This window comes from Macrobrachium rosenbergii, chromosome 6, assembly GCF_040412425.1.
Source record: "Macrobrachium rosenbergii isolate ZJJX-2024 chromosome 6, ASM4041242v1, whole genome shotgun sequence".
Taxonomy (NCBI): domain Eukaryota; kingdom Metazoa; phylum Arthropoda; class Malacostraca; order Decapoda; family Palaemonidae; genus Macrobrachium; species Macrobrachium rosenbergii.
The window spans coordinates 14857195-14924694 of record NC_089746.1 but is presented as its reverse complement, the minus strand read 5'-3'; the positions used below and the strand labels follow the sequence as shown (position 1 = coordinate 14924694).

The 67500-nt window shown below is 35.8% G+C and overlaps 2 protein-coding genes across 4 annotated transcripts in view; both read left to right on the top strand.

Annotated features, from left to right (window-relative positions):
- LOC136839220 (uncharacterized) overlaps positions 1-10276 on the top strand; it is a 14852-nt gene extending 4576 nt beyond the window's left edge. For both annotated transcript variants that reach the window (XM_067104960.1, XM_067104959.1), the window contains exons 3-5: positions 321-520; positions 7715-7838; positions 8603-10276. In XM_067104960.1, coding sequence (XP_066961061.1) covers positions 321-520; positions 7715-7838; positions 8603-8880 — 602 coding nt within the window. In that variant the 3' untranslated portion in view covers positions 8881-10276. The remainder of the gene's footprint in view (positions 1-320; positions 521-7714; positions 7839-8602) is intronic.
- Positions 10277-26412: 16136 nt separating this feature from the next.
- LOC136839222 (uncharacterized) lies at positions 26413-39270 on the top strand. 2 transcript variants are annotated; one of them, XM_067104962.1, is made up of 6 exons: positions 26413-27171; positions 28649-29092; positions 29899-30116; positions 33909-34035; positions 34725-35142; positions 38899-39270. In XM_067104962.1, exons 1-5 carry the CDS (start codon positions 27153-27155, stop codon positions 35135-35137), a joined length of 1221 nt encoding a protein of 406 aa, XP_066961063.1. In that variant the 5' UTR covers positions 26413-27152; the 3' UTR covers positions 35138-35142; positions 38899-39270. The 2 variants fall into 2 exon arrangements, with proteins under 2 accessions (XP_066961063.1, XP_066961062.1); XM_067104961.1 differs by lacking the exon at positions 38899-39270 and having other exon boundaries at positions 26415-27171; positions 34725-36070.
- Positions 39271-67500: the final 28230 nt, after the last annotated feature.

Genomic DNA, 67500 nt, shown 5'->3' with positions numbered 1-67500 from the left:
ATGTAGCTCTGAGGTAAAATCCATTTGATTGTTCGAATTTATCAAGCTATAAATATATTTAACATGACCCACATTGGTCATGAGTATGGGACTGTCCTGGGCTAGGTCATGAAGTTTAATGTGGCCTCATTATCTGACGTTTACTGAATAGAATGAGTTATTTTCTATATTTATGAATAGGATAAACATGGGTGATTATTCCTCAATACAAATATTTCTCTCTGCTGTTAATACAAAGCGATAAGATTATTTTTTATTTATTTATTTATTTATTTATTTATTTATTTATTTATTTATTTATTTATTTATTTATTGTACAGACTGCCTGCAGACATCAGGAACACTTAAAAAGAATATGGCTTACAAACGAAACGTGTTTTTCCTCAAACCTGCCGATTCATTTCAAGAGGTGCACATATCTGCAGGTGGTTGTGATCTGAAGGTTAACAAGAGCAGTCTCCAGGTGTACAACGGCCCTTGGTTTAACATCACCTTGGAACATGATAGCGGTTGGGTGAAGGTAGGTCTAGTACTTGATCAGGGACCTAAGGGTGGGGGGGATTAGGGAGAAGAGGGTAGTAGTTGGAGGGTAGTGTTTCACATAATCTGAAGCTCCCAACTATAATGGAATAAAAACTGACTATCTGACTGACCAAGAACTCAGATATTTGTTAATTTACCACATTATATGACTTGGACCATGGACAGATGGTCTCTTGTTTGTCAATTTTTCGTAAGTTTTATTTTAACAGAGATCTTTCACATTCGCAATTGATCCCTGATCCCCTTTACCTGCCGAAAGCTACCAGATTCACTGGACAGCAGCGCCAATATGCAGTAAATGTGCCTCGCTGTTGAACTTCTAAGTTCCAGAGGGCCTTTATTCCTTACGCCGTTGGACTGTGGAACAGCCTCCTCCCTGAGGATGTCGTGCAATTGGAACTTCACAAGTTCAAGCGAAGATGCAATGCATTACTACCCAAATACAATTCTACTTGTATTTTGATAATTTTCTTGCATTTTTATTTATTTATTTATCTGTATTCCTAATACCTGGTCTCCTCTTCTGTATTTCCCATTACCTACTGTTACTTCTTTCGAATGAACATCATATTCTTTGGAGGCTTGAATTTCGAGTCAGTTGCCCCTTTGGCGGGCTTGTTCCATATGAATAGGGTTCATCTTTGAATAATAATAATAATAATAATAATAATAATAATAATAATAATAATAATAATGAACACCATATTCTTTGGAAGCTTTAATTTCAAGTCAATGGACCCTGTGGTGGGCTTGTTCCATATGAATAGGGTTCTTCATCTTCTTACTAATATAATAATAATTATAATGAACACCATATTCTTTGTAATGTTGTTAGCACCTTTTGTTAATGTTTTTACCACCTTGAAATTTTATGATGTTGTTCTCTTTATTTATTGTTGTAGTTCGTTTCTAGCTTTGTTTGTTATTAGTTGTAGTAATGTTTGAGTCCCAGGAGGCTTAGGAAGACACAGCGTTGTTTTCTTACTTCATATCACACTATTAAAAATAACTCTGTACATATACAAGTTAATATATTACAAGTTAAGTAGTATAATCATGAATCAAAGTAAGGGCCTTGCTTACTTCTCACCCCACAACTGGTGAGGCTCTCGACTTCACTTCTCTGCTTCTCCCTCTTCTATCTGCTTCTTTTCTATCTGCTCTGTTCTTTTCTGTTCTGCTTGTCTTCCTTCCTTCCTTGCCTTTTGAAGGTTTTTCAAAGGAAATGCCCATCCCACAATGGGCGGACCATTGCTTCTTGTCCCGCCTTCTTAGACGTCCTAAGTGGATGGAACTTATCTAACAACGTCCCTTTGGGTGTAATTAGATGAATTAATACCCCCTTCGTAGGTGGGACTAACGACGTCACCGGAAGTCTTTAATTTCTAGTGAAAGTTGAAAGGTAAGCTCACAGGTGAGACAGGTAAACATTCTTGTTACCATTACCTTAGATTAAACTCACGCCTGTGTTTTGCTTTTCTAATCATGACACAGGAAGCGTTGTTACTCGCTCTCTCTCTCATTTACTTATTATTTAATTCTCTCTCTCTCTCTCTCTCTCTCTCTCTCTCTCTCTCTCTCTCTCTCTCTCTCTCTCTCTCTCTCTCTTTTCTTTTTCTCTTTCTTATATTTACGCTATTCACAATTAATATTCTCCTAGCTATCATTACATCACTCGGTCACCTACTAAACATTGTCTTCAATGTTTAATTAAACATAATAAAATGGATACAATAGTTATAATTAAATTGGCAATAAAATGTAATAATGTACATGATAAAAATTGTTTCTCCAATTTGGAGAAAAAGATATAAGTCCATTAAAACATTCTAAAAAAATAATCATTAAAATACCGGACATATCCAATCATAAGTATATTAATTCATAAGTATATTAAATGAACATATGAACAATAAACATATGAAATTATTATCATGTTAACATCAATTGTCAATTATTGTTATTATTGCGTTCTGTCAATATCCCTTGTATTTTTCTGATAATAAGATTTCACACCACCAGGATAAACAAAATAACAGTTATCACTTTTACCACTAGATTTACTAACGGTAAAATGGTAAAATTGGTGTGACAGTTTCTTTATAGTAGAAATATTCATCAGCATAGTTCAAATTTTCAAGCTTCTTTAATTCTAACTGAGACAACTTAAATTCATCTATTTTATAAGAGTAATTCTTATGTGGCACATGTTTGTTGAATTTATGTTGTGAAAAGATGGGGTTCATAATATAATTGGTTTGCTATCACTAACTGACATGATGTTGTAAAAGGTTTAACATTTTCAAACTTTATTTCTGTGCCAATGTTGTGACATTTAATTTTAGCTACAACAGTATTTAGTGAAAATACAAAGGTTTCTTGATCAATCATAAGTGCTTCAAAAGGTTTATCATAGTTTGTGGTACATACATCTTTTTCTTGGTTTTGGTTTAACACAATTTCTTGAATACAGGGATAAGCATTAGTATTCTTATACAGGTTATCAAAATTACATATATATTCTTGTTCTTTTAACAGAATACACTCATTGAATTGTTTATCAGTGAAGAATGACAATATTAGAGCGTGTTCTTCTAATACAAAATGCCTGACTGTTCCCTTTTGAATGATTGTTTGTTCATTAACAATCGTAGGAAATGGGTACACAGTGATTAATGTGTTTGTGATCCTAGTATTGAAAGGTACAACTAAAATAATTTTATCATAAAGCACTCTGGCACTTATTAAATTGTAGTACATGAATACATCTTCCACAAGTGGCTGAAAGTGTTTTTCCATGATGCAAAACTTAATAATGTCTTCTAATTCTTTAGGAGTGATTAGTGTTGGGCTGAAAATATCTTTATAAGCAAGCAAAATGGCATTTAATGTTTTTATGTTCCTGTAATATTACTTCACTTTCTAGAGCAAATGTAATTAAAAACTGTATGTTTTCCAACTTATTCAGATCTTTTGTTACTTTCTGATTGACTTGATTTATAAAATTTTTCAGTTTTTCTGTTTGTTCTGCATTTTGATTGTATGATGTAATCACTTTATTTGTCACTGTCCCTCTTGCTGCTGCCCATTTTTCCAGTCTGTCTATTCTTTCTTTTTCCTGTTCTACATTTGCTTCGGTAACAACTCCAAACAATGTGTTCAAAGCAGTTCCAATGAAGGGTAAGAGGGATCTCTTTGATCTTTTGTTCACTGTACTTTCTATTTCTTTGTTTAATTTTTCTAATAAGTGAATAACGCTGTTATTGTCACCCTTCTGTAGGATTGATTTAATGTCCCTTTGAATTGCATTTAATGTTTTCTCACTATTTAACACTGTGGTTATGTCTATACTAATGATCCCTAAGTCTTTGATCATTTTGACTTGTCCATGTCGCTTTAACAATGATCCCTTTCTTATCTCCACCTCTGAGGAGATGAGTCCAATGATGACTAATGCTGTGATGAGCCGCTTTTTTGCATCTGTAGGAATAGACTTTTATCAGATTTTCTTTATATATATAGGTTTCGCTACATACATTATATTTATGATGATGTTTTCAGTCCAACACCAAAATATACACATATACATATTTAACTCTGTCTGTTTCGTAGATTATATATTTTTTGTTTGCAACATTATCTACAGCATTATTATGTCTTATGTTATCTATAACTTCAGTGGGCCATGGATCTGTTATTACCACTTTTATATGATTCCAGTGAACTACTTTTTCCTTTAGATCACTTTCCTTAATTACTCTGTATTTGTTTAATTTTAACACTTCTACAACTCTATATGGTCCAGTGAACTTGGGAGAAACCTTTATATTTGGCCCTTCTTGAACATGATTTTGTACATAAATTTGAGTACCTACTGCAATGTCTGGTTTAATGGTACTTTTATCATAATATTTGGCATGAGTGTTATGAACCTCTTTTAATTTTGCTCTTGTTTTCATGATTGTCTCGTAAGTATGTCTGGTTTTTCATGCAACATAGTTATCATAGTTATAAGTATGTCTGGGTGGTGTTTCATCGTCTAATAATGTGTTAGGCATTCTTTTCTGATAACCATATAGCAAATAATGTGGGGATTCTCCTATTGTCTCATTTGCAGTATTATTCAGTGTGAAGTGTACGTCTTCTATTGCTAAGTCCCAATCTTCTGTCCGTGGGCTCACTAAAGTTTTCAGGATATCCTTTATTTTACGATTAGTTCGTTCTACTGCTCCATTAGAACTTGGTTTATAAGCGGTTATTTGACACTTATTTATTTCATAAAATTCACATATTTCCCATTGTAACTGTTTCTCCTTTTTCTCTTTCGTCACCTTGAAGGGATTAACTTTCTTTTCTCTGTAAAGGGGTTAATTGTCACTGACTGGATGATTTATTTATATTTGAGCGACTGTCACTATTACCTTTCTATTGACTTCCTTATTATTAAACCAACAGTTTTTAGTTAAATGCCCGATCTTTTTGCAAACTGCACAGATTCTAGGCTTTCTGCATTCATTAGTGGAATGATTGGTATACCCGCAGTTTTCACAGGTTATTTTTGATCTAGCTTCTTGAGCTCAATTATTCTCTGGTTTTGAATTATTTGTGTTTGAATATTGACCATTATGATATCTTATGGGTGGACCGAGGAATGGTCCATTCCTCGATTGAGTCTGTCCTCCTTTCAGGTTTGGATTCCATTTTTTCCTAGTATTTTGTGCATATTTCTTTTGAAAGGAAGTTTGTCTATTCCCTACTTGTCTGGAATTATCATTATACTTGTTGTTTCTTTTATATGAATCATGGATATTTCTGCCTTTCCTTTCATTTTGTGTTTCTGTTACCGCTATAAATTCCTTAGAAAAATCTATCTCTTTCTTCTGGATTTCTTGCCTCATTGATATTGAAGCTGTAAGGCTATCACTTTTAGGATCAATTTTAACTTTCTTGAAAGCTTTCTTTCTTTTTCTACGAGTGCATTATACATCGTTCCAAATGACAAGTAATTCAAAACCATTATTTTAAACTAACTAAATCGTTTTCTTCATCACCAAAATCATTCTTATTTCCTATGGTGATGTTTGTTTTCCTTAAGTCTTCTATTATTTTGTGTGTCGATTCTTCAACATGCGTGTGAAGATTTGCTATGGATTCTCCGTCATAATGCTGGGTAAGGAATTTATTAATATTATATAATGCATCACTGTGACTTACTGGTTCCCAGATTGATAAACAAATTCTTTTAATTCAGTGTATGTGGTTATTTTGCGGAATCTAACTGAATTCAAAGTTCTATGTGCATCACCACTTTCTGAACTAAGGAGAAGCAAGGCTTCGTCAATTTTAGCTCTTTCACTTGTTATTCCCCCTGTAGATATGAGACTGTCTGCATCAGCTAGCCACTGGTTCACAGAATATGATTTTAGCCTATTTTTTGTTAGGATTTGAACTTTCAACTCTTCCACAGAATTGTGTGGCTTGTGTAATGATCGCTGCTTGTGTCATTGTTCTAAATTGAAATGTGTTATTATTACTAGTATTATTATCACTATTGCTATTCGTGTTATTAGTGTAGTATTTTCTTGAGTTAATGATATTTGTGAACTTGGCACTGGAACTCAACTAAGGCTAACTGTTGTTGGTCTTAAATTGTAATGTCTATTTCTAATAGCATTCAACAATACATCAAACGAATCCTGAATATTATCAATATGCTAAAATTCATAAAACATTTTATACACAAATACACAACAGTATTCAAAAAATATTTCATCAAAAGAATGTTATGTTATTAAAGATTTCTATTTATCAAACATCAAAAAATATAACAAGAAAAAAAATATTTTGAGAGAGAATTATAAAAGTTTTATATTTTCTGAGAGAGAGAACATAAAAAAAAAATTTTTCACACACTCATAGAGAGAAAGAATAAAATAAACTTTCCAATCACGACTTACTTATTTGTGTTGTTGTTCTGTTTAACTGTTGCTTGTTACCACTGTTTTCTCTGGAACTTTTTCACTTTTCCTTTCCGCGACCAACACTGTAGTTTGCTGTAGACACGTCGTATCCCGCGTGCCTTGACTAAAACTTTCCTTCTCTTTCTTCACCAACCATCGGGGATTCGTCTTCTTCTTAGATTTCACCAGTAGTGTTGATTTTTAATGAGAATGTTTGTTGTGCATGTGAAATGCACTCACCTGTTTTAACAGATTGTATATAGAAATCTGTTTTGGATGTGTGTTGATAGCTCTAACGGGAATGTTTTGTCGCACATGGGAATATCACACTAGTAAAAATAACACTGTACATATACAAGTTAATATATATACAAGTTAAGTAGTGTGAATATGAATCGAAGTACGAGCCTTGCTTTCTTCTCAGCCCACAACTGGTGAGGCTCTTGACTTCACTCCTCTGATTTGCTTCTTTTCTATCTGTTCTGTTCTTTTATGTTCTGCTTGTCTTCCTTCCTTCCTTGCCTTTTGAAGGTTCTTCAAAGGAAATACCCATCACACAGTGGGCGGACCATTGCTTCTTGTCCTGCCTTGTTAGACGTCCTAAGTGGTTGGAACTTATCTAACAACGTCCCTTTGGGTGTAATTGGATGAATTAATCCCTCCTTCGTAGGTGGGACTAATGACGTCACCAGAAGTCTTTAGTTCCCGGCAAAAGTTGAAAGGTAAGTTCACAGGTGAGACGGGTAAATATTCTTGTTACGATTGTCTTAGATTAAACTCGTGCCCATGTTTTGCTTTTCTAATCGTGACACAGGAAGTGTTGTTACTCCCTTTCTCTCTCGTTTCCTTATTATTTCATTCTCTCTCTCTCTCTCTCTCTCTCTCTCTCTCTCTCTCTCTCTCTCTCTCACTGGTGCTCTCACATTTCTTTTTCTCTCTCTTATATTTACACTATTCATAATCAATATTCTCCTAGCTATCATTACACTTTGGAAGCTTGAAATTCAAGTCAGTGGCTCCTGTGATGGGCTTGTTCCATATGAATAGGGTTCATCTTCTGAATAATATAATAATAATAATAAACACCATATTCTTTGGAAGCTTGAATTTCAAGTCAGTGGCTCCTTTGGTGGTCTTGTTTCATAAGAATAGGGTTCATCTTGTGAATAATAATAATAATAATAATAACACTATCATCTTCCCTTTCACAGGTGCATGTTGACGGTAGGGAATCTCACAAAGAACTATGCCAGAGGAAAGATTTTTTTATTGAATCCGTCAAGTTGACAGGTAGAGGGCTTCTGACCTGGTGTGACCCGAGAGGTGGCAGAAAAGGTGAGGCGTGAACTAACAGGGCAGTTGATCATTTTTTCTCTCTCTTCTTTATCATTTTATTTTTATATATGGCTTTTATTAAATAAATTCTCTCTCTCTCTCTCTCTCTCTTGTTTATCTTATTCTTTTTATGTATGGCTGTTATTAAATAAATTTCTCTCTCTCTCTCTCTCTCTCTCTCTCTCTCGTTTTCGTCTTATGCACGGCTTTTGTTAAATTGATCTATTCTCTCTCTCTCTCTCTCTCTCTCTCTCTCTCTCTCTCTCTCTCTCTCTTGTTTCTGCTTGTTATTCTATTTGTGTGTAAATACAACCAAACAGCACATCAGCGGTAGCAATTATCTGTTATCATCATTATTTTATGATTATTGAGATGGTAATTATTATTATTATTATTATTATTATTATTATTATTATTATTATTATTATTATTATTATTATTATTATTATTATTAATTTTATCGAACAGAATGTACATCTGGATGCCGTTGAGTCTGTACTGTAATTTCTCAGTCACTCGAATGAGTTCCTTTGTAGCGGAAGGTAAATTATTCAATAACTTACAGACATCCTCAGTCGAAATCAGATCCACGAGACATTGCAAAATCTGTATGCAGCAGTTTTCCCATTAGATATTTGTCATTTAAAACTGCTTTTAAAGTTATTTATATATATACGTATATTTTAGTTTCCTTTTTATTTTTTTTATTTATGACGCCAATTTTAGTAGCTATAATCAATCAATCATTCTCCCTCCGCTTTCAGCCCTCGATCTCAAGATGATTGTCATCGCATTATTGGGTGTTATTTTAGCCATGTTCGTGATAATAATCTACTGTGCCAAGAGACGACCTTCTTCCACCGTCCAGGAAGAGGTGGCGACTGCCCCTTCCACCTCACAGGCCGCGAATCACCAAGGCAGGCATCATGAATCAGCCGTGTACGAATACGTGGAAGTAGGGGCATTCGTGAACACGCTGACCAGTCACGAAAGTGAAAACAGTTTATACGAAGCGTCGAACTTTCATCTGGAACAAACATAAATTGTCACAGGTCATTTCACTGATATCTACTGTCATCTGTTACCAACTGATCTGCAGTATGTATCAGCTGGAAAATATCTGCATACTTGCTTGAGCAGTATGAATGCACATACTTGAAGAACTGGATGTATTTTTATTTCTTGTAGTTAGTGGCATATTTCAAGTGGGTATTTTTAAACTAGTGACTTTCTAGTGTATAGAACAAAATAGTTTTGTAGTTAATGTACAAAACAGTTTTGTAGATAATATTCAAAATAGTTGTGAAGTTAATTTACAAAATATTTTTGTGATTAATGTTCCAAATACTTTTGTAGTTAATGTACAAAATAGTTTTGTATTTAATGTATAGAATAGTTTTGTAGTTAATGTACAAAATAGTTCTGTGATTAATGTTCAAAATAGTGTTGTAGTTAATGTATAGAGTAGTTTTGTAGATAATGTACAAAATAGTTTTGTGATTAATGTTCAGACTAGTTTTTTAGTTAATGTACAAAATAGTTTTGGTAGTTAATGTACAAAAAGTTTTGTAGCTGATGTGCAAAATAGTTTTTTATATTTTCAAGCACCTAAAATGTAATTAGGACACTGAAAGTATATAAACACCTGAAATATATATATGAACTATTCTTAGCAAAGTAGAGTAATACTAATTATAACATTAAAATGATGTCTTTGAATGTTAATGCTACTGAGAGGAAGCCAGGAGGATAAAAAAACAAAGCCAGCTAACATTCATACATAACAACTTAATTTACAAAGCTTCTAGAGGAAAAAAAGACTGACCATTTGTGGGATGGAGAGAGAAGAATAGAAATAAACAGAAATAAGTCAGTCGGAAAGGTGAGTCAGAAGGTGAGTTAATTAAAACTAGGTTACTGTTTGGATGAAGGCAGGACTGGGAGATTGGCTTCAATTAGGTGTTTTAAAGTCAATGTTTTGGTTGTAGCTAGAATGAGAAAAGTGTCGAATCTTAGATTATTTAAAGAAAAGAAAGGTATCAATGACTCCACGAATGCATAATTAAGGGAATGAATGAAAGGAATAGTCTTTTTTTTTATTTCTAAGCTTAAAAGTGGTAGAGGGGAGTAGAAGAATTATAGGGCTTCACATAACTTGGTATAAGAAGGACGGGAAATGAAAACGAAAGTGGAAAATTAATATGATATAGGTACTTTCTAAATTGGCAAATCATTCCATTGTTACACCCATTAGGTAAATACACAGAGGGACTGTGTGTTTAGTTATTTTTTGTCATTTGTGGGAATGACTATTTTCACTCTAAAATGGAACAGAGGAAAAACTTGAGAACTGGGATATGTTCAAAGTTTTTCGAGAATTCGATATACTTAAAACCCACGACTTTCTCACCCGCCCCTCACCCCCCCAAAAAAGAAAACGCACTCGATTACAAAAAAAAAAAAATAAATAAATTACGATAAAACTTATGAAATATAAGAATATGATAATCGTCATCTTGAAGCGTCCCTCGAATAAAAGGAAGATAAAAAAAAGTATAGAAAGTAACCATGGAAAAACTTAAACAGAAAAGTGAGAGCCAAATGAAGACAGGAAATAAGTTAGGTGAAATGACAACAGCTTCCCCCTTCTCTTGTCAGGTTATTATCTGGTAGCAAATGCAAGCAATTACTGACTTCACAAGAAAATTTGCTTTTTGAAATTGAACTTGTTTATGTTTATATTCATATGAAAAGAACGAATTAATTTTTCAGATGATTTATGATGAGTCGTGCAGTGAAGGTGATGTTGCTATGCATTTTTAGCGCATAACAGGTTTTCCTTTCTTAGTGAATCTTGTATAATTCATCATTATTGAATAATTGTATAATTGGTAATTTACATGTTTATAAATATATATATATATATATATATATATATGTGTGTGTGTGTGTGTGTGTGTGTATACTGTATATACATATTTATGTACATATATACTGTATATAAAAAAAATATATATATATATATATATATATATATATATATATATATATATATATAGATAGATTCACGAGGTAATTATCTTATGGATAGTTCAGGTGTCTGACCTTAAGTGACAAACATCAATAAGGATTGTTCCTAATTCTTTGTAGAAAACAAGAGCTAAGTCAAAACATGGCTAGGATTCCTGAAAGTTTAAACTTACTCTTATACACAATGAATATCTTTAAATATGAACAGCCACCTTTGAATGAGATGACGTCACCTGTGCTACTCCTTATTAACTTAAAGTTTTGTAGTAAAATTAAAAGAGGATTATTATAATAAATCTGTTATGCACTTATTTCTGTATGGCGTAATTATAAACTTACTTTGAGGATAAATATACTTACAGTACATAGTTTATTATACATTTCATTCCATGCATTCCTTTGCAGTCGTATTTTCCTACTGCTACTGTTACTGTACTACTACTACTATCTTTATACTTATGCTCTCTAATACAAATAAAAACCTCTGCGGACAAATTTCCCTACATAATGTATTCCACATCTTCATCCCATACATCTTTTGCAATCGTACTACTACTACTACTACTACTACTACTACTACTACTACTGTCTTTATATTTATCGCACTATAACACAAATAAAAGTCCAGTCTGAGGACAAATTTGCATACATAGTGCATTCTACATCTTCATCCCATACATTCCATTGCCATCTTGCTCTAATACTACTACTACTACTGCTACTACTGTTACTACTACTAATGCTGTCACTACTACTGCCACTATCTTTATACGTATTGCTCTATAACACAAATATAAACCTGCTTTGAGAATGAAAATGCTTACATAGTGTGTTCTACATCTTCATCAAATGCATTCCATTGTAATCCTACTCTACTACTATAAAAACTTTTACTACCAATACCAAAATTACCATGAAAGCTATTTTTAAAAATATATATAAATGAAAAAATATAGAAGGGATGTGGCTGGGCAAGATTCTCCCCGTAAATGTGGTTGGGGGGGGGGGGGATTCTCCTGGCTCCAGAAAGTCTTCCCATAAGGAGTGAGTCAGGATTTTATTTTTATTTTTTTGGCGATTGGAAAAGCGGTTTCTTCTCTCCTATAAATTTCTCTGTCAATGGATATTTTATTTTTCGTTTAGAGAGATTTATCGTAAATATTATTCAAATCAAAGAGATGGGTAAAAGTTTTGCATTATACAGGAATATACTGAATTCAAGTTTGTCATCTATATAATGGTAAAATTGCAGTTGATCTCTTACTGAATTTTTTCAGATGGATTTCTCTGCCGATGAATATTGTTTTTTCCATGTAGAGAGATTCACAGCAAATATTACCCAAATAAAGAGAGGGATAAGGTCTTCACATTATATAAGAATATAATGACTTTGAGGTACCCGACTATATAGATGGTAAAGTTGAATAATTGTATTATATAGGAATATGTTGAATTTGAGTTTCTCAGCTATATAGATGGTAAAGTTGAATGAAACTCTAACTGATCTTTTTTGCATTTTTGAGATGTGCACTATGTTTTTTTCCATCTTCATCAACTAAATGTTTCCAGCTCTCTCTCTCTCTCTCTCTCTCTCTCTCTCTCTCTCTCTCTCTCTCTCTCTCTCTCTCAATTGTGAAAATACCATTAACCCATGTATGATCTTTTCGTGATGCTGCTACAGTCTCTCTCTCTCTCTCTCGCTCTCTTGAAAATAGAGTACTATAAATCCATTGAAGATCTTTTCATGACGATATTGCTAGTCTCTCTCTCTCTCTCTCAATTATGAAAATGCCATTAACCCATTTCTGATCTTTTTGCAGTGATACTGCTGCAGACTCTCTCTCTCTCTCTCTCTCTCTCTCTCTCTCTCTCTCTCTCTCTCTCTCTCTCTCTCTCTCTCTCTCTAATCGGTCCTAATCGGAGGACTGTCGGCAATCAACCAGTCCTTAGTCTTTTAGGAATACTTTAAAATATTCCGATGGCTGAAAGGGTCCTGATTAAGAAACATAGGAATAGGGAGGGAAAGAGTTGTAATTGAAACAACCCCTTTTTTAAATTTGTTTATTTTTTATTTTATTTTTATTTTGAATCAACTGTTTATCTCTACGTTTCTGCTTTAGTCACTTCCATTTTGCCAAAACAAAAAGTTAGGAGTTGAAAGAGAATAGAAAATAAATTGGGTGTTGGAGCTTTCCATAATATTAAACAAGCTTTACTGAATGAATTATGTTCATCTTCGTGTTAGCAATTTTTTTTTTTAAGGTTTTCCTGTCGAAATATATCTGTTAGGTATATATTGGGAAATCTTATGAATGTTGATTGCGAAATTATAATAAACTTTATGAAATAATGATTTTCATATGCATATTATCAAAGTATTTTTTTATTCCGTATTTTTCTGTTGTATGACGTCTCATAAGTATCAGGAAATCTTTATCAATGTTGATTGCCTAGTTATAAATAAGCTTTGTGAATTAATTATGTTCGCTTCATATTATCAATTATTTTTTCTTTAATTTTTCCGTCGAAGTAGGTCTGTTAAGTATTGGGAAATCTTATGAATGGTGATTGAATAATTATAAGTAAGCTGTACTGAATTAATTCTTTTCTTCGTAATATCAAAGCGCCCTTTATTTATAATATTTCTGTCGAAAGACGTCTGATAACCATCAGGTAATCTTTATCAATGTTGATGAAAGATAAACTTCGCACTAATCCTCACAGATGACGACGTTAAAGAACAAGGAAGTAATGATGGGAAAAAACGCTTTAACTGTTTAATCTTGTCTCTTTTAGTTTCTATCGTTGTTCCTTCATTTGCTTTTTCTTTTTCTCTTTATTGTTCTTTGCCCCTTTTTTTCCCACTGTATACCAGGTGAAAGAATTGGTAAATCTGCATTTACTTTTGAGTAAAAGCTACCAAATTCACGGGATAAATTTGAAGCTTCAAGATTACCCTGATCTAGAAATGCTGTGAAACAGAGAATAGCAAAAAGGAAGAGAATAAGAAATGATTAATGGGAATTTCGCCTAGAGAGAGAGAGAATGGCAAAAAAAGAATGAATGGAATAATGGAGAGACAGAGAGAAAGAGAATCACACAAAGAGAATGAATGGAATAATGGAGAGACAGGGAGAGAAAATCACAAAAAGAGAATGAATGGAAAACTGGAGAGAGAGAGAGAGAGAGAGACCATAGCCGTCTATCAAAAAGATCATAAATGGTTGAATGGTATTTTCACAATTGAGAGAGACAGACAGATCACAACAGCTTCCCGAAAAGATTGTAAATGGATTAATGGCACTTTCTGCGTAACTGAGAGAGAGAGAGAGAGAGAGACCTTGACAACAACATAACAAGGTCATAAAAGGATTAGTGATATTTTCAAAATTGAAAGAGAGAGAGAGAGCGAGTAAAGAAGTTATAAGGTAAACGACTCAAAGGTTTGCTTGGTAAAGGATTACGGATCGCATGTGGAGGATCGGAACAGGATCCCGTGAGGATCCTAGATAGGTTATACCCCCCGTTCCTGTCATCACTTGGCCTCCCGAGTCCTTCCGTTCACTTTGGGATCGACTCCGCAGAATTAAGGATGTTAGGACATACATCTACTGAACATTTTTTCTTCTTTATTTTTCCTTTGTATTTACTGGCTCGAATGGGATTTGGGCTATAACTACTGTCATTAACATAGCTTAGTTGCTATCCTTATAGTCATTGTATATCTATTTAGTATCTATAGAAATGGTTCCTGTTTAATTGTATGCAATAGAAATCAAGGTTATATATATATATATATATATATATATATATATATATATATATATATATATATATATATATATATATATATATATATATATATATATATATATATATATATATATATATATATATACTGTACACACACACACACACACATATATATATATATATATATATATATTGTTACGTCTGGGGCTTGGCTGATGAGTTTATTACCTAATTAACATAATTTATGAGGCCCTGAGTGCCAAGAACACACATAACCTGTCATTTAAAGCTAAAAATTAACCTCAAAGACAGACAATTATTAATTGAATGAGGTCGCCAGTCGAGAAGAAAACCCCAACACAGAAAGACTATGCAGTTAGCGAGGAAATTTCCTGAACAGTCGCCCCACTTCGGATGCAGTCAATTTTCCCTTTGCTTCAGTAAGGTTTTAACACAACGGACTATATCATACACAAGTTAGTACTGGTAAAGGCTATTCCTCTTCCGAACAATGGGATTGAGACACAAGGCTGCCTAAATGCTGAAAATTACTTATTTAACCCTCCCTAATTCCTAATTACTTCATGGGAATAGTTGAGTGCTGCTAAGCAATATAAATTATTCTTAATCTAGATTTCATAAAAGTAAACTGGGTACATGGGTTATTGTAGACGGTGGTGGAGAGGGAAAACAAAGAAATGGAAATACAGACAGAGATGTTAGCGAATCGATGAAACTTTGGCAAATTTCAAACTTACCTTGGACGTAGGTTGCTGAGCATACAACGGACGATCAGAAGTCTTGATAATAGTCGTCATATCGGCTCACTAATATCAGTGAAAAAGTAAGAGGGCAAGAACAAGCAGTTAGTACACATGACACATGTCTCTCTGAAGCTGGCGAATTTCTCTCTGACCTCCTTCCGTCAAAACAAGGCGGTTGGTAGCATCCATACCCTATGCCCCAGGCAATCTGAAAATTTGACAAAGACATCGCCCAATGCATAGGACAAAGCAGAAGACAGCTTAAGACCACCTTTACTAGAGGTTACTGGCTGAAATACTAGAGGTTCCTGGGTGAAAACCCTCTCTGTGGGTTAGGTCCCTAATGCTACAAGAGACGTTATTTTTAGAAATACCCATCACTACCCCAGCCTTCACTCCCTTTCAGGCGTGAAGGTCTGTACTAAGCAAGCTGTTCGCCTCTATTAGGTTACTCTTCTCCCCTGAGCATATTTGTTCCGTGCAGCCTGACTAGCTACGGATCTACCTAACTCTAGATAGGATATGAGCTTTGATCATCATATTACAGAAGTCTAACTGTACTTGAAGGTGCTTACAGTTATTACATGCTACCTCCTATAATCGTTATGTTTTTAGACCTAGCCTAATGGTACATTCTATGGTATTCCTTAGCCTAACCTATCCTAACCCAACTATAGCACCAACGTAAGGGATAATGTCCTAACTAAATTAAGGTTTTTGTTTTCAATACAATTAATAATCACTGGTTAATATTTGAGGTTTGCCTCATATGATAAATGTTTGCGTCACTGAGGTCTTAGGCCATGCATGTCATGAGCATAGTGGCTCTTTTCACAATGGTTTAGATTTTCTGGTTTTAGTTACACTACTTACGTGATTACTGTGGCTTGATGGTAAATGGAAGGGACAAGGTTACTAGTCTGATGTACTTAATCTGGTCTAGGCTACTGTATGAGTAAGAGATCACACTGGCTACCTCCTCTGGGCAAGGGGCCAGGATCACTCTAAGATGGTAGGGCACTGTGCTGAGAGGGCACTAGTGCCGGGATGAGCTCATGGTTCGGCAACTACTGGGCTCTCTTCTGCCCCTTCTTCTTCTTCTTCGGGTTCCTCCAAGGTCTATCTGTGTCAGACCTAGGAGGTGATGAGGGCACCGACTCTGGGGAAAGGCCAGAAGGGCTAGCAGGCGTGAAGTCAGGGGTAACTTCATAAGCTACAGGAGGGCTCCCTACTCCGGCTGCTGCGACAACTGGAGCAAGAGCGATCTCGACCTCTGCGTCCGAGGAAGCCAGTTCCTGGTCTCCCAGAGAAGGTGTAACAGTTTGATCCTCCAGAGGTTCATCCTCTGGGGACAGATTTGGTGAAGAAGAAGTGTTGTTCACCGGAGGCTCTCCAGTTGCTATGATTAATGGTGTGGGGAATCCTGAATCTCCCGGAGGAGGATCCGCCTCATGATTTAGACCCGGCACAGGGTCCTTCTCAATTGATGGCTCCGCGTCCATGCCGAACAGAGCATGGCACTGCTCAGTGCTCGCAAGTGGCACTGGCAGCAGTTGAGGGTCAGGCATGCCTGACAAGGGGTCTGGAGGTACAATACCTCGCGGATGGCTTGAATTTGGCTGCGGCAGAGATTCCTGCCCCAGCTGGAGATCAGAGCCTCTCGGAGAGTCTTGCTCGGGGGCGTTCGCTGGGCATTGCTTACTTGGGCAGCCTCCCAATTTGTGGAGTGGCCTGTCCACTTGCACGTCCTGCAGTGGTACTGCTTCTCCTGAACGTCTCTTCGAGGAAAGGGAGGACCTCGTTGATGGCCAGCCCTTCGCGACTGGAGAGGGCTAGGCCAAGAATGGTTCAGTGTGTGCCCCTTCCGCTGACCACTTTGGTGGGCATAAGGTGGGGTTTTGTCTTGATCAGGTTCCCCTACAGTTTGGGCCTCCGTGGAGGAGGTAGCGTGGTTGAAAGTGGCATTGGTGAAGGGCTTCCCCAGAGAAGGTCCCGACCCAACAGGAAGTCCACTTCGGGCCAAATTCCACCCACCATGCCAAGGCGGTGGGGTAGCGTGCCCCAAGGTGTCGTAACCTGGAGCTTGACCATGGGAATGGTAATGGTGTGGCCCTCTATCCACTTCATCTCCCAACGGGTTTTCTCATCAACCATGGCACCGGCTGGCACTTGGCCTCTGGAGATCAGGCTAATGTCTGCCGCATTGTCTACTGTGACCGGAAGGGTCACGGGCAGGCTAGAGCTCTTAAGAGGGGCCACTGAGATGAACTGGGTCTCCAGTCTCTTGGGGTAAAGGATCTTGTGCGGCCTGGCCGCAGAGAATGAGGTGTTAATGAGGTTGACGAACTTGGTGGTGGGGACTGTAGTGGCTGGCAGCACCACAGGATTTGCACGGGCCTCTTGTAGGGGCTCGGTGGCCTGCAGTAACTTTTAGTGGAGAGGGTTGAGTGGATGAAGATGGAGAGGAGTTATGGCTGGTAGTAGGAGGCTGCTTGTTAGTGTCTAGCTTGTATCGGCACTCAGCTTCAGCGTGCGCCACCCTCTTACAATGGGTGCATGTAGGCTTGCTTGGCAGTCCATTCTTTGGTCAAGTTGAGCTTGAGAGGTAACTTGGCAGCACGATGCATCTCTGAGATGTGCTGTAAGACTGGTTGAAGGTTTCCCATGAATCAGCCATGCGGCAGGCTTCCATAAGTGTGGTGGGCTGCTTATCATTGAGATATACACCAGAGGGCCCAGGCACACATTGGTAAAAGTCTTCCAGCATGGTCCGATTGAAGAGGTCCCCAAACATTGTGCAAGACAAGGAGTCGAACCATCGGGGACCAGACTGGGTCTTGTGACAGGCCCATTCAGTCCAGGACCAGCCAACTTCCTTGGCAGGACCTTGGAACCGCTGTCTCCATTTCTCCGGGGTTATTTCATAGGCCTTCGTGATGACTCTACGAACTTCAACCACGTTGCCTCTCTGGCTCTTCTCCAGTGAGCGAAGCGCTGCCTTAGCTCTTCCCACCATGTGCTTGGCTAGTACTAAGGCCCTCTCTGTCTCGGTGGTGCTGTAGTTATCGAAGAGTGCCTTGATTTCCTCCAGCCATGCTTCTGGCTCGTCCTCAGTCCACTTTGGGATGAGGGAATAGATGCTCGAGATTGGAGCATTTGGTGCAGCAGGTGTGGGGCTGGAGGCTTGCTGTCTAGCCATAGCTTCGTCATTTTCTCTTCTTGTTTTTTCCAGCTCGAGCTCCTTTTCCTTGAGAGCTAGCTCACTCTTCTTGCAGGCTAACTCATGCTGTCTTCTCCTTTCTTCTCTTTCTTCTTCTAACTGCCTCTGTTCAGCTTCATACGCCCTCCGTTCTTCTTCATACCTCCTCTTTTCGGCTTCATACGCCCTCTGTTCAGCTTCATAATTCCGCCGTTCGAGTCTTTCTTCCTTCTCTCGCTCGGCCAAGTCGTTCATTTGCTCCTTGACCCATGTGGCAAGGTCCAATCCGGTGAGACCTGCCGCCATCCCCAGCTCCAGGAAGGCTTTATAATTCTCTGCTGCCATGGTTCTGGTGGGGAAGGGTGTCTGCCCGGGTGGACTGGACGTACATGGGCAGCGAGGAGGTGTCCCTTCAGTGATGTGGCACCCTTTCAAAATGTGGCACTGTGGTTGGGTGTGCCGTGTAAAGGTCACACTGGTGGCACTCAGTATCCTTATGTACTGGTGCAGGTTAGGTACCAGAAGGACTTTTCTTGTGTGTTCCTTTTGTCTGGTTTGGTGGTTTTTCTTTTTCTATTTTGGTTGCTTGGTTGCACTATGGTGCCAGAGCATTCCTAGGAACTCTTTGCGTGAGTCCAACTAGGCTATATGTAAGGAAATGCACTCTACCCCAGCAGAGTGTAACAAATCAGTGAGAGAGAAAGGGAAGGTAAGAGAGAGAGAGAGAGAGAGAGATGTAAGCAATTCAGTTGATGACAGTGCTTCAAATTGGTGGCACTGTGGAAGGAAAAGTGAATTTGGGGTTGCTTTTTAAGGCCCTCGTGAGTGTCTGGTCCCAGTACCGCTGTACTACAACCCCCTTCTCATGCAGGGGGTGAAAGGCTACTGTCTGCTTAGGTCTGGATAAAAGGCCTCACTCGTGACCGACAGTTTATAACTGTAATTAATCTTAATTTGTCCTCATCTATTTATGGGACAGAGGTGTTTCTTTTATTTGGTTTAATGTTATCAATTATCCCGGTGTCAGCCCCTCTTTCCTTGAAGAGGGTCACGTCCACTCGGTAAGGCTATGTGAATGCTTCCTTGAATATATGAGAGAGAGAGAGAGAGAGAGATATTCAGTCAGCCAATTTGTGCTGCCTGAGAAAATTTTAAGTAAAATTTGTATAAGTGCACACTGGCAGCGTTCTTATTTGAAGATACATCGTCTTACACTGAGGAGTTATGAGTAAAATTATAAGTTCTTTTCTTTATATGAGTTTTTCTGTACATCGGGTATTTGTATAGGAACTTGTTATCTGTATATTTCCTAACTAAGAACTATCATTCCCTGACTAAATTATATCTTGTTTTTATCTATTGTATGGAACCCTGTCCTATTCTCTATCTGTCAAAGTCTATCTGGCTAAGATTTTGCGATGTAGTCCCAAAAGTGGCAAGGAGGCAGAGCTACCAGTGACTGGGTGCTCAGGTCACACAACAACAAAGGTTTTAAGATGGCGGATGAATCCCGTTAGCATAAGCAAATTCAAACTACTGGGCTAGAAGCGGCTTCGGCGGCTGAATACCCTGGTTTCGAAGTGCACTTTTTCTCAAGTCAATTACACAAAGCATCTGAATTCCTCTCACAAAACGAACTAAGCAAATGGAGGAATACAGATTTACTCGAAATATACCAACAATGCAAAGGATTTTACGTTAAGGGAATGAAGAACGAAATTACTATGCTACGCTTGTTTCTTTTGTTATTGTCTTTCTCGCGAGGAACTAACCGTCCGCCGCCAAGACAAGGGAATAGATTCGTGACGTCCTGATGGGACTAAATTTACGTTACTGAAAAATGCAAATCATGGTAAAATTAATTATTGCCATTCGTTTGTCTCGGGATTTTGATATGATTCCCGCTATATGAACCTTTATTAACTCCGTCACGCTCGATACAGGCCCTTTGGTAGTGGTGAACGCGGTTGCTGATTTTGAAATTCAACGAACTCCGCAAATTTGGTCCTCTATCCTACGAGAGACACGTTAGGCGCACTTTCTCCATTCATTGTCGCACACTAGTTAACTCGTTTAAAAATCAATATCATGCATTAATCCTTGGCCGGGGAAAATAGCAAAATATTAGCAATTACCCGCTGGAATGTGCAGCCACGGTATCCGAATGCGGCAGAAGTGCTTCTTTTTAAGATTTTGCAAATTGTGAATTATACTGCTCTCAATGCACACTTTCCTGCCTACGCTAATTTCTTAATTATAACTGGTATTCTTATTATTGTTATGCCTTGTGCTGTCTCCTTGTTTGGAAGAGTAACATTAAATTAAATATCTGACTTTTCTCTTTGGAATTAATGTGTAATTAATTTTTTCCTCCAGATTTTCTCTCTAATTTAATTAGATCCTAGGCTAGGTCGCCACTGTTACGTGTGGGGGCTTGGCTGATGAGTTTATTACTTAATTAACGTAATTTATGAGGCCCTGAGTGCCAAGAACACACGTAACCTGTCATTTAAAGCAAAAAATTAACCTCAAAGACAGACAATTATTAATTGAATAAGGTCGACAGTCGAGAAGAAAACCCCGACACAGAAAGACTATGCAGTTTGCGAGGAAATTTCCTGAACGATCACCCCACTTCGGACGCAGTCAATTTTCCCTTTGCTTCAGTAAGGTTTTAACACAATGGATTATATCATATGCAAGTTAGTACTGGTAAAGGCTGTTCCTCTTCCGAACAATGGGATCGAGACACAAGGCTGCCTAAATGCTGAAAATAAGTAATTCCTAATTACTTCACGGGAATAGTTGAGTGTTGCTAAGCAATATAAATTATTCTTAATCTAGATTTCATAAAAGTAAACTGGGTACATGGGTTATTGTAGACGGTGGCGAAGAGGGAAAACAAAGAAATGGAAATACAAACAGAGATGTTAGCGAATCGACGAAACTTTGGCAAATTTCAAACTTGGACGTAGGTTGCTGTGCATACAACGGACGATCAGAAGTCTTGATAATAGCCGTCGTATCGCTCACTAATATCAGTGAAAAATGCAAGTACAAGCAATCAGTACACCCGACACGTGTCTCGCAAGCTGGCGAATTTCTCTCTGACCTTCTTCTGTCAAAACAAGGCGGTTGGTAGCGTCCATACCCTGTGCCCCAGGCAATCTGAAAATTTGACAAAGACATCGCCGAATGCATAGGACAAAGCAGAAGACAGCTTAAGACCACTTTTACTAGAGGTTACTGGGTGAAAACCCTCTCTGTGGGTTAGGTCCCTAATGCTACAAGAGATGTTATTTTTTTAAATACCCATCACTACCCCAGCCGATAAAAAGACGCCTTCTCGTCTTTGTTAAAATGATGTTCCTACAATAAAAATGCATAGAGGGCGAACAGCAGAACATTTAAAAAAAAAAATAAATAAAATATATATATATATATAATCACACATTCAAAGGTGAAAAATAAAAAGTAGGTCCTGAGGGCAAGCCATTGACAGGACTGATACAGAGTGTGAGAAGTCACAAATATATATACACAAGAACAGACACGTGTTAGAGACTCATATCCCCACTCAGGCCAGTGTCGAGGTAGCTGGCGACTCATTTCTAAAAATCACGACTCTCAGGGGACATTGCTGGTCAAAACAAGGCGGTTTGGTACTGTGTTTACAAATATGATAATCCTATTTTCATACATCTCTACTGCCTACCTTAAAGTTTAAACAATTTACAAATTTCTTTTTGATATTAAAGGATCAATTTATACAATGACTGACTTTTATAAAGCTAGATTCAATGATGTTCCTTTCCAGTGCTGATAGTGTATTAAACAGTGCATTTAGCAAAAAAGACTATGTATCAAAATCAGAAAGAACCTTACGACACAAAAAAATTTGCTTGTTTTGCCTTATAATAATAATATGAAAGATATCCCTCATCTTCTTAAGAATTTTGGTGTTAATGTCCATTTAAGAACAATACAACAATGAAAAATGTACTTATCAAGAACTCCCCAGACAATACTAAAGGGTGTGTATATAAAAATAAGTCTTGTGACAACTTTTATATTGGCCAAACCGGGAAAGCACTGGAAAAAAGAATTGAACAACATAAGAAATGTGTGAGATATGCACAAGGAACAGTGGTATATTTGTACATGTTAGTGAGAACAATCATGCTATCAACTGGGAAGGGGCAAAGGATTGTATATTCTAATAATGCACTGAAAGGAACATCATTGAATCTAGCTTTATAAAGAAAGTTATAACCATAATATGAATATCAGTCAAGGGATGTATAAACTTGATCCTTTAATATCAAAAAGAAATTTGTAAATTGTTTAAACTTTAAGGTAGGCAGTAGAGACGTATGAAAATAGGATTATCATTTGTAAACACAGTACGAGGGTAGTAATGTTAATGAGTTTCCAAACTCCGCCTCCATGACACCTGTCAGGTGTGGATCTGAGTATGGTCTGTTTATCAGCAATGTCCCCTGAGAGTCTATTGTGATTTTTAGCCAAATGAGTTTTGCCACCCTACCTCGACACTGGCCTGAGTGGGGATATAGTCTCTAACGGTTGTGTATGTTCGTCAGTACTGTATATTGTAGTATATATATTTGTGACTTCTCACACTCTGTATCAGTCCTTCGTCAGTGGCTTGGAAATAAAGTCAAAACCGGTCAACCTACACCCCCTGTTTCTTATTTTTCACCTGTGGTAATGTGTGATAAATGAATCATACAAAAGTGATAATAATCATGTATATATATATATATATATATATATATATATATATATATATATATATATATATATATATATATATATATATATATATATGTGTGTGTACATACATGCACACATAAATAAATATTATATATATATATATATATATATATATATATATATATATATATATATATATATATATATATGTGTGTGTGTGTGTGTGTGTGTATGAAATTAAACTACAGATTTGCTGTAAATCTCTTATTGGCTTAACAATCGTACAAACACAAAAAGACAAACTTCTTTTAGGAATGTAATCAAGACACTCAAAACGGTTGGCCTAGCAAAAAAAGTCCTACTCAATTCCTGTAAGGAGTTATTCAGATAAGTCCTATAAATAAGTCCTATAAATCTTATATAACTATTACGTAACTATTTAGTTCTCTGATATAAACTACGCTCGTCATATTAGTCGAGACCGAAGTTTTAACAAAGCCGTTATCTTGAATCTCTTGTTTTTGTTCACTTTTGTGATAAACAAAAAGGGTGACAGCATCGCTTCCTGTGGGAATATTTCTTAACTAGACCCATATCTGACGGAGAAAAAATTTATATTTTTTTCTTTCTGTGTTTATATACAGTATATATACATATATATGTATGTATACACTGAATTTATAAACATATGTATATATATATATATACATATATATGTGTATGTATATATGTATATGTATTTATATAGTATGTATATATATAGTATATATATGCTGGATATATATTGATATAAATATTTATATATATAAATTTTCATTAGTTTTGGCTAATTATATGAAAAGCGTTATGTGTTTACATTTATATATTTTAAACTTACTTTTACTATATTTAACTCGAAATAACAGAGAAGACATTAATTTTCAATTTTCAATAGTCTCGGCTAAGTATATGAAAAGCGTTATGTAATTACAATTAAATTAATTTTTAGTTTTACTAAATGTAACTCGAAATAATGGAGAAAACATCAATTTTCAATAGACTCAGCTAACTACATGAAGAGGTATATATGAAAATGCATTCTCAAAGGTCAGTTTAACGCCCTGTCTTTTGTCATTTTTTGTTTTCTGTAAAAGAAAACTATTGAGATGTCTATTTGTCTGTCCGTCCGCACTTTTTCTGTCCGCCCTCAGATCTTAGAAACTACTGAGGCTACAGGGCTGCAAATTGGTATGTTGATCATCCACCCTCCACTCATCAAACATAACAAATTGCAGCCTTCTAGCCTCAGTAATTTTTATTTTATTTGAGGTTAAAGTTAGCTATGATCGTGCTTCTGGCAACGCTATAGAACAGGCCACCACCGGCTGTGGCTGAAAGTTTCATGGGCCGCGGCTCATACAGCATTATACGATATACAGAAAACTTGATCGCTCCAAAGAAACTTTGATGCATTTTTTACTTGTTTTATTTTGATTTCCGTTAGCGGCGATGAATCACAAACAAAAAAAAACACCGAAGCAGACCGTTTTGACGACCAGCGCAAGGTCCAGAGATTGTAGGAGGTCTTGTCAGCGCTGACCCAAAATAAGCCCTCTTCTGCGCAGGTCGAGAGCGTGACGTCAAAACAACCTCGCCTAAGGCTTCCACGAGGAAGGTCCTTTATTAATCCAATGGACAACAGCAAAGAAACGCGTGTTTGCAGATGCTCCACACCTAGTAAATCTTATTAGAAATACTGTAGCTTTCTTGACCACTATTTCATATTGCTTAATGGTACATACGCTCACAATGGTCCAGTTAGAGAACTAATTAAGAGGAGTAAAAGTGATCTTCGGACAGCATATACACTTTCCGAAAAACATATCAATGTTGGCCTATAGGTATGCAACGCATGAGAGTTAACCTTGCCGTGCAACTGCTCTCCGAAACTACTTATAAATCTATTGATCACTTAGGCAACCAAGGTAAATTTGAAGGTAAGGACTGGAAAAGTACAAGCCAGTTCATTCGGCTTTCGAAAGATGGTTTGATTTGTTTAATTCGCGAGTGCCAATAGATAGAAAATCATCAAGAAACGCTTACTGACTAAACCTGGAAACGCAAGACAAAATCTTGAAAGTCATAAGGAAAACCGCTAGAGAAATGAAATTGATGAAAAGTAAAGTGCTCTATCCTCTTCAGAAAGGTCTGGCTATATCCTGCTCGTCTTTGTCTTAACTTCCTGAAAAGGGTAAAAGAAAAATTTGGCATGACGTATGTTCTAACTTACAGACTAAATCAGGATGGGTTGGAGCACTTTTTTGGTTGCATAAGGCAAATGGGAGCGTGCTATCAGCACCCACCACCAGTTGCATTGAAACAGTCTCAGAACCCACTTTTTAGGAAAAGACAGCACACTTGTAAGCTCAAAGAGCAATGTTGAAAACTGCAACAGTGAAAATGTAACATGGAGCTTGTTTTCCCACATCCCTGACAAATAGGAGGCATCGTTCGAAGACGAAGTAAATTCTCTTCAGAAAGAGCTCAGTTTATCCAGCAATTTTGTTGTGCTTACCAGAATTTGGTATGGATGATCAAAGTGATCATTTCAAAGACCAGGAAGTCGAAGAACGAACATTGACAGATGCCACAGAAGGTGAAGGTTTGAGATATGTTGGCGGTTTCATTGCTCTCAAGTTTCCACAATCTGAACATTTAGGAACAAAAGTAACAAAGGGTGATGACACGTGGATTGGTGCCATAAGCTTTAAAGAGGGTGAATTAATGAAACCAAGTGAAGAGTTTCTTGAACATTTGAAGTGTATGGATAAGATGTTTGATTCTCACCATGGGGGCGGGGGAATGTTTAACAGCAGCAGGAGGAGCTATCATTAAATTAACTGATATAATTAGCAGTCACATCCTTCAGAAGCCATAAAATATTTTGTTCGTTGCTGTGCATTTTGAAATTCGAAATTTGAACAGAGACATCTGTAACATGCCGTTAAAATATGTGCGAAATGTGATTTTATGGATAGATGTCAAGAAGGTATGATTCTAGAAACTTTATATTTATATTATTGTTTAGAATGTTCTTTAGAGTTTCCTTATGATTATTCGCTTTAGCATAATAAAATATAGTTTTTTATATATTTTCCTTACCAAACGGATTTTAAAAACGGAAAAAAAGAAGAAAGCAAAGGATATGTTTTCTGTAGTTTTAATGTTATTTGGCGAAAATGTTCTAATGATCTTTCTTATGAATATTTCTTTTAACATAGTATAATGAAGAATCTTTATCTGACTATTAATTTAATTATTGAATAGTTTAGAGTATTTGAAAAAAAGGAAAAAAAAAAAGAAAAGGCAGGATTTGTATAGGTGTAAGGAGCCTGACTGAGGGCATTGTGACGTCACGCACCTCGCCGTTTAATCCTCTACCACGGATAAAGCTGGGCGTGACAAGGCCTCCTTTACTCTCTAGACTTCGGACCAGCGGATGTTTTGTTACTCACCATCCTGTATTGTCCACTTCAAGGATGACTTTTGAGGGCGAGCTATAAAAGTTGAGGGTTCAGTTAGGCAAATGGGTCTGTGGGCGTTCCACCTCAGGTTTTCCAAGGTGTTACTGGGTTACTGAATTTCTATAAAGAAAAAAAAAAAACAAGCACAGTTAATGAACCTCACTTCCTAGTTTTTTTTTTTTTTTTTTTTAATCTTATGACGACATTTCATTTCGTCCAACTCTCAGCCTACTTTTTCCGTGCATAGTGAAAGGGAAGATGATGCTTCCTAACGTCAGAGAAAGTCTGTTTTCAACTTTCTTTTTTTCGTGGCTCCTTTGGGGGAAAGTAGATGCTCGTACTCCAAAAAGGTATGTAAAAAAAATTACAATAATTCATTGTTCGTGAAGTATACCCTTGATTTGTAACGCAAACATTATATATATATATATATATATATATATATATATATATATATATATTTATATATGTATATATATATTTATATATACAGTATAATATATATATATATATATATATATATATATATATATATATATATATATATATATATACATACATATATGTATATATATACATATATATATGATTTTTTAATCACATCACCGTTATTTATATACAATCATTAAGCTAAGTGGTTTGACCATCGACTGGAGACGTTGAGGGTACTGTGTCGAGTGTCCGAGACACTTTGGTGCCAATCCATTTATCTCACTTATAATAATCCTCCGGTGATATTCCCGAAGTAGCGTGAATTGGATATTGAACGACATTTGCAGCTTAATGATTATAATATATATATATATATATATATATATATATATATATATATATATATATATATATATATATATATATATATATATATATATATATATATATATATATATATATACTGTATATATTTATATGTATATCACTAAATTTCTACCAGTTCAGTTATTACGTGTACGAAGACAGAAACACTTATGACCCATAAAATTAGCTACTTCCATTTTGTCACATATGTTCCGTAATTTGCCAACAAGCTTTGCCGGAAAATTTTTCAAAGATGCCATAAAATTATTTTTCGTGTGAAAACACTCCAAGAAACTGGAATAGGCTGAACTGTAAACGGGGAGTGGGTCTAGCTAGGCTTCAAGAGCATCAGTTGATTTTTGCATTAACTGAGATTTTTGTGGTTACTGGAAAGATGCATTTTTAGCAGTTTCTACATGTTTTTCTTATCTGTATTTCTTAAGTATCAACGTTTTTGGTATATGTTACTTTACATTTTTTATATTAATTTTTAACCAAACCAATTACCTCGGAGTAATCATGGGAACGGTCGAATAAAAAAATTTAGAATGAGGTAAAAAAAAAAATAGCAAAAAAAAGATAGAAAAAATTATTTTCACTTTCGTGAGTTAAGCTTTTTCATTTTCACCCCTTTCGAAAGGCCTGCGTGTTATTTATTAGTTTCGTAACGATAGAAAATGAAACTATAATGATTCTATGACGTTATTTTCATTGTATCATTGGGTGATTTCATGAGAACTTGAGTTTCAGTTCCCAGTCTCATATCGGTAGAAAAAATAACTATAATGATTCTATGACGTTATTTTCATTGTATCATTGTCTGATTTAATCAGAAGTTGAATTTCAATTCCCATTTAGGCATATTGATAATCCGTTCTTCATCTGTCACACACAGATTGCGAAATAAAAACTCTATTGATTATATAACTTTATTTTAATTGTATAATGATTGTCTGATTTAATCAGCAGTCGAGTTTCAAATCCATTCACCGATTTTGATGAATTGTCCTTCATTTGTCACCCGCACAGATTGCGAAATGGTGAATCTCAGGTCACTGGACGACCCCTTATCATTGACCTTGGAAGACACTTTGCTCGTGAGCATTTTCCCCAGCGAGGTCAAATGGGATGCCACCGCCCAGGTCACGGATTCGAGTGGCACTCAGTGCCAGCTCGTCCTGCGACGGGACGTGAGCGACAGGTACGAGGGCATTCAGTGCCCAGGTGCCAACGGCGTCACCACCCGGAAGAACATGCAGGTCAGTGGCGTTTGGATGGACTTCCATATAGACGTGGAAAAATGCTTCAGCAAGGAGAACTTGTGCGCTTCCCAGATGAGGGTTACTTTAGGGCAACAGTTACCCATTGATTTTTATAATCCCACGTGGAAGAAGGCGCCTTTGCAACCCCCACTGACCCTGACCTGGAATCACAGAACTCAGGCTGATCTGGTTTTCGGCTGTGAACGCGCAGGTAAGTCGGTTCAAGTTTTTTTTTTTTTTTTTTTTTTTTTTTTTTTGTCTACTGAATCTCTGGGTGGAATTTGCACTTCGGTTTTGATCATTGTATTTTTTTTTTTTTTTTTGTAAATGTGTTTCTTTAGTAATGAATTCAAATTGTAGCCCCTTGGCACCACCACTATTTTGCAAAATACTGCATATGAATTGATGGTCGAAATAAAGTATTATTATTATTATTATTATTATTATTATTATTTATTATTATTATTATTATGTCTATTCTAAACGCTGAGCTGATGTAATAGAAACGATTAAATGCCAGTTAAAAATCTAGTAAACATATAAACACCAATAAAAAATTGCCTCACATTGCCAGAATTAGTAAGATACAAATTTTTATTAACTTCAAAATATTATACATCAAATCTTTTCAAATATTCTAGAACTTGCTGTTTAAGAGCAAGCACACTCAGATATAAAATGTTGCTCATTTTTGCTCACATTTGTCTTTTACTTCAGGGAAAATGTTACACTTGTTATTTGATAGCGAGCAAACTCAAAGATAAAATGTTACTCATCTTTTTCATACATTTCATTCTCTTTTCAGATGTAAAATGTTGCTCCTTTTTTCCTCACATTTCATTCTTTTACTTCAGGCAAAATATTACACATCAAGTCTATTCAAATGTTCAAGAAATTGCTCTTTGATAGCGAGCAAACTTAAAGATAAAATGTTGCTCCTTTTTTCCTTAAATTTCATTCTCTTTTCACAGATCAAATGCTGCTGATTTTTCCTCGCATTTCATTCTCCTTTCGCAGTTTGCGTGCAGAATTCGACAACTCTCGTTGCTCCCATCACCTTCCGAAGGAGGTCCTTCTTTCTCAAGCCTGGCGACTCCCTTCAAGGATTTTCATTGCTGCTGAAGCCTCTGGTGGTTGAATCCTACGACGTAGTTTATGTTGATATGACGGGCGTGGCCCTCCCCGAAGGGAATTGGGTCGAAGTCCAGCTTGAGAATGACACACCTTTCAAAAAGGTACTTTTAGAAAAATATCTTACCTAATTTCTTGCGTGTTTGTAGATGTGAGAATGGATAGGTAATTCAGAAACGTACTTTTTAAAAAAAATTTCTTAATTCCTTGCGTGTTTATAGATGAGAGAATGAATAGATAATTCAGAAACGCACCTTTTAGAACAGTGTCTTAATTTCTTGCGTGTTTGTAGATGAATGAACGAATATGTAATTCAGACACGCACTTTTTAGAAAAATGTTACTTTTGGCAGATATATCAAGGAAAAGGAAAACAAAAGTATTAAGCTTTAATCCGAATTATTATTATTATTATTTTTATTATTATTATTCATATGATGAACCCCATTCATGTGGAACAAGCCCATCACAGGAGCCATTGATTTGAAATTCAAGCTTCCAAAGAATATTGTGGAGTTCGTTAGAAAGGAGTAACAGAAGGTTATGGGAAATATAGAAATAAGAGCTCACTTATTAAAAAGAAAAAAAAATGACAAGTAATAAATAAATATCTCATATTAGCGGTTTTCAATCAGTGATTTCAGTTCAACATCTGGTAAAATTGATCAGACTGATCTTCAGGTCAACAACTAGTAAAATATTTTCAGACTGTACTCGATATCTACTTTCAGAACTCAAGATCTAAAAATCTTCAGTTGTTTCATCAACATCAAAACCAGAAACCACAATCAGTTGTCAAAGATTTCACCAACATCAAAAGCTAAAAACCACGATCAGTTGTCAATGATTTCATCAATACCAAAAGCTAAAAACCACGATCAGTTGTCAAAGATTTCACCAACATCAAAAGCTAAAAACCACGATCAGTTGTCAATGATTTCATCAGTACCAAAAGCTAGAAACCACGATCAGTTGCCAATGATTTCATTAATACCAAAAGCTAAAAACCACGATCAGTTGTCAATGATTTCATTAATACCAAAAGCTAAAAACCACGATCAGTTGTCAATTATTTCATTAATACCAGAAGCTAAAAACCACGATCAGTTGTCAATGATTTCATCAACATCAAAAGCTAAAAACTCACGATCAGTTGTCAATGATTTCATCAACATCAGAAGCTAAAAACCACGATCAGTTGTCAATGATTTCATCAACATCAGAAGCTAAAATCACGATCAGTTGTCAATGATTTCATCAACATCAGAAGCTAAAAACCACGATCAGTTGTTAATGATTTCATCATCAGAAGCTAAAAACCACGATCAGTTGTCAAAGATTTCACCAACATCAAAAGCTAAAAACCACGATCAGTTGTCAATGATTTCATCAATACCAAAAGCTAGAAACCACGATCAGTTGTCAATGATTTCATTAATACCAAAAGCTAAAAACCACGATCAGTTGTCAATGATTTCATTAATACCAAAAGCTAAAAACCACGATCAGTTGTCAATTATTTCATTAATACCAGAAGCTAAAAACCACGATCAGTTGTCAATGATTTCATCAACATCAAAAGCTAAAAACCACGATCAGTTGTCAATGATTTCATCAACATCAGAAGCTAAAAACCACGATCAGTTGTCAATGATTTCATCAACATCAGAAGCTAAAGACCACGATCAGTTGTCAATGATTTCATCATCAGAAGCTAAAAACCACGATCAGTTGTCAATGATTTCATCAAAATCAAAAGCTAAAAACCACGATCAGTTGTCAATGATTTCATTAACATCAGAAGCTAAAAACTCACGATCAGTTGTCAATGATTTCATCAACATCAGAAGCTAAAAACCACGATCAGTTGTCAATGATTTCAGCTAAAAAACATCAGTTGTCAAGATTTCATCAAAAAATCACGATCAGTTGTCAATGATTTCATCATCAGAAGCTAAAAACCACGATCAGTTGTCAATGATTTCATCAACATCAGAAGCTAAAAACTCACGATCAGTTGTCAATGATTTCATCAACATCAAGCTAAAAACTCACGATCAGTTGTCAGTGATTTCATCAATACCATAAGCTAAAAACCACGATCAGTTGTCGTTGATTTCATAAAAAAAAAAAAACGAAACTCACTATCATTTTAGATCTATCAACCCGCTCTCATGATAGATAACTACGACGAGACACAAGTCCAAAAAAAAAGATGTGATTCATATTGTCACTGGCATAACAGGAAATGCTTGTTTACAAAATGACCCCTTCCTGTGGCTACAGTTATCCTATAATTAAATGCTTCGTATAACAACGAGAAAATTTACGATGTGAAATGTGAAAATATTCGCTGTTTAGGATCATCTTTGGTAAGCTATAAGACCGAAACCTTTTCAGTGGAAAAATTGTATTAAAGTTTGTCTATGCCATTTTGGTTAAGGGTCAACCATATTTAGAAGGGGCAACCGTAGTTACCCAGGTTGGTATTTTCGGCAACCTGAGAAGCATGTGGAAATGCATTCTCCTCTTTATATAATAAAACGCAAAAGGCATTCTTTTAAACAAACATTTTTCATAGATATATGTCAGAATATTGATATTCTCCAGGCACTTATTTCTTACATCAAAATTTTGTCTCAAAATAATATGTGTATACAGCAAATACAAAAGCATTACATAAACTGTAATGTTACATATATTTTTGCTGACGTATATAGATGGCATAAAACAACTGTATGAGAGATATATGAGATATATGGCATGAAACAACTGTACGAGAGATGTATGAGAGATATTGCATAAAACAACTGTACGAGAGATGTATGAAAGATATGGCACAAAACAACTGTATGCGAGATGTATGAGAGATGTGGCATAAAACAACTGTATGAGAGATATGGCATAAAACAACTGTATGAGAGATATGGCATGAAACAACTGTACGAGAGATGTATGAGAGATATGTCATAAAAAAATTGTATGAGAGATGTATGATAGATATGGCATAAAACAACTGCATGAGAGACGTATGAGAGATATGGCATAAAACAACTGTATGAGAGATATGGCATGAAACAACTGTACGAGAGATGTATGAGAGATATGGCATAAAACAACTGTATGAGAGATATGGCATAAAACAACTGTACGAGAGATGTATGAGAGATATGGCATAAAACAACTGTACGAGAGATGTATGAGAGATATGGCATAAAACAACTGTATACGAGATGTATGAGAGATGTGGCATAAAACAACTGCATGAGAGATGTATGAGAGATATGGCATAAAAAATTGTATGTGAGATGTATGAGAGATATGGCATAAAACAACTGTACGACAGATGTATGAGAGATATGGCATAAAACAACTGTACGAGAGATGTATGAGAGATATGGCATAAAACAACAGTATGAGAGATGTGGCATAAAACAACTGTATGAGAGATGTATGAGAGATATGGCATAAAACAACTGCATGAGAGATGCGGCATAAAACAACTGTGTGAGAGATGTATGAGAGATATAATATCTAGGGCAACGTACAGCAGACCAAACTTGCTGATGAGATTTCATACGACTTCACATATACAAATATTATGTGACTTTTATATTTGTTACTTTTAAACTAATTTTCATGAATTCTCAAATAATAGTAATCAAATGCTAAGATAACATGAATTGACAGATATCGCATTAATAATAATAATAATAATAATAATAATAATAATAATAATAATAATAATTTTATAATGTCTTTTCAGTTCTTCGAATAATTTTTTTTTCTTCGGTACTATTGCTTAATGAAATTTGGCCAATGTTCATATTTAGGCTAAAAAGAAATAATTTAGAAAAAAGACGCCATAACAATAATAATAATAATAACGCTTTTCAGATTACGGTTGATGGCCGATTAGTCCTCATCCTGACGAAATACAAGGATGAATTTCAAATACGAATTCAGTCTGTTCAGCTGCAAGGAACTGGAATGCTGACCTGGTGTGACCCGAGGTCTTCAGGAGGTCAGTCAGTCATGTCTGCTTATTCTCGTAAATGACCTCAGTTTTCTTGACCTCGTTCGTGTATATATATATATATATATATATATATATATATATATATATATATATATATATATATATATATATATATATATATATATATATACATATATACTATATATATATATATATATATATATATATATATATATATATATATATATATATATATATATATATATATATATATATATATATATATATATATATATATATATATATATATATATATATATATATATATATATATATATATATACACACACAAACATTAAGCTACAAATGTCGTTTAATATCTAATGCTCTCTATCTAGGAAATATTATCGAAGGGGATTATTTCCGAGGTAGATCGAACTGGATATTAAACATTTGTAGCTCTACGTTTGTGTATACGAAATGTCAGGGTAATGCAACAGAAATTCATTTTTATATATATATATATATATATATATATATATATATATATATATTATATATATATATATTATATATATATATATGTATATATATATATATACATATGAATATGTTTATATTCTATATATATATATACATATATATATATATAAAAATATACATACATTAAATTTCTAAGTCTCATATTGCTTACATGTCGAACTCCGCACCCAAAACCATCAACATTCATCCAGTTCCAGACTTAAGCTCGTCCCAACACCACATCAAATCCGTCGTGATCGGGCTGCTAGTCCTCATCATCATCCTACTCACGGGAGTCTTCATCTACTTCTGGAACAAGTCCCTGAGAGTCCCTCAAACTTCGAAGGATCCAGATCTAGCGAAGCAGCCAAACTCAGGAGGTTCCACGAGTCGACCCAGAGGTACTCCGCCCATGTCACCAGTGGACGAGGAATTCATTTATGAGTCGGAACCTGGTCGACAAGTGTACGAATCGATACGCGATCACAGTTACTTGTCGATGCATGGAGGGCAGTCCTACGTGTCGATGCACCCGCCTTCTCTTTACGATGACGTCGACGGCGGGAATGGGAATGGGAGTGGAAGCAAAGGAACGAAGGAGGACTTGTATATTAATGTGTATTAAACCAGGTAAGGTTTGTGATGGGGTGCCTTACCTGGATAAAGAAATCACAGTAATTGTTTCAGTGTTTTGTGCTGTTCGGTGGATAATTTTAGCCATATAACCCCTGAAAGGTTATGAATCATAATTAATATACTTTGCAAAATGATTAGTGGTAATTAATAAGTATAATTAACTCTGAGGTTATTATTATTATTATTATTATTATTATTATTATTATTATTATTATTATTATTCAGATGAACCCTATTCATGCCCACCACTGGGGCCATTGTCTTGAAATTCAAACTTCCAAAGAATACTATGGTGTTCATTAGGAAGAATTAAGAGGAGGTAAAGGGAAATACAATAAGAAAGAAAATTAATTAACAAATTAATAAATAGATAAAAATGTAAGTACAACTGGAGATTTAAATCCATATTTTCACCTACTTTAGATATTACTTTTTAAGTTTTAATTCATTTAATTTTGTCTTCCTTTTTTATGTTGTACATTGAATCAGTAGAGACAATCAAAGAAGACATTGTAGGTATTATTTGACAATAACAACACCTATATTTACTTAAACATAATCATGGAAAGGTAGTCTTTCCATCCCAAGAGCGATTGGTTGTTTGTTAAAGTTGAAACTTCAGTAACTATATTCTCTAAAATTGAATTAAAAGGAAAGGAAATGGAATAAGCAGTACAGCTCTTCATAACAATAAGTAATGAGTCTTTGTTGCATTTGTTTATTGTAACACTAAAGAATACAAGTGTGTATGCGCGTGTGTTTGTACATACAGAATATGATTAATGTTTAAGCGTATTTTGATATGTAGTTTCTCAATCAAAGTACAATGTAACAGTTTTCAGAAATTCAAAAGCATGCATGTTTGAAATGGAAGGCTGTCAAAATGTTTTAATAATCTCTTAAATAAAATTATCATAAAGTACTTCTTAATCAGATTTCTATGAATATATATATATACATATAATAAGTACAGTAAATATAATATATAAGTATGTATATAAATATATTTAAATATATATGTTTGCGTAATTATATATATATATATATATATATATATATATATATATATATATATATATATATATATATATATATATATATATATAATATATATATAAATATATATATATATATATATATATATATAAATATATATATATATATATATATATATATATATATACACATATATATATATATATATAAATATATATATATATATATATATATATATATATATATATATACATAATAAGTAAATATAAAATATATAAATATGTATATAAATGTATTTAGATATATATGTTTTGAAATATATATATATATATATATATATATATATATATATATATATATATATATATATATATATATATATATATATATATATATATATATATATATATATATATATATATATATATATATATATATATATATATATATATATATACATATACATACATGTACATATACGTGTTTATATATATATATATATATATATATATATATATATATATATATATATATATATATATATATATATATATATATATATATATATAGTTATAAACCTTAACCTTCTATGTATACTATATTTTTGGTAGGTAACAGAATTAGGACTGGTAAGGGTAAAAGTGTAGGTGCATGAATGACAGTATCAAAGGCAACACCTAACTTCAGTGTAGAAGGTTGACAAAAAATGCTTGGAAACCCTTATTTACTGTGAAAGCCTGCCGAGATGAAGTTCATTATAATGTTTTATCAATTCATAAACATGATAAAATTATATCAAATAATGAAAATCCGATGATTTTATCATGTTTAATAAAACACTCCAGTACTCTTTAATTTATAAACGATGTCTCTTAAGTAAAAATACACGGGAGAAAGTAAGAAAAATTCATCCTTTCTTCAAACCGAAGGGAAAATGATAGGCTTGACAAGATTAGTTTCAATTAAAACTTTCTAATACTTTCCCCCTAATTAAGTATTAATTGGGAGCTTTCCAAACTTTCCTTCCGAGAAAGTACAGTCTGTTTACAGTTCTGTAATTCTGATCCTACGCAGTGTGCCTCATTTACTTTGAAGATCCTTTGAACTTTTACTCATCTTGCTTCTGAGAGAGAGAGAGAGAGAGAGAGAGAGAGAGAGAGAGAGAGAGAGAGACCTTAACTGTATCACTAGGGGAGCATGGATGTTGAGAAAGAAAGAGAAAGTGAGCATAACAGCGTCAAAAGGGGAGCATGCATAGAATAATGGTATATTCACAATTGAGAGAAAGAGAGAGAGAGCATGAGAGTATCAGAGCATGAATGGATTCATGGTATTTTTACAATTGTGTGTGTGTGAGAGAGAGAGAGAGCGTGATAGTATCACAAAGAGAGCATGGATGAATTCATAGTATTTTCACAATTGTGAGAGAGAGAGAGAGGGGGGAGGTTGTCGGGGGAGGGGAAGAACCTCAAAACGACAATAGTTTCAAAGGAATTTTTATTAACTTCAACAAGACAGTTGCCGCTGTTGTCTTAGAGAAACATACAGATATGCAGACGAATATAGTTTGTAGGTTTGAGTTATTTTTGGTAAAATAGTTAAAAAATCTTGTTAATTGTATGAAAGAACTCATATGCATCCCTTGAAAAATTAAAATACTAAGAAAGAGGGAGGAATAAAAATGTGTTATGATATGGAAGGAATGATGAATAATTGTTTCAAGAATTACATGTTTGTATGTTTGTTAGTAATCTTCCTGATATTGATACTTGTCTTTCAGGGGAGTCATTTCAGATTTTTGTTGAGGGGGCGGCAAAGACGGTTTGGCCAGCGAAGCGAGCCTAATCAGCTGAGTTTTTTTTTTTTTTTGCGCTATTTTGTGTGTTTTTGAAGCCACATGAGCAAGGTATTTCAGCAAAAATTATATACTCCCACTACTATGTGTTTTGTCATCATCGCTGGTAGCTAGTAGACAGACAAAGGTCAAGAAACATAATATTTCTGAGAAATTTTATAGATTTATGATTGCACATTTAAAAAGAAAACATGTTGTTACTTCTTGGGGCTTGGGGGTGAGGGGGCCAAGTTGAGGCTTTTGGGGGGCAGTTGACCCCCCCAGCCCCCCAAATGACGCCCCTGTTTGTTTATGTATATATATATGTGTGTGTGTGTGTATGTATTGTGTATGTTTGTATATTATTATAGTTATCGAGAAGTCTTAGCATGGCGGCCATTCAGCTTTCCTTAGTTTACCCTTGAAGGTATCGAAAGTAAAGTAATCGCTGAAAGCCGGCCCGTAGTTGCCTTAAGCTATTGAGAGTAAATTCGTCGCTGCACATGCGACCCAATTGACCTAGTCACCAACACATTAACATTATCGACATCCCGATCTATCCCCCTTTTTACCTGGGACGATCATTCAGAAGGCACGGTAAATAAAGTCGAGGATGAGAGGCTGATTGTCACTCCCTTAAGCAGCTTAGTTCAACTAAGCTACTTAAGAAAACCTTTCCGAAGGCAGATTGGGTTGGCTGGATTGTCTTTCCGCGGGAATACCCTGGGGAATACAAGCAGTTGGCCGGAACACCTGGACCAGTGACACATCCTTAGCCCGCTTCCACGTAGGCCCATTACTGTGGCCCCTACTCTGGACAGCGGCCTTGAAAGGGCCTTGGACAGAGACATCTTTAACCCCCACTAAAATCACTTTCATGCATCATAATAAAGTTTTCATCTAACCTACCCATCTCACAGACTCATCAACATAGAGTTACGGGCTGCTCTAGGAGCAAGAGCCCGTGCTGGCACAAGGCCAGCTAAATCTGAAACGACAACAACAACAACGACATCTTTGCAGTTAGCCATACACGCGGGCGAGCGATACAAGATGCTGAGAGGTCACCCTCCACCCTTCCACCCAGATGTCCACACCAGACTCCTGACGTGAACCCAGTACTACAGTTCCTCCTCGAACTCAGGCTCCGATCTACAGTCCACCTCCAACCACGGACCCAATACTGCAGTCATCCTCGAAAGGACCTACCCAGGAACCTGAATACGATGTCACGTGTGTGAACTCCCGCCGTCATTCTACGCCAGAGTCCCGATAACCGCCCCACCCTTAAGGTAAAGTACGAGTGGAGGCCTTTTCAGTCACGATAGTTTGCCCTTTCGAAGTGTTACCGAGTGCCAGTATTGTTTTCTCATCCCTGTGTCATTTGTTCAGTGCCTTTTGCAGTGTTTCTTGTTCCAGTGTAAAGTGTTCAGTTATTCCTTGAGCCCTTGGCACCCTCAGTGCAGACTCAAGTCATATTCTGTGTTATATTTTCCTTTACTCTCGTGTAATGTGTAAATCTCTCTTGCAGAGGGACCTATTCGCAGTGGACTCATCTTGGGCTGTGCCTTGCCCTTATTCAAGACTCCAGTAGGAGGATCTTCAGGTGTTGCAAGCCCTTTAACAATTCAATTACACATTTTCCCTTCTAATGCTTTTCTTTTGTAAATATAATTCCTTAATATATCCTAAGTGTTTACGTAACACTTCCTTATGAATTAGAGCAGTCAGCTCCTAAAATCATCCGTTGTTCTCTGTTTTTTACGATTTCCCTTTACGTAAGTCAGAACTCCAAGGCCAAATAAATAAAGTTTCCGTTGCCGGCCTGTAAAAATCTCTAGAAATCATATAACCTCAGGAAATTGTAAAAATAATATAGGGAAATATATATAAAATATATATATATATATATATATATATATATATATATATATATATATATATATATATATATATATATATATATATATATATATATATATATATATATATATATATATATATATATATATATATATATATATATATATATACAATTTAGGGTCCTGCATTTACCATAAACATTTCATTCGCTTATATTTAAGAGTACTCCATTATTCATACATTTTTGTAAATTGTAAATTACAGTTTGTACATTTTGTAAATTTGACTTAACGTAATTATTTATTTTCCCAGGTTAGAATCTTGTAATGCTTAACACTATAAAGTCTAGTCTGGTATTGTAATCATCTCTCTCTCTCTCTCTCTCTCTCTCTCTCTCTCTCTCTCTCTCTCTCTCTCTCTCTCTCCTCCTCCTCCTCCTCCTCCTCCTCCTCCTCCTCCTCCTCCTCCTCCTCCTCCTCCTCCTCCTCCTCCTATTTTGTAAACGCCTTGGGCACCATACCCTCTCTTAAATGGCCCAAACACTCATTATACCCAAGTTGGAATACCTAATTACCACCTGGGCAGGAAACAGGTGGGCTGAATTAATTGCAGGTAATGTATTTTATGAGGAAGGCGTCATCCGTTGCCATGGTAACCCTTGAAGATGTTCTTGTTTGTGCTGTACAGGAGCCCATACGTACATAAACAAACAAGTGAATACACTTGTATATTGACTAAAGAAGTTTTTTTTTATATAGATACTGGCAAAAGGCTAGTGGTTTAACCAGTTAAGTGCTTGCCACTAAGAACATGATATATACATATATACATATATATATTATATATATATATATATATATATATATATATATATATATATATATATATATATATATATATATATATATATATATACTGGGTGTTTATATATATATATACTGGGTGTTTCTGAAATTAGCCCCCCTCCACAGAACAAATGGAAAGTTATGAAGTTTTCTGCTATAGCTTATCTCCAAGTACATTATTTTAAGTTTCTATTAAGCTATTTTTCATTTTACATTTCTTGTATTTTCAAACTGAGTGACGGAGTTAGATACATGGCTAACAACTCGGAGGAAATCAGATGGATTGACTGAATCTGGGCTATAACCTTCAGAGAGGCCAGAGATGCTGGTGCATCCTTCATTTCACGTTCCTGGATAGCTAAGTACATTAAAAGTGATGAATCCTTTGTTAAAAGAAACTGGAACAAAAATCTGTATGATTGTCATCGCGAAAAGAGTGAGAATCTTGGAAGGCCTGAAGTCCTTTCTGAGTAGTCAAAAGACATCATAGCTGAGGCAGTGGGTAGACCAAGAAAGTCTTTATGTAAATTAGCGCTTGAACTGGAAACAAAAACCCTTTCTCAGGAGTCAAAAGACATCATAGCTGAGGCAGTGGGTAGACCAAGAAAGCCTTTATGTAAATTGGCGCCTGAACTAAAAACAGAAAGGGGAAAGAAAAGAAGTTATAGTGCTGTATATCGTGAGCTGAAAAAATCTGGTATCAAGCCATTTCATGTTATCAGCAAGCCCAACATCACTCAGCAACAGAGAGAAGACCGTGCATGGTTTTGTGGTTCATTTCTTAAAGATTGGGATGAAGCTGACTTTCTCCATGTTGCTGCATCAGAAGAATTCTTCATTTACACAGTCAGGAGCCAAGTCATAAAAATGACATCATTTGGGCTGCAAAGTTTGATGGTATTGATGACGGTGCTATTGCCAAGTTGCTGAAATTTCCTGAATGTTTGGGAATTTTTCTCTGTTTCACAGCCAAACAGTTAATGGATCATCAAAGAAAAAGGACAGTCATGGAATGGCGAATACTCCAGAGAAACTGTGCTTACTGGTGGAGTATTTCCTTTCCTCAGAGATCCTGAAAATGTGTTATCTGTTGAAGAAGTCACATTTTTGCATGATAAGGCACCATGTTTCAAGGCTTTCAGACACAGGAGCTGCTTCTGAAACAGTGGATTTCAGGTAGCTCCCATGACCTTAGTGTGTGTGAAAACATTGGGTATCTTAAAGGATCGTGTTGAAGCATCAGTGAACTATGATTATACCAAGCCTCGACGTTCGAAGAGAGGTGACCAAAGTGCTCAGGAAATGGAGTTTGAGTCTCAGCTTTTTGTGATATGCTGAAATCATACCCCTCAAGAATGCAGGCTGTAGTACAGGCAGATGGAGGCCACACAAAATATTAAATACGGTACTCAGAGATAAACTTAAATAAATACCTGTTCTGAATTACTTTTGTTTTTGTCCATATTAATTTTAGTTTATGCTAGAGGGGAGAGGGAGCTCTCGGGAAACAGTTGTATATATATATATATATATATATATATATATAACTATATACAGCTGGTATCAGAAGTATATGTATATATATATATATATATATATATATATATATATATATAATATATATATATATATATATATATATATATATATATTGCCCAGTGTTTACATAATAGGAGGAGGAGGAGAGAGAGAAAAAGAGAGAGATGATTACAATAACAGACTAGTTGTTCATTACAAGATTCTAACTTGGGAAAATAAGTAATTACGTTAAGTCAAATTTACAAAATGTACAAACTGTAATTTACAATTTACAGAAATGTATGAATAAGGGAGTACTCTTAAATATATGTGTGTGTGCATGTGTACACACACATTTATATAAGATATATATATATATATATATATATATATATATATATATATATATATATATATACATATACAGTATGTATGTATATATATATATATATATATATATATATATATATATGTTATATATATATATATATATATATATATATATTATATATACATACATACTGTATGTCTACATATATTAACTAGAATCTGATACTTATAAAATTAATATTAATGAAGGGAAGTGACGGACAAACGTACGGGGTAAAATGTTGATTATCGTATGTTGGGAAAATTATTATCATTGTGTTCTATCTCATATTCTTTTCTTGGTTCGTTTTGATACAAATCACCTCCTTCTAGTCTAGTGTTTATTCTTGGCTTACTTTACCATAACATCTTTATCACTGTCTTCTTCTTCTTCTTCTTCCTCTTCTTCTTCTTCTTCTTCTTCTTCTTCTTCTTCTTCTTCTTCACATTATCATCAGTGTTTTCTTAGTATTTTCATTTATTCTCCCTTCAACTGGCCATTTACCTATCGCCACCGTTTTCTAATTCTGGGTCTAATTCACTCATTATTGTCACTAACTCCGTAGGATATCTGTGCCGTCAGTGCACCTCACGTGGCGTACTGTATGCATTACTAACGGGTGCTTGCTAGCTACACCCACTTCATTGTACCTCCATTCCTGCTTAATCTCTTCGACCTTGCTTTCCAACCTCTCTAACCCTTACTTCTTAGTGCAACTGTGGGGTTTTCTCCCAGTTCCACTTTTAGATTCTTATACTTTTTCCTTTATTTTTTGGATCTCTGTCTTGCTGTCCAACCGCTCCACTTGCTCTTTTCGCTGCCTTTATCTTAATCTTCTTGTCATCCATTTTCAAAATCTTCATCGTCTTTTCTTTCCGACACCAACTTGTCAGGTAATTTTACCGAAGATCACAGCGAACCAGTTAACCTGGCAAGTCGGTGCGAGCAATCACTGGCGATTAGCGTAATTCCCGAACGGTACAGATCAGCTCCGATAATGGTAATTATCTCCAGAATCAGAATTGATGTCTGATGAAATGATTACCTGTGCAATCAAGGGTGCGTTAATGCAGGTGATGAGGTCATTTGCGCTCTTGTGATCCTTTCCTCCCTCCTCCCTATGTACATACATATAAAATTTGTCTGTGGTTGTGTTGCCTGATATATATATATATATATATATATATATATATATATATATATATGCATATTGCTATCAGGTAATAGCCACAATGCCCTCTTAACTTCTTAGATTCTTGTATTTTTGGATATGCTTGTAACTGGCCGAAAATATCCAGACGGAAGAAATTGAAGAGCCTGTGAATGTCGGTCGGGAATCGAACCCGTATTACCATATCCACAAGGAGGTCACGTTGCCGACCTGTCTTCCGTCTGGATATTTTCGGCTTCGTAGTTACAAGCATATCCAAAAAAGCGCGAAGAATTCGAGAAGTTAATAGGGCATTGTGGCTATTAGAATTTGTCTATAAAAGTGATAGTAGATATATATATATATATATATATATATATATATATATATATACATACATATTTCTGTATAATATACACAAAATGTATGCACAGGTCTGTGTGTCTGCTAATATATTAGCATGAACTGTTTAACCTCCTATTCCCCAGACACATTTAAACTGCATTAACAGGTTAAATGGGAAAAAGCGTTCATATTTCCCGGTTAGAAGGCGTTCTGTCACCTTAGACCTGTCCTGGGAAACTGCCTTCCATACTCATGAAGGACATTCCGGCGAATTCATTACTCCCGTTAGGCCTAAGAGTCCGAACACAGGTGGCAGTATAACCTGTAGGCCTCGAAATTGGCAGTAAAATGAAAATACGACTGGGCTGAGGCCTAACCCACGGAGCAGTTTTATGATCCAGTTGAAGGGGAGGGGGCCTTGGGTCGGCGGGGCGGGAGTGGGGTGAGCGGGGAATGAGAAGGGGAAGACTCTCAGGTACGACAAAACAGGTAAGGAAGAAGGCCGATAAATGGTGGCACGGGTTTGGTAAAATGTTACGAAAATGAGAGCTGTAAAAGGGGAGCTTTGAGTAGGGTTTTTTTATTAGGTTTACCAGTTTCTTTCTCTCTCTCTCTCTCTCTCTCTCTCTCTCTCTCTCTCTCTATATATATATATATATATATATATATATATATATATATATATATATATATATATATATATATATTTATATAAATATATATACTTACATGTATGTAGTGTGTATATATATACATATATATATATATATATATATATATATATATACTATATATATATATATATATATATATATATATATATATATATATATATATATATATTTTTTTTTAGAGAGAGAGAATTTGTGTATTATCCCTTAATTGCTGTGCAGAAAATATATCGGCCTCTGTCCAGTCTTTACATTGAAAGAAACTTATGTAGATTCAGCAGCTTAAACTCACATTAGCAAACGTCAACAGACAAAAACATAAACGTGAGTAACAGAAGCCAAAGTCACGATATATATTCAAAAGAGTTATGGATTTATTTTATGTTTAATAAATTGTTTTATGCTGGAGAAGATATGTCACTTCTGTAATTGCTACAGGACAATGTAATATAGTGAGGTGGGAATACACAACACTCCCTAACTGTATTGGTATCCCATGCCACATTCAGCAACGTCCGCTCAAACCCGATTTCCAAAGCTTGTTGCAAGTTTGAGCATTGATTTTTTATATGAAGCTGTTCTCCTTATGCATGAGTCAGAGAAAGTCTGCGTTGGGAAGAGAGAGAGAGAGAGAGCAGTGAGCTGGAATGTAATGCTTTATCATGCACGGGCGCTTTAAGTAATTATTAAGGAGTGTAATGTGATGTCTCACTGCGACATGTAATGTCTTCATACTGAAAGGTGACGAATGAAAAAGTAGATTCTTTCCACTCCCATTTAATGAAGAGACGTAAACAAACGCATTTGGCAGGAAAGACAAAAGTATTGTCTGCTAAAATACAATGTTGCCACGTTGCATAATTCAGCTAGTGATCTTACAGTATTTATAAGAATGTATAAATGGTTAAGCATGAATGGAATCTTAAAGGTAACATAAACATACTTCTTCTGTAAAATAATAGTGAAAGTGTACATGAATACATATATTTGATATCTATACACCTCCTCCCCCCTTTACGCTCGTAGCACCGTCTCGAGCGGAACATGGACTTCTTTCAGCGAGTCGGGGTAAACAACGAGGGGCACGGGGGGTGCTGAGTGATGGCCCGTTTTCCTGGCCGAAGCAAGGGGCTGCAGGGACTTGGGGGAAAGGGTCATCATTCATGTTAGGCACTGGGCGTAGATGCCTTCTGTTTTGGAACCAAACGCAGCCACTAGGAAGGTGCACCGCTTACTGTCTTGACCTGCCATGACCCATCACGATGCCAACCTTGTCCCATCGTAGCGTCTTGGCGTCCTGTATCCTGACTTGCTGGCCAATGGTGAGCCTGGTTAGAGGGTGGGCATGAGAATTGTAGCAGCTTGCAGCTTGGTCGACGCGGGCAGCAGTACGACAGTCGTAATCCTCAGTCTTAGTTTGCCACTCTTCCGTGAATGATAACGGGTGGGCCGGAACACAGGTGCGGAGAGGGTGGCCATAGAGAATCTGCGCAGGGGAGCATCCAGCAGGGGTTGGAGTGTTCCGAAGCTCCAGCAGTCCTCTATCGAAATCTTCGCAATCTATATTTCCAGATGGGTCTGTAGTCATAATTAGATGTTTGGCTGCTTTTACTGCTGCTTCCGCATGTCCATTGGACTGAGGGTAATGCGGGGAAGTGATGGTATGGCTGACTCCCCAGCATTCGGTGAATCTCTTGAAGTCTTGGCTGGAGAATGGGGGTCCTCCGTCCGTCCGTAAGCGGAGTGGGACACCAACTTCACGGAAGTAGACACAAAACATTCTTGTGACTCTAGCTGCAGTTGTGTCGCTTCCACAGGGGACAATCACAGGCCAGCCTGAAAGTCTATCAGCTATAACAAGGAATGCCTTCCCTGCAACCTGAAAGAAGTCGGCGGACACACTTTCGAAGGGCCGGGTCGGGTGGTCGGCGCACATGTAGGGTTCCTGTTGCTGACTAGGGAGAAGTTGTTGGCCAGCATTGCAAGCTTCTACTGTATCCTTTATGTCAGCATCGATGCCTGGCCAAAATACTGTCTTTCTTGCACGACGTTGAGTAGCTTCGATTGCTCGGTGGCTGTCGTGAAGGCGAGCCAAGATGCGTCTACGGAGAGCTGCAGGTATGATGATCCTGGGTCCATATAGCACTAACTCTCCATCTGCATAAAGGCTATCCTGCAGCTTCCAATACGGGAGGGCAGAGACGTGGAGGTCGTAGCGGTTGGTGGGGAAGCCATTGGAGACATATTGGATGAGGCGACTGTAATCCTGATCCTGAGATGCAGCAGTGTGGAGTTCCTGTAGGGTCCTGTCTTCTTTGATGATGGGTCCTGTTGCCTGATCGTCAGTGGAAATGGCAGTGCTGGTGATGATGCGCCTGACATGGGCAGTTGAGGTGGTGCAGTCTTCCTCATCTTCAGGTGTGGGGTGACTGCTTGGGGAGTAAGACAGGGCGTCTGGTATGCAGAGCTGTTTCCCCGCGCGCCATACTGCGGTGAAGATGTAGGGGGCCACTTTCATCTTGAGGCATTGCAGGCGTGGATTCTCAATGGCATCCAGGGTGTAGTGGTTGAGGATAGGAATCAGGGGCGATGGTCAGTCATCACAGTGAAATGCTGAAGTCCAGACAGGTATAGGCGGCACTTAGCCATGGCCCAAGTGACTGCAAGTAGCTCCAGCTCTATAGTGGCATATCGGGTTTCCGTGTCCGTAAGGAAACGGGAGCCACACTGGACGAGACGCATCCGACCGTGGCCGTTGTCCTGAAGTAGGGCATAGCCAAGGCCGTACAAGCGTGAGACGTCTGTCTGCAGGATCACAGGCGAGCCTGGGTTGAAAGGTGCCAGGACGGGTGGTGAAGTTAGAGCTTTCTTGACATTTTTAAATGCTTGCTCATGGTCAGGCGTCCAGATAAATGAGCGTTTCGGGCTCATGAGCAGGCGTTGAGGCTGTGCTGCTGATGAGATATCTGGGGTGAAGTCAGCAAATTGGTTTACGAGACCTATAAACGACCTGATATCTGTGACATTGGAAGGTGTGGGGAAGTCACGTATGGCAGATACCTTGTCAGGGTCTGCTGCGATGCCGTCAGGTGTTAAGACATACCCACAGAATTTAACTTGAAGGGCGGCTAAAGTGAACTTTTCCTTATTGAGGGTAATGCCGTATTTACGGCACCTGGTCAGCATTTGGTTTATATGTTGCAGGGGGGAAGGGAGATCCTCGTCTGATATAAGGATGTCATCTATAGCCTTCACAGAGTTGGGAATACCTTGTAGAGCCATATCTCCACGGAGGCAGTAGGCATCACCCGTCGCTGCGAATCCCATCGGGCCACGGCAGTGCTGAAACCCTTCCATACGGGGTTATGAATGTGGTTAGATGGCGATCTTCCTCTGCCAACTCCATCTGCCAATAGCCATGGGGGCATCCGCTGTTGTGAAATACTTCACAGTAGGACAGATGTTGCGGATGGTGTCATGGGGCGTAGGCGATGGATGTGTTGGGCGGGCAACCTGAGAATTTAAGTGGGTATAATCCACAGTGATGCGGACACCTTTGTCCTTGGGTACCAGGACCATGGGGTGGCACCATTCGGAGGGTTCGTCGCCTACGGGCGTGATGATTCCTTGTTGCACTAAGGAGTCCAGTTCTTCTTTTACTTGATCCCTGAGGGCGAATGGAATGGGCCTGGGTGTATGTACAGCGAAAGGTGTAGCACCAGGTTTCAGGTGGATCCGCATTGGATGACCTGTCATCTTCTTTAGTGACTGAATCTGCAGATCTGCCTTGGATATGAGTACATCGTTGAAATGGCGGAAAAAATAATCCTTAGCAGCTGCAGGTGATGTCATGGCAGAGTCAGGAATCTGGGCACACCTGTTGACATGTGTAACCTTCAGAATGGGCTTTGGGAATTCTGGTGACACTATAGCAAGGGCTCGGCAATGTCCACGGGAGGGGAGGGCAGTCTGGATATCCTCATGAACATGTATAGTCGCTACACATGACTTGTTGCCAAGGCAAAGTGTCGCTTGTAAACATCCCACGGCTGGTGACATGGGGGATCCATCTGCAGTCACGACATCCGTCAAGGGTGGAGGTGAAAGTTTTGACCTGGGTATGTGGAGTGCATCCAGGTGCATGGTGCCAATCACTAATGTCTGCTCCTGTGTCGGGGATTAGCTGGAGAAGTGATGAGATGTCACCGAATGACAGGGAGACAGTGACTTGTGTGGGGGACTCATTATCTGAATTGGCACCCACGAGACGGCAGTTGGAGTTTGACTTGGTAGGTGATGAGGGCCGATGTCCACTTGGTGTTGGAGATGAAGCTGTAGATCCAGTCCGATTTGTCTTGGTAGACTGGCACATCTTCACGAAGTGTCCCCATTTCTGGCAGGCACTGCACAGGGTATCCTTAGCAGGGCATTTCTGAGATCGGGGCCAATGACCTGTGCATCCACAGTTATTGCAGGTGGCACCCGAGGCTGGGCACTGTCCTGAGTTTTGCTTGCGAGAGCAGTTTTGACAGGGGTTGCCGTTAGTAGAATGTTGTGAACGCAGGTCAGGAAATCGATGAGAATTCCTCTTCTGCAGTCGTTGATTCTTCTTGTATGAAGATACAGCGCTGATCTGGCTAGGGACGGATGCAATGGCTGATGCAGTCGCACATGTAGACTCGAAGAAGCAGCAGCAAGTCACAAAATGTGCGAGGGTGGATGAGGGTTGGAGGGCTATAAGGCGTTGTATTAACTCTTCGTCACTCACTCCCATCAATATTACCATTTTCAACTGCTTTTCAGCGCAGGAAGCGGGGTTGCCAGTGCATAAACCCACTTCATCGGCGAGATCCTTGAGGCGTGCATAGTAATCTACAAATGATTCTCCCACAGTCTGTTTGCAGGACAATAATTCTCTGCGTCATAAGGCCTCATTTCTGAGACTGTGAAAATGCTTTTGCAGTGCATTCAACACCTCTGTATGGGAAAGTGATGTGTCATGAGGGATGCCTAGTGTATGCATAAGCAGACGTTGAACTTCCAGGGAGATGCAGGTCCTCAGGTGAATCAGCTGGGCTGCTTGATGCAAGCTGTCAAGTCCAACTAGTGCTGCATAATCCTCAAAACGAAGTCTCCATTGACGAAAAGCTTGATATGTTGCATCTTGTTGCAGAATTGGAGGGGGATGGACCTTAGGCTGGCTAGAAATCATGGGTGTATTTAACTGTTGGGCTCCTAATGGCGTGGCAGGGGGTGCCAGTGTGGTGTCAGGTTGCTGGGGTTGCTGAGACTGTTGCGATGATGCCAGCTGTTCTGACAGCAGTGTAAACAGAGCCATGAATCGCTGGTTATCTTCCTGTCTTGATTGCTCCATTTGTTGCCTGAAGGTCTGTTCCTCTTGTCTCCTTCGAGCTTCCTCCTGCAAGCTGGAAGTTTGAAGAAAATGTATGAGGTGCAACATGTCACTATCACGGCCTCCTGGCCTGTTGGGCGTAAGAAGAGGAGGAAGGGAGGGGCTGGTATCATAATCAGCAGTGGGGGGGATGCATGGATCCGTCGTCTTCCGTTGGATCGTCCGTGTGATCCTCTCCTCTCTGATCCAATAATTCTATTAGCTGTTCCTCTTGCTGAGCCATATTGAGTTGGGTATCATACGAAAGCTTAGGATCTTTAGGGTGCAAGGAAAATGTTCAATTCTCTGTAGGTACACGAAGAAATGCGCCAGAAGTATTTAAAATAAAAGATCCTGTTGAAAATAAGCTGTAAAAAGGCTGGAAAGTCGAGCGAATGGAGGCGAGTGTGTGCGTACGTGTTTTGTGGTGGTGGTGGGCGGGGCATAGGCTAGTGACAGCTGTCTTCTGGGCTCTCAGTGTCTACCGATGCATGAGAGGAATAGGGCAGTCCATGGAAACGCTGGGGGCAAATTTGAGTAGCCTTATGCATTGGCGAGGGGAAGCGGTCTCGCAACATCACACTGCACTAACACATTAACACTGCCTTTCACAAACACTATATCACTCCTGGAGACACTGTAATGTCCACAGATACTGTCGATGATATCCCGAGTCACTGTAAGATCCAAGGTGAGAGGCGAATACAGCAATGACGGTTGCTTGAATTTCGAATTTGGGGTCCGGCTGATTGAATTCTCTATCAAGGGAGCGGCTACATAACACTGCGCCATGTAATGTGATGTCTCACTGCGACATGTAATGTCTTCATACTGAAAGGTGATGAATGAAAAAGTAGATTCTTTCCACTCCCATTTAATGAGGAAATGTAAACAAACGTGAGAGCGGAGGATGAGATCCGATGCTCGTCACTCGTCAGTGACCACTGGCTACCTTATACATCGCATTTGGCGGGAAAAACAAAAGTATTGTCTGCTAAAACACAATGTTGCCACGTTGCATAATTCAGCCAGTGATCTTACAGTATTTATAAGAATGTATAAATGGTTAAGCATGAATGGAATCTTAAAGGTAACATAAACATACTTCTTCTGTAAAATAATAGTGAAAATGTACATGAATACATATATTTGATATCTATACAAGGAGAATATGATATGTCAAAAAAAGTCCCAGTTTTATAAAGATCACATATTGTTAAAAATTCTTGTTATCCCTTCAGCTTATGAAGAAAGTCAAAGGATGATATTCTATTAGATTATTGCCTTTGGGTCTTTATAAGTAACTACCTGTCATTTCTTGGTGAATACTGAAAAAATAGCTGAACCTGTTAATTGTTAAATTATTATTTGGTATTTCTCAATTGTGCAACAGTGAGGAGACCTATGGAGAGAGAGAGAGAGAGAGAGATATGCAGACAGACAGCCAGACAGAGAGGCCTCTAACATTCTATCTTATACTTTCAATAGGTTGTACCTGTGATATTTTAGAAACTTTCTTAGTATTTTATAGAATTTTTAATTTTCCACCAATTCTTTAGTTTGGACTCAGTCATTAACTGTTACGACATCAAATTGCTCTATCATGCGATACCAAACCTTTTTCCATAAAGTTGTGAAGAATTTTAAATAACTTGTGTTTATGCAAGTATAGGTTTCACTACTAAATTATATATATATATATATATATATATATATATATATATATATATATATATATATATATATATATATATATATATATATAATGTATGTATGTATGTATGCATGTATCTTTCACAGATATCATATCTAGACTATTTATTTAAAGTAAGGTGCGTAAATTTGAAAAATGTACAAATTTCAAGGCCCGTAAATTAAGCTTATAAGACTTAGATTTGCTTATGCCACAAACGTTTCTGATATACGGAAATAGTATTCAAGGAAACTGGGGTATTTAAACGTTTGTCGGATTTTAAAACCTCAATGATATATTACTTGTCTGTCCAGCCATATAAATAGCACTTTGAAAAATTAAAATTTTGTGTGCTTTCAGTGTTAAAATTCCTTAAAAGAATGCCTTACTTACTTATATATATATATATATATATATATATATATATATATATATATATATATATATATATATATATATACATACATATACATACCTATATGTACATAAAAATATATATATATATATATATATATATATATATATATATATGTATATATATATATATATATATATATATATATATATATATATATATATATATATATATATATATATATATATATATATATATATATATATGTATATATATATATATATATATATATATATATATATATATATATATATATATAATGTGTGTGTGTGTGTTTTCCTTATGCATTTAATTTCTTATACTTGTTATTTATTTTGTATATTTATAAAAGAGCATAGCATGTTATGAATGCATTAAACGTCTCATAATTAGACAAAGCGGTTCTCAATCAGTCATAAAAAATATGAATTTTTACTACAATTATCTGAAGGGGTTGAAAAAATTTTGTTTCTTTAGAACGACAGAAAAATTATATCACCGATATTTTACCATTTTAGTTGATAACTCTCTCTCTCTCTCTCTCTCTCTCTCTCTCTCTCTCTCTCTCTCTCTCTCTCTCTCTCATATCATTATCCTTATCACGTCCTCATTATCAGTTATAAAAATGATTTTTACAGTAATTATGTGAAGGGGCAAAAAAATTCAGTTTCGCCAAAAAGGCAGAAGTTATATTACACCGATGATGTACCATTTTCGTTGATGATTTTCTCTCTCTCTCTCTCTCTCTCTCTCTCTCTCTCTCTCTCTCTCTCTCTCTCTCTCTCTCTCTCTCTCATCATCATCATCATCATCATAAGTAATAAAATTGTAAATTTTTACAGTAGATTTTTTCGCCAAAAAGACGAGTTATACTACAGGGATAATGTACCATGCTAGGTGATAATTCTCTCGCTCTCTCTCTCTCTCTCTCTCTCTCTCTCTCTCTCTCTCTCTCTCTCTCTCTCGTCCCCTCATTATCTTCATCACAACCTCATCGTCAATGTCATCTTTTCCCGCAACTCCAATTACTTCAAATTAATTCGTTTACTCCCAAAACTAAGTTAAAAAAAAATCCTGAAATCTGGAAAGCAAATTTTCTCTCCTGAAGAAGAAGAAGAAGAAGAAGCAGTTCGTAATTACTTGTAATTACGACCAGGTAATTGTCTGAGAGGGGAAAAACAGCTGTCATTTCAGGGAAGTTATTCTCAACCGTAATTTGAATCGTTCAGTTCTGAACACGAAAATTCCACCCCAGGTAATTCGATTGGAGATTTGGCTCTTTTCCCAAGTCTTTCAAGACGATTTTTTTTCTGTCGTCGAGTAGTTACTGATCACTATAGATGAGTGAATTATTATCAAAAAGTTTTATTTTATTCATACTGTTTTTTTTATTGCAACAGTAGAAAAGACTCTGAGGTAATTTGATCAGAGATTTGACTCTTTGTCATTTTTCAAAATCATGTTTCCAAATCGATTTTTTTCTGTCGTCGAGTGATAACTGAATACCATAGAGAAGTGAATTATGATTAAAAATGTTTTTTTTATTGATAGTGCTTCTATTTTTTTGTATTGCAATAGCGGAGAAGGCTCTGTCATGTATCATGTTTCAAAACGATTTTCTTCTGTCGTCAAATGATTACTGATCACTACAGAGGAGCGAATTATTATTAAAAACAGTTTTTTTTAAATTCATACTGCTGTTTTTTTAATTGCAATAGCGGAGAAGGCTCTGTCCATATGCCATTGAAAATGAGACACATGTTGGATTATGTAGTGAAGTTTGTAGATTAGCGAGATCGGTAAAGCATTGGGTAATTAATAAATAAAAATCAGAGATATATGGATAACAATCTTTATATTTCAAAATATTTTTTACCCAATTATTAAGCAGATACGACCGCAAGTTCCATAGGTCATATTTTCCCATTGATATCCAGACAGTGAATTCCTATTATTATTATTATTATTATTATTATTATTATTATTATTATTATTATTATTATTATTATTATTATTATTATTATTTTTATTATTTTTATTATTATTATTATTATTATTATTATTATTATTATTCCGAAGATAAATCCCTATTCATGAGGAACAAGCTTACAGGGGCCATTAACTTGAAAAGGATATGGATGGGGTTCATTGAAAGAAGTTACAGAAGATAACAGGAAATACAGACAGCAAAAAAAAAAATAAATTAATAAATTGACAAATAAATCAATAATATAATATAAATATAAATTAATTAGTAAAATACAAGGTGAATTGTTGTATGGTAGTAATGCACTGCATCTTCGCTCGAGAGCTATAAGGAAGCTAGATTTTACCGTTTATTTTAGTGAGGCAACGGTTTCTCGTGTTGGATTTTGATAGGGAGCGTAATTTTAATCCAGAAAGAGCTCTTCGGTACTTCATAAAACGAGACGGTTCAGGCAGCCTTGTTATTGCTGGCTCCCTTCTTCCTCCCGTCTGTAGCTCGAAAGTGAACAGCAAGAGTGATTAAGAAAACAGCAACTAGACAGGATTCTTCAGTGTAAGAGAAATAAGAAACTTTCACTGTTGCTGCGAATCTTGGCATTGTACAAGGAGGAAAAGGCGAATACGTTCACCGGGAGAAACTGTAACACTCACGGGATTGGCAGACATATTTCACTTACTGGCTCAAGTTTTGGGTGAAAGAATAGCTGAATAATTTTGGTTGTAACTTCTAGAGGATCTCAAAGAAAAGGAAAAATTGAGGTTTCAGAGGAAGCATAAGACTGAAGGAAGCTTTCATCGTGATCTGGAATGTAAATGATATGAAGAAACAAATCTTCGCAGCAGAGAGTAAATCAAATCATAAAGTGTTCTGAAAATGTTACATTAGAATAAATAATGTTTTAGAGAGAGAAGATGGGCTTTGAAAAGCAAAGTGTAATTTTCGATAAATAGATTTGCAACAAAACAACTCTAGTTATCAGCAGAAAGACAGAAATAACAGATATAAATAAAAAGCTAATTAAGAAATTCTTCAAGCTAATTCCAAAAAATCATCCATGTTAAGTTGCATTCACTCAATTCACTTTGATAAATCCACACGGTGTTCAATACAGCGATTGGAATATGTACCAGAAACCATTGTTTTCTAAAGTATGATGTAAAATAATTGAATACCAATTCACGTAATGTGAATAGCAGAAAAGATTGCCTTCTAAAATAAAATATCGTAAACTAAAATGTAAATAAATTCACGTAGTGTGAAATTCTCAATGCTCACACGAATTAAGACTCGGCCAAACAATTAATATCAGAGATTCCTACGCAACACAAATTCCAAAATGCCTTCCATTCCCTGTCCCTTTCGCCCATCCACGCATGCGCGCATTGACACCGATAGCATTTTGTTTTCGTCATTTTTTTTTAAAGCATCTTGCGTCCGAATATTAGTTTTCACAGGAGGGGTTTCAAATGTCAGACCTCGAAAAGATATTACCATATTCAAAATGAATATCTCCAGTTAGGGATCCTGAGGTAAAAAAAAAAAAAAATAGAAATACCCTAGCTGAACAATATATTCTTTCCCGAAATATTTGTTAATCCAGTTTAATATTTTTTGGTATACCTTTGTGTATGATATTAAATTTCACTCTGACCTTTCTTTTTTGGTACGTGTCTTGAAGATATTTGCTTGTATGCGAATCTCGGCTGTCATCTGCAAAATCTCTCGGTCTGTGAATTTCTTTGGTAATAATAATAATAATAATAATAATAATAATAATAATAATAATAATAAATTAAATGTGGGTAGTAGACCCTCTTTCAAACAGATAGTATTGAAAGTGATTGCTGAATGCAGCTGACGCAGCAATCATTTTCAGTAATAATAATATAATCACACTCCTTACTTCTTACGTTCACAAAAGTCTTTTTGTAAAGAAAATATATCCCTGTTTCTGACCCTCTCTCTTAATAATAAGTAATAATAATAATAATACTTGTTGAATCTTACTTCTCATGATCACAAAAGTTTTTTTTATAAAGAAAGTGTCTCATTGCTTCTGGCCCTCTCTGATTATATTCTTAATAATAATAATTATAATAATAATAATAATTCTTACTTCTCATGTTTATAAAAGTCTTTTTATAAGGGAAACTTGCCCATGCCCACTTTCTGTGGAGAAACTTTTACAAGAGTGATAGAGTTATACGGAAAATAATTTGCTAACATAATCAGTATCAAATATTTCGCACAGACACCGCGTAGCAAGAAAGTTAAGAAAGCTTTAATAACAGATAAAAAAAATCTTCCCTGTTAATTTATATAACATTAGCTCAGTAACACCTTATTAATAGAATCTTCTGTATGACTACACAAACCGGACAAAAATCTTACATTTTTATTTATTTATTTATTTGTTAATTTATGTGTTTTTCTAATAACTGATTTCCTCTTGCTGTAATTCCCATTGCCTTCTATTACTTCTTTCGAATGAACACCATATTATTCTTTGGAAGATTGAATTTCAAGTCAGTGGCCCCCTCTGGTGGGCTTGCTCCATGTGAATAGGGCTCATCTTCTGAATAAAAATAACAGTCTTTTCGTTTTTTTATGAAGATCCAGATTGGACAGACCACATAAACCCCGGTCTAGCCCAGACCCGACAGAAATAGAAAGAAATAGGGAACAAGCTCGCCTCTAATGGGATAGAAGGTTCTTAAGAGATTGGAAAAACAGAAGCGGAAAGAGAATAATATAAATATATACATACATATATATATATATATATATATATATATATATATATATATATATATGTGTGTGTGTAAATATATATAACATACACATATATAAATATAGATAAATATACTTTCATGTACATATATACTGTACATACATATATACATAGACATACATATATGTACATATATGTTATAACAACTGTAGACAGAATTGCACATGCACATGCATGGATGGAAATATATTTGTATAAAAGTCACAGTTTCCTGGAAAACCCTTCGCACTGTCAGCCCAATATCAAGAGCAGAAAGAGAGAGAGAGAGAAAGTACCCGAGATCGACTCAGGATATGGTAATGTCATTAAAATCCTGTCAGTCACGGAGAGAGATTTAAACCAATATCCCATCCGGACGGACGCGAGAAACAGAGAGAGAGAGAGAGAGAGAGAGAGAGAGAGAGAGGGAGTTTTTGGGTCAGAGAGGAGGAATGGGTATAGAGTTTGCAAAAATATGCGATATACTGCAGAGGCCTAGCAAATTCAACTGTAGCAATCGAAACTCATTAAAATTCATTTAGAAAACTTAATTCGAGAAATGAACTTCAGATTTATGAAGAAAGCATAGAAAAATAAAAAATAAAAAAATTCGGAAAGTTATATTCCAACAGTCATAAAGAAATAACGTAAATTTTGCATCAAAGACAAATAATTAAATCAGTTTAAAACTATGAGCCATGGAAAAGTAAATTCATGCTATAGTGATTTTTGCTTATAAATCAATCTTATTTAATCGATGAAAAATCAAAAAAATAAATGTTTTATAAATGAAGTTTAACACAAGTTTTGGGATTTTTATGATACGTGAAAACATTCCAACTAACGCCTTGTAAGAATTAAACAGATGATTGAAAGAATCATCTGTTTAACTCTTACTAGATTTAACCACATTCGTACGCACTGAACTTTCTATTTACGTTATTGTCATGGATTCTTTCACTATGTGTAATAGTAATAATAATAATATTAGTGGTAGTTTTAGTGATCATAATAGTAGTAATAATAAAAATAGTTTTAGTGATAATAATATTAATAATAGCAGTAGTTATAATAATAATAATGATAGTTTTAGTGATAATAATAGTAGCAATAATAACAATAACAATTTTAATGATAATAATATTAATAATAGCAGTAGTTATATTTATAATGAAAGAAAAAATGATGATAATAGTAATAAAAATTACAACAGTAATAATAATAATAATAATAATAATAATAATAATAATAATAATAATAATAATAATAATAATAATAATGATGATAATAATAATAGTGAACTAAGCGTAAAGCAAATAGCAAGTGTGAGGACATAAGTCATTAAACACAAGCTGATATTCGTTTGCAAATACTTGGAGAATCCCGTTATCATGATATCCTCTGATTAATTTCCATTGTAATAAATGGCCTGCAGTGATAAATCTACGTAATGGTCAATTACAGTAATTGATGAGGTAATTGGAATATTTCAAATTGAACGTTTTAGTTTGAATATGTATATGTATGTGTCTATATATATGTATCCATATATATATATATATATATATATATATATATATATATATATGTGTGTGTGTGTGTGTGTGTGTATGTATATACATATAGATTCATATGTATATACATGTTTGTGTGTATATATATGTATATATATCACGCAAACATGTATATACATAAGAACCTATATGTATGTGTATACATACACATATATATGTCTGTATATATATACTTATATAAATATATATATATACATATTATATGTATATGTATATATATGTTTATGTTTAGAGAGAGAGAGAGCTAAAAACTAAAAAGACGAAAATATTCATATATTTTCAGCACGTTGGTCATTAGTTCATGTGCAAGCCCTTTTGCACGTCTCAGTAAAAATGTCCAGATACTAGCCTAATCACTTGCCCATCTGTATTTAGTGAGTAAAATTGGAGAGGATGATAAAATTATGTAAAATCGCTCCCGGCGTAAATGAAAACATCTTGAAGCATATAAAATTGTGATTATGAAATTTTAGCATCTAAAAAACGGCCCCACCTGAAGGACATTCGCAAGGATTAAGTATTTGTAGATTGTTTTAACATCAATATGTGATAGCCTCTATTAAATTAACGTTAATGATTTTAAACAACAGAACATCACCAGAGTTTCTTATGATGACCTTGGTCACCATGATTGCAATTATAACTTACTAAAGTAGATGGTTGGTAATCGTTAAATAGTAAAGAAAGTTAAGGTGAATAATTTCATCTATTTCTGCACATTTTTTTTAAATACTCTTCCAGTTAGAAATTTACCTGTCGGCTAGAAATTTAGCCATTCATTTTGCTTCGTAGACCAACGAAAGCGAAAAAGATTTGCTTTTTTTTAATAAATCGTAAGCTTAGGAAATAATGCACATTCAACTAATCTTTGCTTATTAATCCTTTAAAGATGAATTTCCAACCAAATATTCATTCATATTTTTCGTATTAATAAACATTAACACTAAGTAGCTTTATAAGGCAGGAAATATTTTTATGTCTTGTGTTTGCAACCAGCTAATTTCTAACTGAATTCTGCTCTCTCTCTCTCTCTCTCTCTCTCTCTCTCTCTCTCTCTCTCTCTCTCTCTCTCTCTCTCAGTGATGAAGGAAGCACCATAAATTCATTTACAATCTTTCTGGGATATTGTTATGGTCTCTCTCTCTCTCTCTCTCTCTCTCTCTCTCTCTCAGTTATGAAGGAAGTACCATTAATCCATTTAAAATTTTGGGGGGGTATTGTTATGCTCTCTCTCTCTCTCTCTCTCTCTCTCTCTCTCTCTCTCTCTCTCTCTCTCTCTCTCTCTCTCTCTCTCTCTCTCTCAGTTATGAAAGAAGTACCATTAATCCATTTATAATTTTGGGGTTATTGTTATGGTCTCTCTCTCTCTCTTTCTCTCTCTCTCTCTCTCTCTCTCTCTCTCTCTCTCTCTCTCTCTAAACTACCAGAATGAGAACTTTTCCACTTAGAAAGAAAATAAAAGAATTAGTTGGGGAAACATCTCATTTTCAACCCTATTGTCTTTTAACACCTTCAGTTATGTTAAAGCTACACTTTATGTTCAACTCTGAAGGTTTAACATAAATCAGTCTCAGCAGGTTTAGAAAACCGTACTCTCTCTCTCTCTCTCTCTCTCTCTCTCTCTCTCTCTCTCTTTGGGCGAGGAATATTTTATATCTTATATTTGCAACCAGCTAATTTCTAACTGAATTCTGCTCTCTCTCTCTCTCTCTCTCTCTCTCTCTCTCTCTCTCTCTCTCTCTCTCTCTCTCTCTCTCTCTCAACTACCAGAATGAGAACTTTTTCACTTAGAAAGAAAATAAAAGAATCAGTTTGGGAAACATCTCATTTTCAACCCTATTGTCTTTTAATACCTTCAGTTATGTTAAAGCTTCACTGTATGTTCAACTCTGAAGGTTTAACATAAATCAGTCTCAGCAGGTTTAGAAAACCGTACTCTCTCTCTCTCTCTCTCTCTCTCTCTCTCTCTCTCTCTCTCTCTCTCTCTTTGGGCGAGGTATATGTCTCATAATAATTATACATCATAAACACAAGGAGATAGGCAGAAAACATTACCATAGCTAATATGTTATAGCAAGCAAAAAATTAATGAGTGTTTAGCGCTATGCCAAAGATCGTCTGCCCTTTAGTAAGATAGAATCCTTAAATCAGTCATATTATTATTATTATTATTTAATATTATTTAGATGAAACCTATTCACATGGAACAAGCACACTAAAGGGACCGTTGACTTGAAATTCAAGCTTCCAAAGAATGTTGGTTTCAGTCTCCCACCGCAGACCCCACACTGCGGCAGTAACTGATCATGATACAGAGCTAGCGATTTTTCATCACCTTGGGATAGGCGCGAACTTGCGACATCTGAGCGGCATGTCACGAAACTAGCGACCATACCAGCGGACCACCAACTGGCAATGGAAAGAACGCACATTCGACGTAAATCTCACAGACAGGAAGATTATAATCATACGCAACCATTTCATGCAATAACATTACTTTGCAAAACACTAGTTATGATTGCTGCTACTCTGCACTTCCTGTGTTACAAAGGACATACGTCCCCGGTTGCTAATCAGAGGTGACGGGTTGTTATGGTAACGGAAACTCCCGTGACGTCACGCTTTCTGTGCCCTCAGGACGAGAGGCTGGTCGCCGGTGTTGGTGGGACTCCTGATTCTCATCTCAAGACCTGGTGTTAAAATCAATGAGGGTTTCAGTACTGGTAGTGTGTGATTACACACACACACATACACACACAAGCACCCACACGTATATGTATATAAATACATATATACAGTATATGTATGTATATATATACAAACATATATATATATGTGTATATATATATATATATATATATATATATATATATATATATATATGTATATATATATATATATATATATATATATATATATATATATATATATATATATATATATATATATATATATATGTGTGTGTGTTTATATATATATATGAAACAGAGAGAGAGAGATATTCCAGTCCCCGGCCACAGCCATATTCTGTGTATTTTAAAAGTCTCGATGACCTCTTCACTTTTCTGTTTTCCTAGTAATTTTAGAAACGTTTTCGCTGAAAGCCTTAAAATAAAAAAGAAAAAAATGAATGATGAAATTCTCCCCTGGCGAAAATGTAAAAAAAAAAAATTAAAAAGAAATCAAAAGGTCACTGCGCCATTGTTATGCCGCGATGGTAAGAATAGATTTATTCCAACTCTGACAAAAAGTATTTCAATTTAAGAGGTATATGTATGTATGTACAGTATGAATAGAATTTGATCCTTCTTCATGGTCGTGTGGTTTACGTTAACAAGGGCATTTGGGCAGGACCGGTGACCAAATATTCCCTCCGGAATCCCCGGAGGATTCTCTCTATTATTATTATTATTATTATTATTATTATTATTATTATTCAGAAGATGAACCATCTGCATATGGAACAAGCTCACAGGGGAAATTGATTTGAAAATCAATCTTCCAAAGAATATGGCGTTCATTTTTAAAGAAGTAACAGAAGGTACCGGGGAAATTCAGAAAGAAGAGATCATGTATTAAAAAAGAACAAATAAATTAATAAGTAAATAAATAAATTAGGCAAAAATGTAACTGAGCATAGTTTTGGAAAAATACAAACGCACCACTTTTCCAATTTTCTAAAGTTTTAGAAAAAAGATACAGGATGCCACCATTCCTGCTCTCTAAAGCTCCACGAAGACACAGAATCCATTCTGGAGACAGCTATAGGTCCTCGGAGCCAAGGATTGGATTCCGTGTCTTCAAGAAGCTTTAGAGGGCACGGACTGCATCCTGTTTCTTTTTCTAAAGCTAAATCAAATAAATGTGGCTAACAGAGGCTATCCTCCGTGGAATGCGGAGGAAATCTACTGCAAACGCAAATATCTAAACGTCATACATTATGCAGAAGTTTTTCAAAGATACAAAATCATGTGACTGACCAAAATTTATAGGTCTTCGTGAAAGGTTAAAGTCTCAGTGACTTTCAAATAAAGTCAGCATTTTATTTTTGTGTCATGCTTGATTCTAGACTGATTTACGCTAATTGAAGAACTTCGTTGATGAAATTAGATGTGGCTCATCTTATTATCTGCGTATCAAAGATTTCTCTCTCTCTCTCACTCTGTTTATATACTGTACACACACACACACATATACACATATATATGTGTGTATATATATGTATATACTATATGTATATATGTTTATATATATGTATATATATACATTATATACACATATATATATCCTACACCCTCTGATTCAACACCCAATTGTCTGCGTTTAAACTAAAACTCTATTAAAATATTCAGGTTAGCAGATAAGAAAGATAACACCCTTTCACGCCACCCCAAATTCATTTTCCTTTATTGCCATTCTGAAAAATTACATTCCAGATTCGTTTACTTCTTAAAACCTTTATAGTTAATAATCCCTAATGAAAAACAAAACCATTCTAGAGTTACGTTTTCGGATAAATGTGATTGGTTTGCGGATTACGTGTAAAAAGCTTAGAAATAAAATGCTTGCAAGCGCGTTAAGAATAAATAAAGGCAATGCGAGTATAAAACTGTTTTGTTTTTATTTCGGAGTTTTGTCACCTTATTAAAAAATTATTGTTTACGATCTCACAACCCACGTCTAAATTTGTTAGTCTTGGCTTATTCTCTCTTTTTCAATCTTTCTGTTAATCTCCGGGCAATCGCAAAATATTTGATAAATATCACAAAAAGGCTTCCGATTGACGATTTCAGCAAAGGAAAAAGAATTATGCGAATTCATTCATCTATTTATTTGTTATTTCTCTTCTGCTTTTCCTTTTTTTTATTTCTAGAGGAAAGAACAAAAGTGTAAGGCCATTTTTCCTATACCTAAATTTGGAAAATCATATTCAGAATACAATTTCCCTTGATGGCTAGCTAATGGGAGTTTCTTCAACTATAATAAGATATTGAACAGAAGTATTGGGAAAAAGGAATCGTTTATTCACTGACGTTAAAAAAAAAGAAAAAAAAAATATATATATATATATTATATATATATACATATTATGTATGTATATATATATATATATATATATATATATATATATATATATATATATATATATATATATATATATATATATATATATATATATATATATTTGGGCGTACATGAGTAAAAGGAAACCAGTGAAAGGAAGGATAGATAGACAGACAGACAGACAGAGGGAGGTAGAGAGGAAGAGAAAATGTATTTTGTAACAAGAAATTTACACTATTTAGGAAAGAAGCGGAACGCACGGGGAAATGACAGCTTTCTATCATCATAAATTAGGTTGACAATAAGAGTGAGCTTACGTTAGATCATGTATATACATACAAATATATACTGTAGATATATATATATATATATATATATATATATATATATATATATATATATATATATATATATATATATATATATATATATATATATATATATATGGCATCGAGCCTTTGTGTCGGTCTTTAACCACGTTGGTTTTCTACGTGTCCTGATTTCCCACAATTAAACTAGAAGCGGGGGAGGGGCTGTGGGGTAGGGGAGGGGGTGTCAGGGGACTAGGGAATGGGAGGTGAAGGGATGAGGGAAGGAGGGAGGGAGATTCCAAAATACCCACCTGGAAACGACACTGCATCTAAAAACCGAAGTCATTTTACCCTTTCAGCTGACACCAGGGGAGCTAATGAGCTGAGTTATTTTAATTAAGTTTTGAAATGAGCAGCGCCTTGCGCATATTTTTTCCCGAAATATGAATAAAATTTGGTATTCATGTGAGACGGCATACTTTCTTTTGCATTTACCTGATTTCTGGAACGACTAGGGAACACAGAGGTTCATGATATGTAATAACGAAAGCAATATAAAACTGTAAGAGATCATTCTTGAGAATTCCTCTTAAGAATATAAAACTGTAAGAGATCATTCTTGAGAATTCCTCTTAAGAATCACAGATATTTCAGGCTAACTATTTTTGGCTTTTACTGAAACAAGTATATCAATGTAATTATCTGATGTTCCCAAGCGCGGTACTGCATCTAAAGAATATAAATTTATGCAGGTAATATATTCGACATATCTGTAAAATGTTTTTAGCGTGTTGTACTCTTACTTTTTACTTTCCATCTGTTCCCGCTGGTCTCTTCCCGCCAATAGCTGTCCAACCTGTTTAACTTTACCTTTTCCATTGAGAATAAATACTTAGAGCATGTTGTTTGAAAGTTTATAAATGTAACTCCGCGGTCTTGTTACATTACGGTAATTAATATAGTAATATGCTCTATTGTACTTCTTTTATCATATTTTTTCATTTCCTTTCTTTCTGTGTCCCTTTGTTCTTATGTCCTCCATGTTGTTCCATTCTCATAAAATTTTGTCCTAGTCTGAGCCTTCGTGGGATTCTACCTCCTGGAGGTCACGAGGTCTCCCTAATGTCATTTCCGGGCTGTACCTCGACGAGGTATAGGATAAACAACAAGATCTGAGAGGTTCCCCTTGGCGTACGACTAGACGTCAGAGTTGGTCCCATAAGATAAAAAAATATATATATAACCATTTTCCAGAATTGGTGCTACCCTGAGTATTTCGTTTCTCGTTAGAAGTCTGTACCTCGACGAGGTATAGATTTAACTTATTATTATTATTATTATTATTATTATTATTATTATTATTATTATTATTATTATTATTATTCAGAAGATGACCTCCATTCTATGGAATAACCCCACCAAAGGGGCCATTGACTTGAAATTCAAGCTTCTATGGTGCTCATTACTTTCTCCTTAGAGGTCACTTTCAAGATAAAATCTCACCCATATTTTGCTTTCTCTTTGCCCAGGTGTTGGACTTTCCTAATGGGTTTTCTCCCCGCCCTAAGGGCATCTTTGTCACCTTTATCTATTGATGACCTTTGCCCTTGTTGATGACGTGGGAAGGGTTCAAGGATTTTGTCCCCACACTGGAAGGGAATCGAACTGCCATACTTTTGGATAGGAGTATACCGCGCTACCAACCTGACCACTGGAGGCATTTATAGCAAGTATATGAGAGTATTTATGTATGTGATTGTATGGACTGTGAAAGTTAAGGGGTATCTTAATTAATAAAGTCAATAAAACATCAGTTAAATTTAATTCATTAGAGAATATACTTACGGGCTGCCCTGTGAGCAAGAGCCCGTGCTGGCACAACGCCAGCTTAATCATAAACAACAACAACCACAGAGAATATAATAAATCATACGTTTATCTAAATAAAATTATCAAAAGATAATTAATTATTTCGTATCTTATTATTTCTTTAGTTTTTTGTATAGTAAACCAAATAAACAACTATTTTAGCTTTTGAGATCTATAACTATTTCGATAACATTTTCAATAACATTTTTTATAAAAACTTTTCAAGTAACCCCCCCCCAAAAAAAAAAACATTCCAGTTTTTGAGATCTATAACCATTTTAATAACATTTTCACTTACCTCTCTAGCTTTTGAGATCTATAATCATTTCGATAACATTTCCAATAGCAATTTTCCTATAAAAACCTTTATATGACAACCTCTTTTAAAAACATTTTCTAACAACCCTCTCTCCATAAAAATGTAAATTCAAGACTACGTGCCCGACTTCTCTCCAGCTCGTATCCACCGAGGAAAATCAAGTCTTAGGTGAATGTTCATTTGCACCGGTCTGATTGAGATAACTAAGCTCATTTACTCCTGGCTATTAATTGGGGAGATAATGAGTTCATTTTTCAAACATGGCCGCTCCTCCGTTCAGGTGAAATGGCTCCCGCTCTCACTCTTTCCTTCCTCGCCTTCTACTTCTTCTTGAGACACGGGGAAAGGAAGAAGAAAGAGGAGAAAAAAAGGGGGTGAGGGGAAGGGGAAGGGGGCGTCTTGGATATTTCAGCCGATATGGAATTTTCTAGAATCCATATTTGCCTTTTCAAAATCTTCGCTGTGCGATTCAAATAGAGGCAGATAGGCTGAGGGGGAAAGTCTCTCTCTCTCTCTCTCTCTCTCTCTCTCTCTCTCTCTCTCTCTCTCTCTTTGGTATTTGCCTTTTCAGAATCTTCACTTTGCAATCCAAATAGAGGGAGATGGGGTGAAGGCAAGTCTCTCTCTCTCTCTCTCTCTCTCTCTCTCTCTCTCTCTCTCTCTCTCTCTCTCTCTCTCTCTTTTACTCGTTGGTGTAGTAATCGTATGCTTCTATAATCATGAATAGATTATTATGTCATCTCTCGTGCTGTAATCTACTTACATATGACCTACCTTAACATAGCCTGTATTTATTTGTCTTCATTGCAGTCCATTGATCTTGTGCGATGGATGATGGGGATGTTATTATTTAATTTCTTGTTTTAATTAATATTCTTCCTTGCATTTCTTTTCAGGTTTTAGGACAGACGAACATGCCGTGAAGAAAATACGAGGAAAAAGCTCACCTACATGTAAGTATGTGTATGTTCATTTCACTGTTCTAGTTTTTTCTTTTTTTTTTTTTACTTTTTGACAGGAAAAAACGAAAAAAATCTCACCATACATGTAAGTATATGCATAATTCCTTTCACTGTACGGTTTTTTTTTTATGGGGAAATATACTTCGCAATAATGAGGCGCATGCGCAGCTCATACCTCTGTTTGTTGCTTAACACAGCTTGTGCTTTTTTTTTATAATTATATATGATCATTGAGTAATTCAACTAAGTTTCAAGAAATTTATTTAAAATTTATTTTCGAAAGGTTTTACAAATGAAAAGCAGACTGTTTTTGCAGAAAGAAGTTTTATATTTATTAAAAATCTAAACATAATTGTCGAAAAAAGGAAAGTATCCGGTCATCGCAGAATGGTTCGATCTGCGCATGCGCTAGATTATCGTATTCT

Bases quoted from the DNA above. Each gene is read 5' to 3' on its own strand.
- LOC136839222 (XM_067104962.1), top strand. The intron at 29,093-29,898 runs GTAAGTCGGTTC...CTCCTTTCGCAG, and splicing joins TTTCGGCTGTGAACGCGCAG to TTTGCGTGCAGAATTCGACA. The intron at 30,117-33,908 runs GTACTTTTAGAA...AACGCTTTTCAG, and splicing joins ATGACACACCTTTCAAAAAG to ATTACGGTTGATGGCCGATT.